The sequence below is a fragment of the Salvia miltiorrhiza genome, chromosome 1 (assembly GCF_028751815.1).
Source record: "Salvia miltiorrhiza cultivar Shanhuang (shh) chromosome 1, IMPLAD_Smil_shh, whole genome shotgun sequence".
NCBI classification, from domain to species: Eukaryota; Viridiplantae; Streptophyta; class Magnoliopsida; order Lamiales; family Lamiaceae; genus Salvia; species Salvia miltiorrhiza.
In genome coordinates, this window is record NC_080387.1 from 57,623,754 (window position 1) to 57,695,842 (window position 72,089).

The following is a 72,089-nucleotide window of genomic DNA, read 5'->3' on the forward strand; positions in this document are numbered from 1 at the left end:
TCTCGAGTTCATCTGAATCATTGTATCTTGGAGACAATTATCGTGGAACCTCGAGCACATATAATGAAGCCATCTTATTTTATGAAGAAAGAGTTTAATAGTTCCCTTGATTCAGTTTGTATCTCTATTTATATTTATTTTATTATTGTAATTTCATTTTTCAATGAACTGTATTATGTATACTTTAATAACACAAGATTAGCTAATTTACTTCATAGTATAAAAATAAGATTTGATATGTTTCATAAACAATGAAAGGAAAGTGTGGACGCATACACGAAAAATTAAAAAACATTTTGCACCTTTTATGAGGAAGTTTACATAATTTTTTCTCTATTACGTACCCATTTTATATTATCCCTTTATTAGCAAATTAATATTTGCCGTTTCAGAAAGAAAAAAAGAAAAGATTCGAGGTCCAAAATGCATAATTATAGTCTATAATTAAAACACACATAATTTACTTAAAAGTATTTATTTTTTAGGATTAGGAAAATTGAAGAACTCCTCATTCTAATGATAATTTACAGTTTGTGAATGGTGCAAAGTAAATGTACTTCCTGACAGTAGATTATTAATTTACGGGAGTATTGAAATTGCGTTCTTTGGAATACGTGAACAACGCTGACATAATGTTCGGTGCTCATTCAATACTGAACGGACGAGCTGATTTTATGAATATTCAATAGTGAATCAAAAGTCGTAATGGGAAATACACTACTTAATTTGTCACTTAATTTCCAACCTCTAACTTTTTTTTTTTTTTTTTGATCGGGCAAAGTCATGTTAGATGTTAGTAATTAGTTCCCCCATCCACTCCAAGAACCACCTTATCTCTCCCATTCACCAAAGTCCACCTTATATCTCCCAATCTCCACAAATTCGCTCTCAAGAGGGATCGAACCCGGGTCACTTCACTTAAGTGAGGACCCGGTGGCCAGTGGGCTAAGCCCCCTGGTTTCCAACCTCTAACTAATAGTAGTATCATTCTTTAAAAAATCTCCTACATACACTTTATACTACTTGTAGTTGTAAATCATAGTTGAACCCCCTAACTAGTAATTATTCTTTAAAAAATTTCTTTTGGTCAGGTTTCCTCCTACCTAAGAAACATAATCACCTTACCGTGCATGTCTTAATTTAAGTCAAATCTGGCACAAAGAGAAGAAACCATCATACATACTCATGTTGTTTACTGAATTTACTATATATTGGTAATATTATTATTAAATTTCAACTAAAAAGAAGAAGAAGATTAATATTAGTTCATTCAAATCTAAACAAACCTTCCTTACTATATACTATTGAAAATCGTGTTTTAAACTATTTCACGAATCAAAAACCATATAACGCACTAGCATACTTGAAACAAACACATACAAACATCATATATGAGTCTGAGTATAAATACATATATATACCATTTTATGGATCTTGCAATTGAGAAACTGTAACACACAATGTGTAAACATATAGACATAAATTGTGCAACCAAAATAGAACTTTAATCAGACAATTAGCATAAACCGAACCTTATATTTCGAATTTCATCAACATTTTATAGGTTAAATGCATCTCACCAAATATTTAGGGCCTTTACTTTTGAAAATTAGTCAATATAAATAAAATAGTGTATTTTAAGATGTATGAAAATTTTGGGATATCCAAGGTCCTTAATAAGTTCTATCATTTGAGCTAATTTTGTTTAATTCACATTACTAGGGATGAGATTGAAAAAAATCTTAATTATGAAAATAAAATACTCAATCATACTCCATTCATCTTCAAATAATTGTCATATACACAAAATTACACATACCAAGGAGGAGTATAATTTTATATGTATACAGTATTTCCTTACTGTAAAATTTCAAGTTTTGACTCTCTCTCTCTCTCTCTATTAAGTGGAGAAGAAAATAAAGAAAATGCATTTAATTCTAATATTAAGACATGGGATAGAATTGAAAGTCTAACTCAATTTTACTCTAAAATTTCACAATATAACACTTAAAAAGGGACAAAAAAATATCTACAATACTACTTTTATGATTTGAAGATGGAGAAAATATATCTTATCCATTATGAAATGTAAACACCCAAAGTGCATGTGTTGGTCTAATGATAAATTGGTTAATGAGGTCAAAGGTCTCGAGAGTCCACCATCACATGATTTTTAAAATTATTTGTTCATCTATATTTTTTTTTACTTCTTTAACCTGAGCGAGTACTTTGGATAACGATTATGTATACATGCTAGCCTCCTAATAAAACAACGATAAGGGTGCATTCTATTTGATGGAAGAGGATGAAAAATACATATATTTTTATTTTTTTCTATATATTTTGTAGGATGAATATTTTTTTAGACAATAAAAAAAAAACCCCTTTTATCTCACTCAATCAGTATAATGATATTTTCACATAATTTCTGCTGTAGAGAACGCAAGACGAAAAAAATTATCTGATAATTTCTTGTTCTCTTGTTTCTATTTTTTGTTTTTTCATTACAGTTAAAGGAAGTCATCCTAAATGAAAATACTCCGCAATCTATGGAGTAACAAAATAGGGCTAGTCGAAATTAATCAAGAAATTCACCGCAATCTATGGGTACCCGAAATTAATTACCCTCCAAAATGGAGTGAAAAATTGAGCGAGAAACTCCATTTTCAACGAACAACATAGAAAGCAGAGAATCCCACTCATCAAACTTTTGTTTAGCAGAGAACACCATGATTAAGACACCTTCCCTTGATCCCCTCAAAAAGCACCGTTTTCTACGTAAATCCCATAGGCCACAAAGTTTTCAACCCCCCTGCCCCCCTCATGGCCTCACACGATAAGCGCACCATTTTTGTGATACTATATCTAGCTAGTGAGTAATAACAAAAAGAGCTAGCTAATTGTATTCTTATTTTTCATGTAGTCTACTACTGCCTCGCCAGTCACCCCCCCTTCTTTTTTGTTTCCTTCCTTCCTTCCCCACTAAGAATGCCGGAGCTGGGTTTTCAAGATTTGAGGTCGGGCCTCAGGGCCCGTGATTTGAGCCCGGATTCCGTCATTTTCACTGCCGAATCCAATTTCACTAGCCTCTTCTCCTCCGCTTCTGCCAGTGTTGAGCGCTGCTCTTTCACCTCAGATGTTCTCGATCAAGAATCTGTCTCCTCTGTTGTTTCTCAAGTAATGCTGCCTCATTTCTCCCCCATTCTTGTTCGCTTCCTTTCTTCAACATACACTTTTCTTTATTTGAGATTGAGATAATACTGAATGCATGTATCTTAACCTGCTGCTTTAGCTTGTGGGTCAACATAAGAAAGTATGATTATGATATTCATTCAGAAAGATTGGATTTTTAATTGTGGGTTTCACAGATAGTTTTGATTCCATTAGAAAAACTTATGTCTGGTTCGAAGGAGGCGGAAAGTTGAAATTTTTGATTTGAAACAGCATTTGGCAGGGCATGAATTGTCTGAAGCATTGAGTGGTCCAGATCCAGATCCGAACAAATCAAAATTACTTCACAGGAATAGTATTAGCCTCAGCAGAAAGGAAAAATTAAAAGGTACATTGCGCCTTTTTTCTTGAGTTCCAACTCTGGCTTTGCCCAGTTGACCATCACCCATTGCTGAATTGGAAATATATGAGCAGATTTTGATGTTTTGAAATCGAAAATGCTGACTTTTTCCATTCAATTATGACTTGCATTAGCTCAAAAACTAGATAGCAGTGAGGCTGAGACCACAGAGGATGAAAATGTAGCCTTAGATTCTGCAAGAAATTCCTTCTCGCAAGCTCTTAAAGGTAATGATAATCACTTGGTTTTCATGTTTAACAAGAAATCCAGTTATTGAATTGGTTTTGCTGTTAATTAGAATGTCAAGACCGAAGGTTGAGATCTGAAGTTGTGTTGAAAAAAGTAGACCGTCGAAGGCCTGCTTCTCTGGATCTCAACAATCCGGTGGCGAATGCTGTAACTTCTACCACCACCTCACCAAGATTTGGAGTCATGAAGAAGCCGTCTGCTACTGCAGCACGAAGGACTGGAACGTTTCCTAGCCCTGGGACACCTAATTATCGACACCCGAGTGTTGGGATCCATAAAGGGTGGAGCTCTGAGCGCATTCCACCGCATACGAATGCAAGCAGGAGGAATGTGAGCACTGCATTGCTGCCTTACAATAATGGGAGGACTCTGCCTTCGAAATGGGAAGATGCAGAGAGATGGATAGTTAGCCCTGTGTCCGGTGATGGTGCTATGAGAACCTCGCAGCAGCAGCCGCAGAGGCGGCCCAAGTCCAAGAGTGGCCCCCTCGGGCACCCCGGGGTTGCTTATTATCAAATGTTTTCGCCTGCCACGCCCATGTTTGAAGGCAGCCGTGGAGCTGAGAAACTAACAGCCAATTCTCCCTTTTCTGCTGGAGTAATGGCTGTGGATGGCTTATCTATTCGATATGGAAGCTGTGAAGGCACGGGGAACTTTCTCACAGGCACGGAGCCTTGCATGGCTAGATCAATTAGTATACATGGATGTTCGGAGATGATAAGCCAGTCATCACTGCCAGGATCCCAGGGTATGGATAAGCCTAAATTCATGTTTATAGTAAAGATTTAGAGTAATACTTTGTGAAATATTTAAGTTAACAATTGTATAGTTGGTATGTGTTAATGCAGATGTTAAATATGATGTATTGTTGTCTTCGTTGTTCTTCTCTGTTTTGGCTCATGCTATTAACATTTCCATAGAACAGTTTTGGTGTGAATTATTTAAGTTAACAACACCAAGAACCATGTTTATAGCTTGGAGTAGATTTTATTATCTTAGATTAGACTAATACTTTGTAAGTATTGATTGTGTTTGGTATGTGTTAATGCAGATGTTAAATATGATGCGAGTGAGGACGCTGCCAACAACATATCTCGTGCTGTTTCAAGGAGGGATATGGCGACTCAGATGAGTCCGGAGAGTAGCAACCATTCCTCGCCTGGAAGAGGCTCTTCATTCTCTCTAGCTACTCCGTCTATTCTACCCATTGTAGAATCGCAGAGTATGCGTTCCTCCAAACCAGAGATGAGGGACGTGCTAGTTGACGAGCGTGTCACAGTGACAAGGTGGTCCAAAAAGAATAGGGGAAGAGGCAGTCGGAATGCTGATGACTGGAGAAGAAAAGCTGTAAACTTTCACTCTACTGCTAGTTGGGAAGTTTCGACTGAGACGTCTAAGAGTATTTCAAAGTAATTTTATTTAATCAATTCCTTTCGTTTGGCTATCTACGTGTGGGCTTAATGGGTGCGTGCAATTAGAAATTAAGAACTCAGCATTTAAACTATAAGAAAATGAAAATTCCATTAGGTTTTTAGCTGAAATTGAAGATAGATTTTCTGACAGTATGGTTGTCATGGAGTATTTATAAGGTAATTCTTGAGCACTTGTTTCCTGTGTTATTCATGGATTTATACCGATTCAAATTAATTTGTTCTGTACCATGCATCCATTTTATCATGCTTAATTTCTCTTTTCATTAAGCTTGTAGGATTGGTGTTTTTTAGTTCAGTTGAGTTGCTTCAAGTTTTTTAGTTCAATTTATTTGACTTCTTTACATTGAATGGGATTATGCCCCTGATAAAGGAATAGATCGTGCCAATATAGATGAAACGTATGCTTCCAGCCATTTATCTAAATTACTACCATGTTTCAGGATTCAGAGGGAGGAAGCCAAAATTACTGCATGGGAGAATCTGCAGAAAGCAAAAGCTGAAGCTGCGATAAGAAAACTCGAGGTACTTTCCAGTTTCTCATGCTCGTTTAATTACTGTAATTGCTCATTTCCAGCTTCTTTATGTATGGAAACTCTACTTGTGCTCTAACTATTTATACCCAGCAGCATTCCATAATGCTTCTTTGATGATGATGTTTTTTGTATATCACAATAATGCTCCATTCATGACAATCGTATACAAAGATCAATGGTCCAGATTGGTTTCCAGTTACTGCACTAGGAAAAATTCTCATATGATCCACTTTCTATATATATATTTGGGTGAACATATCAAAACTTAACCAAGCCTACAACTAAGTTTCCAAATATAGATTCATTATGGATTTATGGTTATAGTGATGGTGTCTGTATGGTTAAAGTTGACGTTGAGATTGCAAAGATTTGAATGGGCTGATTGGTTTGTATATATGCGGTTAGATGAAATTGGAAAAGAAGAGGTCTTCATCCATGGACAAAATTATGAAGAAACTGAGATCCGCGCAAAAGAAGGCCCAGGAAATGAGGGTGAACCAGACCACCAGCCGTGTAGCGAGACCCTCAGAGAGAGCATTATCCTTTCGAAGGGCTCGACCAATTAGTTCATTGAGTGGATGCTTTACCTGTCATGCTTTCTAGTGCACAACATCAGGTACTTTTTGACTCGGATGATCGAAATAATTAAGTAGGAATCTTGATAGAAAATGCAAGTTTGATCCAATTCCCTTATAAAATGATTAATTGTCAATGCAATTGGAACATAGTCATCATATAATATAACGCGGATTTTGTGTTGTGTTGTACGTCGTCGTGCTTGAAATGTTTGTTTCGATTGTTGTGCAGCCAAAAGGGATGCTCTAGATTGAGTGGATTCATATTTGGAAACGCTTGAAATATATATATTTGTTTGGTGGAACTGAGGTTGCACAAGTTATTGTATGATTGTAAGTATTTGTATCCTGAATTTACAGTGTATCCATATGTCAAATGGTGATCCCTTTATTCATATTAATTAATTCGTGGATTAACTGATTAGTTGATCTATATGCAAAAGAATCTTTCGTTATCAATGAATCGGGTGGCTATTACTTGAAACTACTTTCTATTAATGTTGTCTGAGGAACCCTAAATTTAAGTTTTGCACTTTTTACTTAGTTTTTTAGAGGGTGATATCATGCAGAAAATTGAGAGTTTCGATCTATTTCCCTTTATTCTTCCTCATTTAGGGGATTTTATAATATCAACTTAATTATTGCAATTAATATGTGTGATAATATATTTTAGAAGTGTAGTTCATGGTCCAACGCGTTGGAGCATTTTCTATAAGTTATTTGAACTTTTGTTGATTTTTTAAGAAAATCAATTTTTGCAGAAAATTATAATTTGGGGCCACGATGGATATCCAAACTTTGAAGAGTTGAATCATTTTGTGCTAAAAAAAAGTTGACTGAATCATCTTTGCTGATTATCGTGTTGCGTTAAATGAAATTTAGTGTTTATAGAAGTCAAATCGGATTTCCCTATTACCTATAGTGGTGGTGTTTCATCGTCTATTGCGTTAATAGATAAATGACACGTGAAAATTTTTAAAATTGAATTTTAATGATGTTAATTAAAGGTGTTATAAACAATGTATAAGGAAATTTTTATCATATCTAAATGAATTATTGTACTGAATGGAAAGAATGATGAGAGAAAATAATTTCCAAACTTGTTTATTTCAGCCACTCGAATTTCTCTTTCAAGAGACTGCTGAAAATCCGGATTACCCCAAACAAATATGGTACAATTCTATAACGAACTCATATACATATGCCAAACAAATATTTTGAAGCGCGATAGAGTCCCCAAAGAGACACCAAACGGTGCGAACTTTTGTCTACGATGGATTAAATCCCACCGCTCCCCCTCCCTCAAAGTAAAAAAAAAAAAAAAGCGCGATAGATCTTTCATATTGAATTGTAATTGTTGATTAATTAATTATACTAGCACACAATTTTATTTATCTCTATGCATATGTATAGAGTATTACACACTATTGAATTAAATATCAATGAGCCCCCGGGAATATATTGATGAGGCCAATTTTTTGTGATCTAGTAATATTATCATATTCTAGTGGAAAATGATCGGTTAAGCCCGGGGTAACCAAGGCGGTTAGCCTAAACAATTTCATAAACCATCCTTCTCTATACTCCTCCCCCTTTATCCAAGGTAACATCAAACTTCTAATAAGCTCGTAAACCGCATTCAAAACCTTCGGTACAACATAGAGTAACGAGAAATACTTGTCGTCATCTTCCTCCTCAACAACCTGCGCGCCATTAACACAAAAACTAATTATGCCAGAATTGATATTACATATTAACCATTTTTTTATAATTAAAGTTAATTTTGGAGCCGTAAAAATATATATATTAGGAAGGGGACTGCTGACCTGGCCCTTGTAGCAGCTATTGAAGTAGAAGCAAGGCCCAAAATGCTTGAACAAGAATGCCTTGTCATCATAAGGCAACCTAGGCACCACATCATTGCAATACACATACCTAAAATACTTGATATCATACAACTTCATTTTTTGCTTCATGTACTCCCCAAATTGCTCGTTCCCCACCTTTGGCTGCCCAAATGTGTACACTCCTTCCAACCTCGTCAGCAACGATTCCTCATCGTGCATAGCCAGAATGCCGGCAAACAAAATTGCTAATGCCCCACCGAGGCTGTGGCCGGTCAATATGAATTTCGCGTCGCCGTTTTCGTGCATTAGGGTTTCGAGCATCTCTCGGAGCGCGTAGTAGGCGAATGGTTTTGTGGGAGTTGGCGCGTGCTTGGGCCAGCCGGCGGATTTCTGGAGGCCGAGGGCTTTCATGAAGCCGCCGTGGATCTTGCCGGCGCCGGGGAACTCGTACCAGGAGACGTCGATGTCGGTGCGCCATGCATCGCTGTCGAATGGCTCTGTGCCTCTGAATGCTATCACGATTCGGTTTTTGTCTCGGAACATGGTTGCATATGTCGACTTCACTTCCTGAAAATCTGCAAAATCATACGATTATACTAAAATTCATGATAATATTTGGAGATTATTTTTGTCCCAAGATATATATATATATATATGTCAATGTAATTTAGTTTTGACGTAGTGATCCGGACATCTGTTGATCAAAACCAAATAAATAAATCCAAAAACAAATAGTTCGGTCTATGCATTTTAACTACCACTACAAAAAAAATCGCATTTCTCGACGGAAATTTCCGTCGGCAAAATTAAAAATGCCGTCGTTAATTTGTTTCTCGACGGATTGTCGACGGAAAACGAGAGTCACTAAATTAATCGTGGGGAAATAATTCTCGACGGAAATTCCCGTCGAGAAATTAACGACGGAAATTTCCGTCGAGAAAATATTTATTTACCGTCGTTAGTGCGTGGGAAAGTTCTGCCTAATTTCACAGATTTATGACGGATTCTCGACGGAAGATTCCGTCGTTAATTTCTCGACGGAAATTTCCGTCGAGAATTTGTTTTTCACCCTGAAAGTGGATTCCGTCGAGAATCCGTCGAGAATTTGATAATTTTTCATTTCCGTCGACAATCCGTCGACAATTATTCTGTATATTTTTTTTTGAAAATTTAATATCCTGTAAAAATCAATCTAAAATATTCAAATTCAAATATACTTATAATAAACATCCAAATTCATACATACTTAATGTAATAAACATCCAAATTCAATATACCTACAAATTTAAATTAAGTTAAATATCAAGTATCATAAATCCTAACTCCATAGTAACTACATAAATCCAAACTCAACAAATCCAACATGAGTTTGTTGTTGGTTGAGAATTTTGCGCTTCTTGATATGAGTGGATGGGCTTCTGATCTTGAAATGAGTTCTCCGATAGTTCTTTATCTCATTGTCTGTTCGTCCAGGTAGGTATCTTGCTATGGTAGACCATCTGCATGTCATCAAATATATAATTAGATAATAAAATTTAAATTTGAAAAAAAATGTCTAGAGAGAGAGAGAGAGAATTACTTGTTGCCCCCCAAAGGGCATGAAGTTCGATAATGATGCCTTCTTCCTGTCGACAAAGTTCGATAATTATGTGGCTATAAAATGAGAACAAAGAATTATGTGGCTAGTATAATACTACTATGCATGATGGAGTTTTTTATTCTCGAGAGCAGGATTTCTCCAATACCCTTTCAATGGATAAGAATCAAGCAAAAGTAGCTTAATTAATGATAGAAATAATCAAGAGTCTTGGATATCTCAAAGTATCAATCCATCAAAGTAAACAAGAGATTAACTTAACTTACTATTTTTATCTATCAAGGCTAATCCTTCAAAGTAAACGCCCTCATTGCAAGCAACTTATTCGCATATTTATATATATTGACTTCATTTCTCAAGTGAAATAGTTATTCTTATTGGATCCCGACCCTATACATATATTATGTATATAGCATTTCAACATACATATATAAATTAAGTTTTTTTAGAGGAATTAATTAATACACATATAAATTGTTACTACTTCTTACTTTCATCAATAAGATGCATAAATCTGAAAATATTTTATTTATTATTTAAAATTGTTTTACATGAATCTAATTAACCTATAATTATAAGTGAAGCAAGCACACATTAAGATGGATCGAGATATATATAAAATTATTTCTAGGTGCGACTCTATTAGTTTGCGAAACGTACAAGCAACTATTTGTCCAAGTAGGACCAAATTGCATGTAAGATTTTTTTGGTCATCAAACACTAAGTTTTAGTCGAATAGGTAGGACAAAACTAATTACCCATATTAAAACATTTAGTCGTGGACAATTGCTTACAAATATCAATAAATCCTAACCAAATTAATTAATAATTGAATTACTAGAGGATCTTGCTATATATATTTTCGAAGTTTTTTTTTGACAGAGAATTTTCGAAGTGTTTTTTTTTTTTTTTGAAAAGAATGGATAAAGTTTCTCTTTCATCTACAAGTCAGGTACATGCATATAGAGTCTAATGTACTTAGCTAGCATGCATCTGTGTTTACCTGTAAAACAACAAGGATTCAAAGTCCAATTAATTATGTTTAAAAAATTACAAAAGTACCCAATTATTCATGGGTAATTATATAACTTCATCACTACTTGAGGTTGTGGATAAAATTATATATAGACACTCTATGAAATATGAGATGTTAAGTTTCATATGATCATCATGATTCTTGGCCGTATTTTCGTCAAACAAAAAAATCACTTGAAACATATCGTAATACCATTTACACATGTAATTTAATTAATAAAAATGCTACGTAATGAATCTTAAAATTAATGTCATTTTCTTACCATTCCAAAAGTTGAAGAACCCAATAAATTCCATCTGCACCAAATGAAATAAAAAACAACGACACAAATAAGGGATTAGTTTAAACTATAATTAATCTCCCAGCAGACATCACGTACAGTCTTAAATAAATAATTAAAAAAAAAACCCATATATATAGTATGATGTTATATGCGAGTGCGAGAAAACTAAAACGAGATTATAGGAAATATGAGGATTTTAATATATTTATTACTCCATTACATATATAGTAGTATAATCTAGTAGCTAGGTGATACCTCCCAATGATGCGTGACAATGTTTCGAGCAAATGATTCATTTTCGTACGACAATTTGGAAGCCATTATTGCGATGAATGCTGCAGCTGTGTTTTCATAATAATTTCTCTTCAAATCCCATCTCCTGTCAGCATTTCCAACCATAGACGTGAATTTTGCTGATGTTCTATCCGGCTTCACCACCCTCCCTAAATAATTATCGCCAATCACATTTATTTTAAAGAATAAATTTTCTTTCTGATAAAATCATGGCATTCAAAATGTCGTTTATTCTTCGCTTAATTTACAACATGAATAGATGTCGTATATATAAACAGAGAAAACAAATAATGAAATAAAATTGGGAATTAAACTGGCCTGTGAAAATGTTGAAGAAGAGGCGGCGGTAGCCACCGTTGAAGGGCGGATAGTTGAGGCATAGCTCGATGGCGGCGCCGAGCGCGGCCATGGGATTCTTCAAGTGAAGCAAGGCTTTCTGGAGCAGCACAGAGATGAAAACAATCCATCTGTATCGGAATCCGGTGACTCCGCCTCCAATCTGAGTGTTGCAGAAATCTCTCTTCTCCAAATCATTTGAATGTAGAATTCTTAGGCAATCAAACCAGCTGGCAACTTCTGCTTTCAGATAAAGATAGTTTTTGGAGAAGTAGTTTTCTTCATCCATTGTTGTAGCTTCCAAGCAAATATTGAGTTGCTTGGACTTTTTATATTTTATTACCTGCATATATTTATAATTTTTGTATTAAAATAAAGTGAAAGCCGCTATCAAAAGAAATCGTGGATTCAAATATGAGCAGTCGTAGTTGTCATTCTCATCATTTTTGGATTACAAATTTGTAGATGCCTGCTGCGATTGCTCTTGTTTAGTTTAATTAATTGTACGTTCTGATTAATTAAATATGGGGGATAACTATTAGTAGGTGTTCTATACCATTAGAGAATTACTATTTTTGACATATAGTTTCTTGCCTTTTGGATTTTCATCATGAACTTGTAAAACTTACGCGCGCTCATAAGTAAAAATTTCTCATGGGAATACATTTAAATTCACTTTAAAAAAAAACTAGTAATTAGCTACCATCTTTATTCTCACTTTGTTTTCAATTGTATCTTCAAATTTTTTTTGACGGAAATTAATAACGATGTATAACAATCAACAAGACAAAATAAAGTGAGTTATATAAGTCAAAGTTTCAATTCTCTTCAAAATGATGTATTTAACATTTCACTGATTTTATTTTATTTTATTCTCATGACCATCGTAGTTTATCTGCGTTAAATTTATTAATTCTCTCATTTTAAGTAATCGTCATTACAAAAAAGATATGTTAATTTTCTTTAAAAAGCTGTTCATGTAAAACCATGCTCAGCTTATAATTAGACTTAGAAATTTATAGATAATGTTTTGAAATTCGAACAATCGAAAAAAGTTTAAGCACCGAATTGATTTTATCTTTGATTTATTTGTTAGTTCTACATTTTTAATAATATATAGCACTTAATTTATTAGTTAGCATCAAAACTCTTTAAAGAATATTATATTATTTTAATATATATGAGTAAATTTATGAAAATGATCATTTTTCTATAATAAAAATAAAAATTGTCCACTGACATAAATATTTTATGGACCACCGCAAGCTGCAGTTGCTTCGCCCGCCCCTCCGCGGAGCGACAGAGTTGGTCTAGCACTGCTAGCGCCAGCTTGCATAACCTCATCTCCATCGCCTCGAGGAGCACCTCAATCAACACCGCCGCCGCGTCGCCTTTGCTGGGATCCGTTCCCCATGAGCAAAGCTCCGCCATCAGATCGTTCTTGGTGATTGTTTGCCCAAAATTAATCAGTGGATGTACTTAAAAAAAATTAATCAGTAGATAATTTTTAAGTTTTTTATGTGAATGGTAAAATGGCAAGTGTGGTCAATTTTTAAGTTTTTTTTTTATTATTATTATCTTAATTAATGGGTAAATTTTATTTTGGGTTAATTGCATGAAAATACCTGATCTTTTTCCAAAATTTGATTTTTTGACAATCTTTTTAATTATAGCAAAAATTTCATCCACATTTCAATTTATTGCAATGTCCGTCCGAGGAAATATGGTATGTCAAAATTTCATTTCAATTATGCTTTTAAAGGAAAAAGATTACTCCATATTTCTGCGTCAGATATTTATTAACATTAAAATTTCAATTTTTTTTATATATTACAATTCACACACACCATACTTACATCATATTTACGCACATTAGATGGCTCGAACCACTAACCTATTAATTAGAAAGAAATGTTAACAATCTATTCTTAATTTACTAAAAATAAAAAATCGTTAGTAGCCCATGTGAAGAATGGGATGTTGGGCTGGTTTCTTAACCATATTGTATTGCTGGGCTGATGGTCCTAACTCTTATGCGTTAGCCCACTGCACTACATCTTAAGTTAACCCCGATTTTGAGCTAAAGCAATATTTGTAAGGGCATCTGCAATGGGGGCTCACGGAGAGAACGCGTGTGGGGCTCGCCGAGTCGCGCGAGCTCCATACCGTTGCCAGGTCTGGGAGGTGTGCACCACAATTCGTCTCTGCGAGTTCGGTGCGTAGAAGAAAGAGAACCAACATATAAAAAGATGGCTGTATTATTTTTTAAAATTTAAGATTTAATTCTAATTTTTAATTTTATTTTATAATAATTATTTTTTTATTATTATAGGTTGTTATTAAAATATAGTAATATTTATTTTAAACTACAAATACATTTAAATGAACAATAAAATAGAAATGAAAATATATTGTTTTTTTTAAAATTATTATATTTTTAAATTAATGTAATGTTGAATTTCAATTTTAATAAAATTTATGTTTTTAAATTTAATATTTAATTTAATTTAAAATAAAAATAAAAAATAAAATTTAAAAACCCATATATAAAGAGGGTCATTATGAAAAATAGACTCTTAAATGGTGGGAACCACTTAAGAGGAGCTCACATTGATATTTTAGTCTGCCAATTTTCCTCATCCTAATATTTTGCAAAAAAAAAAAAAATGGAAAAAATATTTTGCAAATTGATTAATATTAATGTAGTCGATACTATCATACTGACGTTTCAATAGAAAATGGATTCTCATATCTTGTAAGAATAAATATTAATCACAAAATAAAAACCAACCCAGTAGTCTAAACATTTGATTAATGCAATTCTTTTCTTGCCAATGAATCATCTAAAGATTCTCCACGTATGATTATATAAGAGATGTTTACTTTGCATGATTGATAAAATTGATGATTGAGTATTTTTATCTTTAAAAGTAAAATTGATGATTGAGTATTTTTATCTTCAAAAGTAAGATTACTCCAATCCCACCCTTTTAATGAGATAAAAATTAAGTAAAACTAGCTTAGAGGATAAAAATATTTAAGGACTTTGGAATATCAATCAAGGCTTAGCCACCAAAGTAAACAAGAGATTAACCTTACTATTTTTATCAATCAAGGCTTAGCCACCAAAGTAAACACCCCCTTAAGAGACGTTTACTTTGCAATTGATAAAAATAAGGATTGAGTATTTTTTTCCTCAAAAGTAGGATTATTCCAACCTCACTCTTTTGATAGGATAAGAATCAAGCAAAACTAGCTTAAATGATAAAAATAATCAAGGGTTTTGGAATATCCCAAAGTTTCAATCCAACAAAGTAAATAAGGAATTAATCTTACTATTTTTATCTACCAAGGTTAATCCTTCAAAGTAAACGCCCCCTTATAGTACTAATTTAATACTCCATTCATCCCAGTGAAAATGATGCGTTTATTTTGGATACGAGATTTAAGGAGTTACTAGTATTCAATGAAAATGTAAGGTTTTTAAAAAAAGAAATGACTCAATTTTATTACAACGGTTCCGAAAAAGAGTACGACTCAACTTCATTAGAATGGATAAAGTGTACCATATTTTCTTTGTTGAACGACTTATTTTAATAGATCACTTTTTAAAATAAAATATTAATATATATCAAATAATTTCATAGAACTCATTGAGTATGATTTATTAATACAAAAAAAAAAATATTTCCAAATCATCTCAAACTCATCTCCTTTTCTACCCTCTTTATTTCTCTCACTTCCTCGACGTCTGCGCAGAAGGAGAGTCTCTCGATCTAGAGCGGCGCACGCCGACAGCTGTCGGTCGTTGGCCTTGAGGATCTCGTCGGCGGCGGCCTGCGATGAGGAGGCGCGGCGTGCTGAGCTTGAATGAGAGGGCATGGGATTGGGCTAGAGATGTGTGGGTCATTGGGTGGAAGAAATTATTTATGGCAGAGAAGATCGGCCATGGATTGGTAGAGTTTGAGTTTATTTATGATGATGATGATGAACAACAATGGTAGAAGTCTAGGATTGTGATGATAATCGTTTCTAAAGCAAAGGATTTTGCTATGATTTTTTATACAATGGCTTGGAATCGGAGATCGATCTGCTTAGCAATCTCTATTCTCTAGCGGATCGGTGGTGGTGAATGGTGATGACGGCGAGGCAGACGATGGGGAAGTAAACGAAGTGAGAGCGAGGAGAGGAAAAATTATGAGAGGTAGAGACAATGAAGTGCAACTCAGTCGGTAAAAATACTTTCCTTTTAATTAATAGATAGATAGATCGGGAGTCACAAATAGGGAAAATGAGAAATCATCCTCTTTTTAGATAAATAGAAAACAAAATCAATTTCATATAGTTTGTGGTAAGAGAAGCATTAAAATTCTCAAGGCTTTATGGCTGTGTATTGTTTGGCTCATCTGAAAAAAAAGAAACGAGAGTAGATTTGATGGAAAGGTAGTGGATTTGATGGAAAGGTGTGGGAGGTGAAAAATCTGGTTTTGGAAGTGAAAGGAAGGCTTTGGAGCTGGATTAAATCTTACAATCTGTTTGTGGTGGAATGTAGTTTCGAGACTTGGTGCTCTTCGGCTTTTTCTCTTTCTTCTTGTATTAACTTTTAGGTACTTCTGGTACCAGTTTCATGCTTAATGAAATTTTCTTTCCTGATCAAAAAAAAAAAAAGTTTGTGATAAACTGACAATTAAAAGTTTAAAACAAACAATCGTAATTTTCTCTTAAACAACGTCCTTTATTTTTCACACATCATTTTTTATTTTATAGGTTAGCTTACATTTGAGGGCAATTTAATAGTAAAAATCAGATGAATTGAACACTGTATGATATATTATCATTTAAATTTTAAAATTAGAGTGACAAAATATAATTACGTCGAAGTTCGTATATTTAAGGTAATTAAAATATTTAAATGTATATCTATTTTTGTTTATAAAATATTATTTGAACAATATCAATTCGACAGTTATCACAATAATTGTGTCCAATCAAGATTCATCAAATAATATTTATATCCCAATTTAAACACGAAAGAGAAATGAATATTCATATACGTCCTTAAAAATTTCTAAATTTAAAAGTATCAAAACTAATGCTCTCTATGTCCACAAAAAATAGTCGTAAGAACACGTGTTTTAATAAAAATAGTTAATGTATTGTGAGTGAAGAAAAAAATTAATTTAAAATATAGTGTTAATAATGATAATTAATTATACTGATGAGTAAATAAAAAGTCCATCATATGATAAAAAGTTTTCAAAAAATAGAAAGTAATGAATATATCCAAAAATAATAAAAAGAGACTTTTGTTTTTGGACCAAGGGAATGATTTTGAGTAAAATATAAACTTGCTACCATTATTTGTTTTTTGAACTTCAATTAATTCACGTATAGGGATAGACGACCAACGTCATACTGTGTGATAAAAGAGTATTTCAAATATTCTACTACTCCGATTGAATACAAACTAACAAGAAACATCATTTAAAATAAGTGCACACCACAAGCATCGACTTCATTCTTGTTTTATTAATTTTTGAAAATCGAAATATATATTCCGATTTTAGTTTTTATATTTTGTTATCTTTTTTTAATCCTGCATAGATTTCCTACAATGAAACAAGGCATTTCCCAGTTCCCATTGCGTAATGCATCAAAAACAATAAATTTTCATGAAGAAAATAATGGAACATTAGAGCTTGTACAATGGGCCTTATTGGGCGGACTTGAGCCTTCATTGGCGAGCCAAGGGCTCGAGGATAGGATGAGATCCAGTGTTCCACAATTTTATGTGTGCTACTGTGTCACATGCTTATATTTACTATTTTAAAAATATTTTTTATAAAAATAAAATTTATTATAATACTATGAATTATATTTAATTTTTATTTTAAAAAAATAATTTTTTAAAAAAGTATATATCATGACTTTGAATTTATCAACCTATTATTAGTAAGAAAAGTGAAATTAAATGATAAAAAATAATTATATATCCTAAATTGATGGAATAAACCCTAGTTAATAATCACAAAATTAAACTAAAGCATACAAAGTTGAAATTGAAGAAAAAATTTAGTATAAGAAAATAAACAAAATTGAAAGTGGGACACAAGGTGAGACATAAAGTGTGGTACTCTAAATCTCAACTGCTCGAGGACAAGCTCCAATTTGAGAGAACTGGTGCTTGCACATGTCTCTTAAAAAAAATATTAACTAAATTTGTTTTTAAATTTTGAAAAAATTAAAAAATAATTTTAATTTAATGTAGTTTCTATTTCTATAATGCACTACACTTCGTATAGAAACTATACTTTTGGATGTGAGACTCAATACAAAAACAAATTAATGCAGTTTCTCTCTTTATAATGCAGTGCACATTGTAGAAAAACTTAGGCTTTTTGATGTTGGACTTAAAGTGTATGTTTTCAAATAGAATACATATTTAATTTTTTTTGATGTAATTTTCGTAGGATTATTTTAACTTTTTAAATTTAATTTAATGAAAAGTTTAATCTATAATTTTTTTGGATGAGATCGTGAAACGTACGAAGATGAAACCTCTAGTTTTAATTGTAATTTTTATTTTTATTTTCTATTTTAATCAATATTGTAATTTTGAGCTTTAATGATAGTATTAAAAATCAAGTTTTAAAAATGGAACTAAAATTTATTGGGCTCCCAATTGTGGAGGGAGTGGCGTATATAGATTCGGAAATAGAATGTGGACAAAATTTGTTTTTAAAAAAATGGGAAAAATAATTTCAATAAATCGAAATTCAATCAACCTAGCACAAAGGGACAAGCGAGCAAGAATTTAGGATTGAGGATTGGTTCACTTGTCTTCTTCATTGGTGCCAATGGGCCCACTTTCTTCAAAATCACAACCGACCAAACCATCAACCTTGAATACGACCTCAATCGCCGAATCAACTGTAGCTACCTACATTCATTTATGACCCTTTTCTTCATATGTAATGGGAAGTCAAAGACTATATTTATGGAAATATTAATTTTAAAAAAGAGTTTCTAAAGAAAATAACAACCGTACAAATAATAAACAGGTTAGAAAATATTTTTTATCTTCGTCTATAAAATGGAGTATTTCTAGTAGTAGACACAACATGTATTTATATGAAGAAGCCAAAAAAATCACATGCATGCACGAACAGAGCCTTATCCTGTGAACTAGCTAGTAAAGGAAATTTCAAAATTGAAATCATATTCAATCAGAAAAGCCACACACACACACACAAACCTAATCCAAACATGCTGAACTAGCTAGCTACTTCACGTGTATGTGAAACTTCTCGACGCAAATATTGTTTCTCGTTTAAAGGCTGCGTTTTCTTATTTTTCAAAAAAAAAAAAAAAAAAAAAAAAACAAGAAAAGTCACAAAAGTTAAATTAGTTCTTAGCTAAACTGAACAAAAAATTGAATAAACTAAAAAGTTTGTTTTGGCCAAAAAATTTAATTTTCTGGCAACAAGTATTCACATTAAACACCTTTTACGTTTTCGTTTTAATCTAGTATATGGATTAATTATTAACCTGAAAATCAGAAAGAAATTGAGAAAGGAAGAAGAATTGACAAAACAATAGGAACAAGCGATCTTGCACCGAGCGGCTGGCCCAATTCATTTTTACTTAATTATTAATAAATTGATATTTTGATTAAAATTAATAAGTTTTAATTAATTCTTTAATATATATAATTAATTAGTAATTGCGCCTGCACGCACGTACCTGGGAGTCATCGACACACACAAGTCCTAGTCAAGATGGAGATATCATTATCACGTTGCTATATTCTTAGGTTTGTTTTGAATCTAGTAAATATTTGTTTTGTAGGACTTGTGCACAATTAAGCAAATCAAATATCCTTGTAACATCTAATAATTGATGATGATGGATGAGTATATATGTCTTTAGAAAACTATAACTTCCTTAATCCATGACTTGAACACGTACGGTCTCAAAGATTGTAGGTTAAGGTACCTGGACCACTACAAATGGAGTCATATTTCTCATTTGAAGAAACTCATATAGCAGAGTCTATATTATTGTTGTTGTGTGTGTGTGTGTGTGTGTTTTGAGTTGGGATATATAGAGTTTATGTTGTTGAGATTGTTCGAATCACATTCTGTACATCAACTCATATATCTGTGTCATGCGACTGAAACATGAAAAATTATGAATGGTGTATACATGTGTTGATTTAGTGATGGATTAATTAATTAATGTTTGAATTGAAAGATTTTAAGTTCGAGTTCACCATCACACAACTTTTTAAAAATAATTGTTTCTCCTACCAAAAAAAATTATGAATGAAGGATCGAGCCGGTATCTAGAGGGGCATTTTTTTTACGGTCAACATTTTTTCGCTTCAAGTTTATGATATTAATTTCATGATTTCAACTTGTGACTTCCATGAGTTTTTAGTTTTTGTTTGTTTTTTCTATTCTCTGTTTCATTTAATTTCCTTATATATATATATGCCTTGACCCAGTTCAAAGAACTCATTTAACTAGAATTGTGACATAAAGAGTTAATGTATGTATGTGTCAAAATATCAGGGTGGGTGTAGACTGTAGCTAGAGGTTGCAAATTAAACAATTGAATAACAAAAATTATCCTTAGGAAAGTGGTGAATAAATGAAGTGTTGTTATTGGATTCAATGTACTTGGGAGGAGAAGGCCCCTGCGTTATTTACAAAGGACAGGCATATATATCCCCAAATTAAATTAAATTAAATGAAATTAAAGGAGTCTTCAATATTACATATATATTATTATAATGTAATAATTATCTAGCTGGGGCCTCACTGGAAATCTCACATGGGTTTCCCCTGGAATTGTTTGACCACTTCTCATTTCTCTATATTATGCTTCTTTTTCATCTTTTTTATACAAAAAAAAATATTACTTTGTTGAATGCTGTTAGATTTGATTGGATTTTGGATTGGGATTTGGATGAGGGGAATAAATGGCTTTTAGTGAAACATGACTCTTGAGACACAAACACTACCATCTCCCCTTCCAGAATTAGGAAGCAACCTACCCTCTTGCCTTTCCCACAAATATATTCAATATTCCATTCTTCCCCATCTCAATAAATATCCCCGATCTATCTGATATTTCTTTCAAATAATTAATGAATGTTTATATATACCTATATATATATATATGTATTGTGTAATAAATAATTCGTGTTTAAATCATAAATTACTTTATGTCAATTATATTATATTAGCCGATATGCATATCCTTTTTTCAAGGTGGCTGAGACTCTCCTTCCGATATGTCAAATTGTCAATTTGTTTGTTTAATACATTCATCAATTGTGTTTTATTTTAAAAAAAATTGTAAATAATTCACAAATTTAACTTGTATATGGAGTATTTCTTATTATGTTAATATGATGAGTGTTGCATTTATAATTTCTCTGATGTGTTTATGTTTCAGATCTTAAAATATCTATTTCTAATCTGATAATCTGTATGTATATGAATACTTTAATTTAGGTGAGTTAGATAAAGATTTTTATGGCTACTCCACAAGACTACGGATCACTCAAAAATATGTCTTGAAGTGTGTAGCAGATATCTAATATATCATGAGTTTGATTCACAACTAGATTTCCTTCAGATTGGAAGGATTCATCATGATATTTACATTCATCTAAGTCAAAGAAGCATGCAATTAAAAGAAACCGTGTGTGTGGCAGTGTGGGTGTGTGTTTTAATGAATCCGTAACTCTCTTATACAACAGTTGGTGCTTGACAAACTACAAGACTCACAAATTAAATCACTTACTATTTAATTTGAAAATTGAATTATTTCAAAACATTTTTAGATTGCGTTCACATATTTTTTTATAAATTTATATCTCGTATTGTATGTTAGTAATAAATTCTAGCTACTCCATATACATGGGGTTGGTGAGAGTGAAAGTCACAATTTAAAATGAGAATTGAGAACACTATATTGACGTGTAAAATTAATGCATTCGATTGTAATTAACTGCACTTGAAGAAAATGAAAAAAAAAAAAAAAAGTTTCACTCCCTCCATGATTCGAACCCAGGTGGTGCATTCATCCATCACGATAATGCATCCACTATAGATCTTCATGTTCCAAGAATTGAGAATGATTCTCTTTTCCCATTTTAAATAAAAATTCTCATTTGAACATCTCCATATATATATATATATATATATATATATATATATATATATATATAGGGGTGAACTAAAATAAAAAACACTTCTTAGAATATAAAATAAGAACTATTTTCAGTCCTTAGATCATCAAGATGTACGATTGATTCATCACCTTGTTGGATGAATTCATGGTCCCGAATTGAACTATAAAATAAGAATTATTTTCAACCCTTATTAGATCATCACTATTTTCAGTCCTTAGTAAAAATTTATTTTTCGCATAGCGAATTATACGTTATATACATAGAATTCATGCATTTTAGCTAATTCGTATTTTATATATTAAAAAGTGTTTATACCGTAGCCCTCTCATATATATATATATTGAGAGAGAGAGAGAGTGAGAGAGAGAGGATCAAGTGTTAAGCTGAAATTTGGGCACAACATCAAATCCTAATTAAATACACTTGCAACAGACTTACTAATAACAAGATGAGGCGAAGAAAAATGGACCGAAAAATATTGTTAAAGGCACGAAAAACACCAAAATAAAGTAAAGTTGATTCAAATGAACAACCTTCCATTTGAATTATAAATGAAATTACATGCTATTTGTAGAGATTACAAGATGGAGGGTAAAATGGCAAATTCAACTCTACCATTGGAGTGGTAATTTAGTCATTTAATGTATGCACTTTTTTGTGCCTAGGGGTATTTCTGTCATTTCAAGATCTTCACGCACTCAGCTAGGGATGGCAATGGGCCGGATCTGGACCGTATCCTGCTAGGTCCTGATCTAGATCCATATTTTTTTTTTACTTAGATCCAAATCTAGTCCAAATCCATTGGATTCAGACCCAAATTCATAAGATTCACAGGGTCTTGAGTCCAGACCCGGATCCATATTACTCCATTTTCTTTTATAAAATAAATTCTAAGCTAATTAAACATTATAATAAAAATCATAACAATTTTAGTAAGCGAAGGTGATGTCTCAAAGGAAGAATAAACAAATTAAAGTATTTTGTCAAAAATATGCTTATTGGAAAAGGCATAAAAAAAGCATAAAGTTGTTAATGAAACAGTAGCAACAATTAGAACTTGAAATTTTGGCATACCAGAGTTCTCCGATTATTACATTGCTAACTATTTTATCCAAGAATACGAACAGCACAGACTCTGAACTAGAACAACTTTAAAATGATACAACGTGTAAATGTGATACAAGAATTCAATAGCCATCATCAACATTCAACACAAATGCCATTCACACAATTCTTCGAACAACTAGAGAGCAACATCAATTTTGTAATCAAATAGCAACAGCACACAAATTTGGAGGAGAGGAGCGGCCGGCGTGGTGGATTGGAGGGGAAGATTGGCTGCGGCGCGCCGACGACAAGGACTCAAGCAGAAATCTCAAGGGTTGCGTTTGGAAGAAGTGGCGCCACTTTTTTAGGAATTAGGATAAAGTAGTGTACTGAATATTCATGTTTGTTGATTTAGGGTTTGTTAAAAATAAAAATAAAAATTAATTATATATTTATATATCTCTGGGTCTCCGGGCCGGATCTAGACCGGATATGGGTCTAAAATATATTACTTCAGATCCGGATCCAAAAATTTATAGAGTAATCCAGATCCGTCAGGTCTAATTTTAATAAGGTCCAGATCCAAAAAAAAAGGGTCTGGATCAACGGATCTGGATCGAGTCCCATATCCATTGCCATCCCTAATCAAGTCACCTATTTACAAAGACACGACTAGAGTTGCATCTAAGGAACATTAAGTCCCGCCGACTAGCGATAAGAGATTAGTGCCAGTTGATATCAATTTTTTTACAATTAATACGGATAGGGCTGGGAATCGGGTCGGGTTCGGGTACCCTACCCGAAAAAATCGGGTACCCGAACCCGAAAATCCCCTAAACCCTATACCCGATCCCGACCCCGAAAACGAAATCGGGTACCCTAATACCCGACTCGGGTACCCGACTCGGGTATTCGGGTACCCTTATACCCGATAGTTTTTACAGCAGCAGGGCAGCAAATTCAGTCGAAATTCGGGTACCCCAAAAATTCAGTCGAAATTCGGGTACCCCAAAGCAGCAGCAGGGCAGCAAATTAATGAGACAAATTAATTCAGTCGAAATTTGGGTACCCCAAAAATTCATACAAATCAATTCCAATTCAATGAGACAATGACCAAATTCAAAGCAGCAAATTCAACATTAACATAGAAAATTTGTATTTAAAAAAAAAAAAAAAGAAGAGGTCGCGGCTGGGGGGGCTGGGAGCGAGCTCCTCACTAGCGATTGGCTCTGGTCTGGGCGATGACGGGCGGCGAGGGGCGCCGCTGGGTCGCCGCTCACCTGTCGTCGGAGCTAGGAGGCGGAGCGACTGGGCGAGGGTCGCGGTGGGACTGGGAGTGAGCTTCCCACTGGCGACGGCCGAGGAGAACGGCGGGAGGGCGAGGGGCGCCGCTGGGTCGCCGGAGACGGGAACGATTTCTGGAGTGGGGGGCGGCCGGGCGGGAGTACAGACTAGGACAGGATTGGGATTTGGGAATTGAAAATGGGAACAGAGCAGCTTAGTGCATAAAACCCGATACCCAACATTTGGGAAAATGGGAATTGAACGGCATTTGGGAATTGAAAATGGGATTTGGGAATTAAACAATTCGGGTATTTCAGGTATACCCGATACCCGATTTTTTCATACCCTAAATACCCGATCCCGAATTTTTCGGGTATCGGGTACCCTATACCCGATTTTTTCGGGTCAGGTATCGGGTACCCGATTACCCGATTCCGAAATTCCCAGCCCTAAATACGGAGTGGGAGAGAATATCAATGACGGACCTTCTTCGAAACTCATTCTATAATCTTCTTTTTCTAACCATGTTGAAGCTCGAATGATTAGCTAATAGAAGTATAAAAACCACAAACTAATACCTTTCTGTCTACGATATCGTTTCTACATTGTGTACGGCACAAGTTTAAGAAAATATTGATGGATAATAGTTGATAATAGTGGGTATTGGTGTGAGTGAAGTTTGGATCTCACTATAAATGTGTAGAGGGAAATAAAGTGTTACGTGAACTCTAGTGCTATAAATGAAAGTGAAAATGATATTGTGGACGGATCAAAATGGCAAAAGTGGAAACGATATCATCTGGAGAAAGAACGCCTTCTAGTGGATTATCTATGTATATTTGTATTTAATATGATGTATATTCATATTCGATATTATTAACTTATTAAGAATCAATGATATCTGTGATGATGAGCAGATTGCGGAAACCCCAAGATCGCGACATGTGTACCATGACAGAGCTGGATAAGAAAACACATTACTACAGCGCCGTAAGTGATGAAATAATCCGTAAAGATAAGATTCGCTAATATATACTCCCTCCGTCCCACTTCAAATGTCTTGTTTTCCTTTTTGGGCTGTCCCACTTCAAATGTCTTGTTTCCTTTTATAGAAAAAGTTATTCTCAAAAAGTAGGAATTTTGGGGCCCACATCACCTTTTTAACTCTACACCACACTATTTAATAATCTAATTAACATGTTCCTAAATAATCGTGCCGAAAAGAAACAGGACATTTCAAGTGGGACAGAGGGAGTACTATGGATGACAGGGTTGTAGTTCAAGAATGAGCTAGAGGCATTCGAGAATGACAGCGTTGCTTGTTTCCATCCATGAATTATGTCATCGCTGAGAGAAAACGACAAGGATCCGATACTTACCGACACTTATTGCCATCTATATATCTGGGAGCTGTTAGCTAGTACATGAAGGGTGCATGCTTTGTATAGAAAAAAGACTGAAATACCCCTGATTTAGCCCTCTATATATATCTCCTCCATTTGTAATCACCAATTATGTGATTCAAATTAATACAACAGTTTTACTTTTCTTTACTTTTCTCTCTCGATTGACGATGAACATGTGATTATATCCATCATAAACTGTAGAATCTAGGCCAACTTTTCTGAACTCATCAATCTATATGTGTTTTTTGTGCTGGAAGGCCTCTGCTACACATCAGGTTTTTAGTGTATCCACATAAATAATATTTGTAATCCAAATTTAATAGTACTACATATACATGACTTTTTTTTTAGGAATTACATCTATATGACTTAGAGGGTGTTTGGCTGAGCTTATAAACTCTTTAAAACAACTTATAAATTGTTTAGGAGCTTATAAGCTTCTTCAAAATGTTTGGCAAAATAAACTCATAAAGAGCTTATAAGTTATAAAAGTAAGTTCTAAAAAGCTTATAAGCTCCCAAAAAAATAAGTTCTTCTACCACACTTATTTTCACATTATCTTATAAGCAACACTCATTTTACAAAATTAACTCAATTATGAATTTTTATTTTCATCATATATCATTCTAATTTCATTTTTCTTCAATTTTTTTTTTCTAACAATTTTTTTTTCACTAACTAAAAATTCTCTCTAGGTTATAAGCTCAATTACTCAAACACTTTGACAACTTATAAGTTCCTAAAAAATTACATCTTATAAACTCTTAAAATATTTTATGAACTTCAAAAGCTTATAAACTCTTTAAAATAAGCTTTAGGGAGACACCCTCTTAATTTTCTCATCAATCATCTATTTCCTGATTGGTATTTATATTTTTGACTCCTCATCAAACTGTAGGAAAGTACTTAAAGCGATCCCTCGAAATTGGAAAAGTACATACTCCTATATTTATGACGGGAGATGACAATTGATTTCTCAATTCATATCTTGAGGCGTATCTATCAAATTTCTAGGAAATTTAGGCGTACTAGAAAATTTTGGGCAGATAAGGCTACACAAAGATGACTCATTTTGAACCTATAGTGAAACGTGACGCTATAATTGCTATATAAATTATACTAGTACACTCTCCCGTGCGATGCACGGACTATGATTACACTGTAACATTAATATAACTAAATTAATAGCCGTCATTTAATATAATAATTTTGGCTTGTAACATTCCAAATCGTATATTATTTTAAATTCTAATTTTAAGATATATAACTTAATATTTTATTTACAAATTCATATTAAAATTAATACAAATTTTCTCATCCCTTAATTGCATTAAAAATTACTGTAATTTAAATAATTATAATTAAAAATCATATAAACTTTTTTAAAAGGAAAAAAATGACATATGCTTATGTTTGTCACCAATAAATGAAAATACAATGAAAATAGAGTACGATATTCAACATTATAGATAAATGAGAGCGAACAAAAATTAATTTTAATATTTTAATCGATCATCACATAATAATCTCAAATTTAACTTTTATAATTTTTATATCAAATTAAAGATCTTTTCACAATCTTTAATTTAACATCCATTTTGAGCACTATTTTTATAATAGAAATTAATGATTTTTTTAAAAAGAATTAAAAAAAAGATATAAAATTTGGAGGAAAAGTTTATGAGGAGAGAGAAAAATTGGAGGTAAACAAACTCCACTTTTATATTGTATATAGATTTTGAGCACTATTTTTATAATAGAAAGTAATGATTTTTTTAAAAAGAATTAAAAAAAAAGAAGATATAAAATTTGGAGGAAAAGTTTATGAGGAGAGAGAAAAATTGGAGGTAAACAAACTCCACTTTTATATTATATATAGATTTTTGTCTTATTATAATATATTTACTTGAAAATATGTCAAATGGAATATTAGTATATAATAGCACCCCTTATAAAAATAATTTACGGTTGTGGCCACAAACAATGAACAGTTAATCATGGGTACGTAGTAGCAGCCCTATAATTAAGGAATGATATTAACAAAAATTTTATTAATATAGTTATTTGAATGTTTCATAAATTATGACTATAATTTCTTCATAATTTACAAAATTGCCATCTCCAAATCAATTTGAAATCAATTTCAAATTGAAAACTCCCTTTTTAATATAGTATAGATTTCATGTGTCCCACTTATCTTCACACGCTTTCTTTTTAATTTATTCCATTTACATTGATATTTTCTTAAAATACTATATGATCCTTATCTTTTCTACACACATTAAATAAGTACTCCCTCCGTCCCGCTAAAAGCGGCCACGTTCTTTTCGGCACGGAGATTAAGAAAAGAGTTATTATGTTTTAATTAATATGGTCCACCAAAATCAAATGACTAATTAAGTTTGGTCACATTCTCACTGCATCTGTTCCGACGACGGCTATGCCGATCGCCGGCGCCGCGCCGGCGACGGTGGCCCCATGCCCCTCTATCAAACCGCAAATCCAACACCCAAACCAGATTCATCAAATCGCATAGCCAGAAATTCTTCAAACTCAAAACCAATTCTCCAAGAAATTCTTCCATTCCAAAAATTCTTCAAACCCATCAATCGCATAATCCAAAAATCTTCAAATCCAGAAATTACCTTCAAATTCTCCCATATGTGTTTAAAAAATGATTTGCTTCAAATCCAGAAATTACCGGAGCAGAGCCGTGGCATAGCCGGACGGACGGACGGAGTGGCCTAGCCCCCAAAATCAGACACCCAAATCAGAGATTGTAGGGAACGTCGTCGGAGCCCTAACCCCCAAAATCGCCAACCGGAGCCCTAGCCCCCAAAATTGAAGCTGCTGCTATGGTCGCCGGAAATCGAAGCTGATGCGGTAGATCTAGGGTTTGTGAGAGAAGGGCGGCGCCTGGGGAAACGAGCGGCGGTGTGTGTGTTCTAGGCGGCGGCGGCCATGGGGGTGGCGAGAGGGAGGGAGTAGAGGCGAGGGACAGGGAGTTCAGGGGTGGGGCGAGGGGGGAGAGCAGAGGCCAGGGAGAGGGAGGTCGGGGGCGGCGACCGACGGGCGAGGGAGAGAGAGCAGAGGCCAGGGAGAGGGAGGTCGGGGGCGGCGACCGACGCTGGCGTTGGTGTCGTCCGCTTCTCGCCGGAGAAGAAGAGAGATGGGCGAGGGGAGGGGCTGTGTGGGGGGGGGAGTAGAGAGAGAAGATGAATGTGTGTGTTTTGTGTGTGTGTGTTTGTTAAGTTAATGAGGGTTTAAGTTTAATTAGAAATTTAATTAAATTGATTAATTAAACTTAATTAAATACTAAATATTTCCATTTTAGGAAAGTGGCCACTTTTAGTGGGACAAACCAAAATGGAAATATGGCCACTTTTAGTGGGACGGAGGGAGTAGTTCTTATCCACTTTACACGGGTCGAGTATTAGTGCATTTACCACTAATGCTTGACTTGAAGAGGTCAAACACGTTATGCATTAATTTAGTTACCATAAGTGCATTTATCACTAATGCTTGATATGTTCGACTTGCATTGGTCGTGCATGTCGAACGAAGTTTACGATTTAAATCGGGGCAATTTTGTCATTTCAAGCTTAAAATGGATAATCTTCATAATTTTTTTTATAGTGAGTAATTTTTATTTTTTATCTCTGAGAATGGGTAAAAATTACAATTAACACTTTTATTTGTGATACACATGATAATTACCTACGAGATCTTACAATTTTATTTAGTTAATTTTTTCAGAGTTAAGTTGCAATTCTTCAAAAAACATGTTACTACTATAATACTTCATCCGTCCACAAAAAATAATTAATTTTTGCTATTTGGGGACATTCATAAAAAGTAATCGCCTTTTATTTTTGGAATTTTTTTATCATATGGTGGGCCACTTCCCTCATTCACAACACAATTAATTATTATTATTAACATTATTTTTTAGATGAGATTCATTCTTCACTCATAATACATTTAACTTTTTTTTTTTTTTTTTAATTTGTGCTGTCTTCATGTAGAACTAAAAATGAAGGGATGAAGTATTTTGTAGCAATATAGTCCTCACAATAAACTTTGTCTTAATTAATAAATTTTGCGTAGGTTAATATAGATTGACGTTGTAAGTCGACTTCAAATATTTATGAAGAACCTTTACCTTGAGCGCCTTTAATTTCTGCCTTACATTATTGGGCCTCTCTAAGTCTAAGGTCAGGCTGCTTTACAAAAGCTGAAAAAAGGAAAGCAAAACACATTATTTAAGACTTCTTTAAGGTAGAGAACTAGTGAAAAAATGATCTACTATTTGAAATCAACAAATTATCATTTATTACTTAATTAAGACTTTAATGGAAAGGTAATAAATTCTCGATTTGATAATTGATGCATGTAATCTAGATATCATGCAAGTGGGTTGTTGCTTGTACATATACAATGTGTATTTTTTTACCTTAATTTAATAATTTTAATTTTAGTTTAGTTGACGATTTCTAGTGTGTTATTGATAGAACTGTTCTGATCAACACATATTTAATGCAAGTGGGTTGTTGCTTGTACATACTATACTATGTGTATTTTTTTACCTTAATCAAATAATTTTAATTTTAGTTTAATTGACGATTTCTAGTATGTTACTGATAAAGTTGCAACTGACCAACACAAATTTAAAACATACAAAAAAAGAATAATAATATGTAAATGGAATCTCCTGTTGGAATATAAGCTCGCGGGCGTAGTTACAATGAAACAGAAATGAAGGAGATGAGATTACAAGGCGAAAACTGTATTGAAATTACAAGAAAAAGAAACCAGGAAAACAACCGGATCGAGGAGGGTCCTCTGTCCGCAAGACGAGATACGCCCCGGTAGTGCTCTCGGTTTGGCGTGTCGTCCCCAAAGATGAAACGGCTTCGTCTCGTAGGTAGCAGCATCGCAGACCAACGAGCTCCGGCGAACTGGAACGAGGCGAGAACAGAACTTCAACGATGCAGAATGCAGCAGAGTTTCAGTGAGATGTTGCTTGTGATGTGTTTCAGATATATATATGATGCATGGAGACTGTCCTGTCCTATTTATAGGCACAGTCCACATCAATAGGGGGAGTTAATTCCATTGATGGAATTCAAATAGTGTCGGGGGTTACAACAGTTTCAGATGTAAGCTTCCTGGGAGACCAAGGGTCCTCCCGGGCCAAGCCCTAGTGGGCTTCGTGTGCGTGCGCGTAGGCCCAACCGAGTTGGGCCTCGTCCCCTTCGGACCAAGTTTTCGTTGGTCCAAAAAGATAAGAGCTGGTGTGGGCCTAGGGTAGGCCCAAAGGCCAACCCAAAGACCAATTGCCAAGATCCAAGTCCACGGCCTCGCGTCGGGTGACGGGGACGGGCCGGGCGGCGGCGGCGGCGGCGCGCGCGTGTGGGCTTTGCAACCCGTCACGTGTGCACACAGTTTTATTACATCCTGTGATGTAATAGCTTTTATACTGTAATAAAAGTGATCCACATTCCAATGTGGGATAAGCATTAAATCTTATTTAATGCTTATCTTTTCCCACAACTCCATGTTTCAAGTACCCAACTTTAAATAATTATTTCTCACTTACCGGAAATCGGTTTTGAGTAAATAAATATACTACGATCATCTACTCGGAACGTAGATCGATCCTGTCCCATTTAATTCTGCTAAATTAAATGTTTTAGGTACTCGAAAAATTATCAAACATTGGTTACTCACAACCAATTTCCAACATCTCCAGTCTCTATTTAACACGAACTGACCAGAACAGATTGAGACTTCGCCGGAGTTGGCTTCTTTTATGCTTCACGATTAGATTTTAATGAAACGTGATGGTTTTTACTTGCGATGATGGGATAGTTTGAATATTTGAACGATAGGGGTGGGTGGTTTCATGGGTGTATGTACGGTAGGAAATTCAAAAGACAATTAATTCAAAGTGCTCAAAACTTAAACTGAGGAGCTTATATTAAAATGACAGAATTTTTCTTGGAAGATAAAACATGTGTTACAATGAAGATTCTTTTCACTATTTATAGACCATTACAAGCAGAAGTATTTTAGTAAATATAGACTTTGTACGGCTAAGCGTAATTCCATCTTTTCAGCTTTGTTCTTCACAATGTTGAGGGGCAATCCAGTCCTTTTCATCTTCTTTTTTTTATTTGAATTGACAATGAAATATTTCTCTGTTTTTGAGACTGCGAGCTTATTGTGGAACCACCTATAAAACGGTTACTGGACCACTCCTAAGTACGCTCATTTTGTCTTCTTAGGATTTGATGGCTTCACGTGTCTTCATCATTTAGCTTTGCCTTGAGACAATCCTTTCATTCCATAGTTTCTTCTTCTACTAGTACGTTCTCGAGATTTCGAGCCAGCTTGTTCAGCTCTGATGAATGATTCTCCTAAAGCAGATTCGCACTACGCCTATTCTGCACCCTGTGGGTTAGATATATATAAGTATGTTCGGAGGCTTATGAGTTTTGAGTATTCGGACTTAATCCTACATTACTTAATGGGTCCAAATCACTGGCGGATGCAGCATAGAACATGGGGGTGCAGCTGCATCCCCAAAAAAAAAAAAAATTAGTAGTATTAATATTCATATATAAATTATTTTAAATTTAGTTTTTGCACCCCCAATTAAAAGTTTTAATCCAAAATAAAAGAGAAATTCAGTTTTTAAAATCCTAAATTCCATTGGCCCAACTAAAAAGAGAGCTCATCATCTCTTTCTTTTTCATTCTTTTGATCAAGCCCATCATTTTATCAATCAATTACCTCAATTCTTAATTAAACAAAAAAGTTGAAAGTATACATTTTGCATTTGGAATGCAAAGTTATTACTATTATATTTGTATTTTAGTAAAAAAAAATGTCTAAAATGTATTGAAGGCCTCCAAAAAAATTTCGGGGGCTACCGCCCCCGAACCCCCGTAGAAGTTCAACTCCCTCAAAAAAATCCTAGATCTACCAGTGTTTATAAGATTATTTTATGCATCCCCAATTTAGAATTCCTGAATCCGCCACTGGTCCAAATACCATCCTCATCATTATTTATCGTCACTGTGTTGTACATATTGAAAATTGTATTGTTAGATATGCCATTGTGAATTACTAATAAGTTAAACCTCGTTTACACTTTTAGTAGAGATGATATTGAACTAAACCTAGAACCCTAAGCGTGAGAATCACCTTCCTTTCATAGTTAAATTTGTATTTTATAGATAATTAAGCAGAATTAAGAATTTGATATAGAGATGGTGAGGTGGAGTGACACGTAGGAGAAGGTTCACGTGAGAGGGCCGTGGCGATGATGAGCGCTGAATTGTGAAATACCACCGCACGATGTCAGAAGTTCACGTGGAATTCTCGTGATTTACTCTTTCATATTTATGCCTTTGGATGCTTTCAATTTAGTTTTGGCATTAATATTTGTTCTCACCATGCACATACGCACGAGCTCCTCCTATGACTACGCGGGGGCTCCATGCCACCTAATTCACACAATCATTGCTACTATAATGCTTTCCATCAATTCCATTCGATTCGATTCCATTATGTATTTTTCATATATCTATAGTTATTGTTAATACGGTGCAAGTTCAAATACAAAATTAAACGTTTCCTCCCATCACGATGCACAAAAAATCATTAATCGCGGTTAAATGTTTTCAAGTTAGAGTTTTAAATTTTGAGAAGCCAATTTTTTTACAACTCGACTTTGTAGAAGGTCCCAACGATTCACACAAAATATCGATAATGTCATGATTTTATAAGAATAAAAAGCAAAATATTTGGTGCTCCTTTTCCTTCTCCTTGGTGGCTGTGTATATATGTAAATTCTATGGACCATTGATCTTTGAACGATCTATTATTGTTATGAAAAAGTAAATAATACTCGTATATTTTACATAACACAATATTGCATCTTTTGATACAACAACAAATTATATAAAGATCAAAAGTCTAGCTAGATTGGATTTTACATGCAATAGAGTACTATAAGATTTCTATATACCCGATCATGTCCTGTGGAGCTAATTGTTAAAACAGAACTGTGACTTTCAGTGCTCTTAAGAAAGATGACTATATGTTTACGGAATTTGAAAATGGAGACTAGACGATAGCTTTCATTATTTACATTTACACTCCTAGTTCGGACCATGATGGAAGTTACAGTCCTCATTTTGATGTGTTGAATAAGAGTGTAAATGTAAAAAATGGAAGCTATAGTCCTCAATTTCAAATTTCGTAACATATAGTCTTCATTTTTAAATTTTGTAACATATAGTCATCTTTATGAAAAATACTAAATTACGCTCCTATTTTAACAATAAGCTATGTCCCGTGTTATTCTTTTTTATTTTTACATTAATTTTTGTTCAAGCTAGCTAGAAGTCGTATAATATTAATTGTTACCTTCTTACAAATCCTTCAAAATATCCTATTCTCACCAGATATATTAGTCATTTTGCAACGTAGTTGTTACCATTCCAGCTCACCATTGGCATGTAGTTATATGCATTGTCTGTCAATAGATAATATTGAAGACACTGAAATGTTGATAAATACAAGTATGAAGTATCCATATATATATAATCGTATCTTATGCACGTGTTACTTAACCTTATAAGGTAATATGACATTGACATTGTCTTTCACTGTCTTTTAAATTGGTTGTTTGAGTGAATATTAAACTATCTTAATCATATATACGCGTTGAGATTAATTGGGATAAACGACTTTTTATACCGGTTATTTTGTTAGCAAATATTTTACACCAATATATATTTCGAGTAGTACATGCGCACCGAGCTCAAATAACAATTATTCTTATAAAAATTATACTAATAATTATTATATTCATCATTATATTAATATTTATGAATTAAAGCCTACAGCTAAAGCTAAAGTTAAAACTAATTACAAAACTCCGATTAATATTTTGTGAGTTAATAAAAATTATGAAGTTATCTACAGAACCCTAATTAAAAATTACACTACTAAATACTTAAATTAGTAAAAGGGGGGAAATGGGAGAATTTTGAAATATAATATTCATATACATGCATGCCTGGAGCTTCCACGTGTAACTATTTTTAGCTAAAAAATGACTCGATATTCATATGTTTCATTAAATATAATCTCCGCTTAATTGTCTTTTTCTTAATTATATGGAATAAATCATACTCTATATCTTCCTAATCTATTTTTAAATATAATTCTATTAATTATTATCATTGTAATTCTCATATATTTATACCAATTGCCACAAATAGACCAATCACTTTTTATTTTAATTGGTCAATTAATCAATATCATCTATTTTTTTAATTTGTGAAATTTCATTTTTAGCACTTATCAAATATATAATTAATTTTTATTTTAGAAGTATATTTCAGAACGGAAGGAATGATATATATACTAGCCCACTCTAACTAGTTTACCACTCAATCAATGCCACAGGGAGGGAGTAATTCTTTTATTTTAGCATTCATATATATACATTTCAAAAGAAACATCGGTATTACTCCCTCCGTATATTATTATAAATGTCTCATTTTTCATAATGAGATGTCTTATTATAAATGTCTCATTTTTTTAATAAATAATTAAAAGACTAATTAATTAATCAATAATGCTATTTGGACAAAATTTGTCCGGACAAAATATAGTTAAATACTTTATAAAATAAATTTATTTAAAAGTTTTGATTCAAAATAAAATAGGATTTAGTTAGTTTATTGTTTTCTTTATATTGTAATTTTTTTGTAATTTTTTAATAACCTTTTTAATTATTATTATTTTTAAAGTACACAAACTACAAATAAAATAATAAAAAATAAAAAAAAAATGTTAAAAAATTATGAAAAAATTACAATATAGAAAAAACAATAAAGCTAATTAAATCCTTTCAAACTTGAATCAAAATTTATAAATAAATTGATTTTTAAAAAAAATTAACCTTATTTTTGTCCGGACAAATTTTGTCCAAATAGCACTACTCTTAATTAATAGGTCCACCACTTAGGGTGGTGGGCCTGGTGGCATTGATAGCTCCTTTGCTTCTCTAAGGAGTTGGGAGCTAGCTCACTTCCATTGCAAATTGCCATGTTGGCTCAACTCCCTAAACCCAACTCCTACACATAGAAGATAGAACCCAACTCCATGCACATAAAGCAAGAAAATTGTGGGCCATGGCTACAAATTATACTTTTGTTTCAATTTTTTGTTTTGTTTTTTGTTTTTTTTTGCATGTTTTAAACTTTGAATTTATTTAATGAAATTATTGGCAAATTTGTGCTCCAATTGCATTTAATTTCTTTTTTTTGTTTCCAAATTTTCGTTTCATTTAATTTTTTTTAAATGAGCATGCATTTCAATTTTTTGTTTTTTTTTTTGTTTTTTGCATGTTTTAAACTTTCAATTTATTGTTGCGAAATTATTGGCAAATTTGTGCTCCAATTGCATTTAATTTATTTTTTTTGTTTCAAAATTTTCGTTTCATTTAATTTTTTTTAATGAGCATGCATTTCTATTTTTTTCTTTATAATGATATAATTTTTTATTTTATTTTATTTTAATGTGTAATTCTTTTATTTATTATGTGTAATTTTTTTGCAAGCAACCGACACAAGCTTGTTTGCTAAATTATTTATGTTGAAAGAATTCGAAACAATTAGAATGGACACTAGCGGAATGACAGATGAAGAACTCCACATTCATTCCATGATTGTGGCAAGTATTAAAGCAAAACGTAATTGGTGATTTTTGTTATTTCTACTTTTATCTATGTAATTTTCGTTTGAATTATGTATTTTCAATTATTAAAATTCTCCTTTAATTTTTAATTTTAAGTTCTGTTGATGAATAATATGCGCAAATATATGCTACTCATTAAATCAAATTAAATTATAATAAAATAAAATAAAATTAAATTTTAATAGAATCAAATTAAATTAAATATAAAATTATCTTGCATAATTTAAATGATATACACATTTAAATTGATGATAATACATTTAAATGTGTATATATATAATATTAAAAGATATGGTGGGACCCATAAAGGAGTTGCTTTTGTAGGTTTATTGTTGCAGAGGTAAGTTTATAAAAGTTGGTAGATTTAAACTTTTGATGTGGCGCTGATGTGGCACATAAGGAGCTGCATTTTTCTTCAAACCAATGCCACCACCCTTACTCTCTCTGTATACCTACTTTTACAAATCTCAATAGTATATTTTTCTCTCTCCGCCAACTCACTTTATCTATTAAAAATACATTCTTTAATATTCGTGCCCAAAATCAATGAGATATTTGTAATGGGACGGATGGTCGTGTGTTGGCCTAGCAATAAGAGGTTAATGCTCAAAACTTGAGGTCTTGGGTTCGAGTCCCCCGTTGCATGATTTTTGAATTTCTTTATTTACTTATGTAATTTATCAAAAAAAAAATTCTGATATCATTTTTTACCTTGTATAATATGTTGACTATGTGAAGAAGTCAATGGAATATATATATATATATATATATATATATATATATATATATATATATATGGTATGGTTCTAGAGAGAACTACATTATTTGTGAGAATGAGAGAACCATCAAATCTAATGCATTCACTGTAAAAATTAATGCATTCGCTGTTAAAATTAATGCACTCAAAAAAATAAAAAAAATTGCTCCCTTCAGGATTCGAACCCAGGATCTGCATTCATCCAACAAGATGATGCATCCACCGTAGATCTTGATGATCGAATGGCTGAAAATGGTTCTCCGTTCTTTTTTTATTTATGGTTCTTTCCTGAACCTCTCCCTATATATATATATATATGTGTGTGTGTGTGTGTGTGTATAAGAGTGTTACAGTATAAACACTTCTTAATTAACATATAAAATAAGAACTAGCTAAAATGTACTCCCTCTGTCCACCAAAAATATGCCACAATTTCCTTTTTCGTCCGTCCACAAAAATTATGCCACATTCATTTTTAGTAGTAGGGTCCACACCATTCCACTCACATTTAAAGTGGGACCCTTACTCCACTACCAACTTCACTCACATTTTATTAAAACTCGTGCCGAAAGCAAAGTGGCATATATTTGGTGGACGGAGGGAGTATGAATTTTATGTAGAATACGTATGAATTCGCTATGTAAATGTATGAATTGCAAAAAATAAATTTTTTGTTACCTATTGGATTTGAACTCGGGACCATGAATTCATTCAACAAGATGATGAATCAACCATAGATCTTAATGATCTAAGGGCTGAAAACTGTTTCTGTTTTATATTTTAAGAGGTGTTTTTATTTTAGCTCACCCCTATATATATAGGGGTGGGCTACCGTAGGAGCACATTTTAAAATAAAAAATAAGAGTAATTTTTAATGTATGAATTTTATGTAGAACACGTATGAATTCGCTGTATAAAGGAATAAATTGTGAAAAGTAAATTTTTGCTAGCTTTGCGATTCGAACTCAGGACCATAAATCCATCTAACAGGATTATGAATCAACTGTAGATCTTGATGATCTAAGGGTTGAAAATGATTCTTATTTTATATCTTAAGAAATGCTCTTATTTTAGCCCTTCCATATATATATATATATGGGTGGGCTACGGTGAGAGCACGTCTTGAAATAAGAAATAAGAGCAATTTTAAATGTATGAATTTTATGTAGAACATGTACGAATTCGCTGTATAAAGGTATGAATTGTGAAAAATAATTTTTTTCTACCTTTGGGATTCGAACTCAGGACCATAAATCCATCCAACATGATTACGAATCAATCGTAGATCTTGATGATTTAAGGGTTGAAAATTATTCTTATTTTATATATTAAGAAATGCTCTTATTTTAGCCATTCCCTATGTGTGTGTGTGTGTGTATATATATATATATATATATATATATATAGGGGAGGGCTACAGTAAAAACACTTCTTAAAATATAAATATAAATGTTTTTTAATGTACGAATTTTATCCAACAGGGTTACGAATTCATCCAACATGGTTACGAATTGTGAAAAATAAATTTTTGCTACCTTTGGGATTCGAACCCAGGACCACGAATTCATCCAAAAGGGTTACGAATCAACCGTAGATCTTGATGATCTAAGGGCTGAAAATCATTTATATTTTATACACTTAAGAGTGTTTTTATTCTAGCCCTCCCCTATATATATATATATATATATATATATATATATATAATAGTTTCAATAAAAATTATAATATATTGTGAGAATGAGATTTGATATGAATAAGCCATGTGTAGGGTTGAATAAGCTGTTGGTAATGTATGAATTAATAACCATTCGAATAATAGAAAGAGAGAAAATTTCACCAATTAATTAAATTATAGCTATTAATGTATTACAAATAATTTATTCAACACTATACATTAACTTATTCGTTATTCAGAATTTTCATAAAAACAGTCATTTTAAATAGAAGTATATACATACGTACCCTACATCCATATTAATAACGATTGAAAATAGAGATGGTAATATAATCTAGAAATAGGGTAATAGGTAGAATCCCCAAACGTTGAGTATGAATTGTGATGTAGGCAGAAACTGAGCGTTTGCTCCAATGAGTATGCGTGAATATATATTTAGCAGGACCTACAAGTTAGCAGTTTAAGGAGCATATATATATATTCATGTGTGCGTGTTTTAATTTCTTACCAAGTTGACCTTTTCCTACCTAGATTTACCCTCTCTTTTATTGCTCCTCCATCATTACCCTCTCTCTAGCTAGATTTTTGCTTACGTGATAAACAATACTGCTTGGAGATTGTTTGCACATGGGGCTGTAAACCCCAGCCTAATAATCAGTGTTGATAATTCTTTTCTACTAAAATATACTTGCACTGAAAATCACATTCTTTAATTTACTTAACTAACTAGTAACCACCATTTCGATTTCTTCTACCTCCCTTTCTTCATCAAATTAAGATTTCTCCCACAAATTCCAAGAGATGCACATTCTAATTGGAAATTGGCAAACCCTAATTGATCGAGAGTATAGATGCCAAAGATTGTACTAGTATTATTTCTCAGAGAATACACATGCATGACATATAATTTGGCAATGATAGAGAAAGAGGCCTCTTCCTTTACAACAACTAAGCATCAAATTAGAAATAACTCCATTGATTAAGTACTAATTAACAAATGTAAATATCATTCCGCCAGATGCTGCACGTTGGCCGCCTGATGATAACCCTTCCCGGCGACCGGGAAATAGCTCCCACTCGACATGGGCACCGGGAAGCCCATCCCCGGCGGCGGCGGGCGGTTGGCGGCGACCCGCTCGAGCGACTGCACCTGATTCTTCAAGAACTTGACGTAATGGATGGCCTCATCGAGCATGGACGCCGTGTCCATCTTGGTCCCGCCGGGGACCAGTCTCTGCAGGATCCTGATCCGCTCGCTTATCCTCTCCCGGCGGTGGCGCGCCGCCACGCTCTGCGGGTCCGTCGATATCCTCACGTTCCGCCGCTTCGGCGGCCGCACCGACTCCGGGTCGATGTGGATCGGCTGCATTGCCGCTATCCGGAATATCATCTCCCGCATCGCCGCCATGGAGCTCCGCTTCTGCGCCGCCTCCCCCGGCTGGAACTGCCCGCTGAAGGATATCGTGGAGGCCGGGTGGAGCGGCGGCGGCGGCGAGGAAGCATGTAGGTTTTGGAAGTCGGTAAGTTGATTGTGAGGGGCGAAGTCGATTATGGGAAGGTCGTTGACGTCGGCGTAGGCCCCCGATAAATCGGGGAGCTTCTCCATCTGCATCAGCATCATTTCCATCTGATCTTCGCCGCCATTCTTGATGAACTCAATGTCCATCCCTATCTATAAGTTTGAATAATTATAGAAAGAAAAAATATATGTTTATGAAAGAAGGGATGGGTAAGGAGAAGAGAAGAGAGAGTGTGAGTGAGAGTTTTATCAGAAGATTTGCAGAAGAATTAGGTCTCAAAGTGGGAGGAGAATTGAAGGAATAAAATAGTGATATTGGGAACAGGCTAATTCACCCACTGGGAAAGGTAATATATATAACACACAAGTGGTTCACTATTGGAAAATAAAATAAATATTCCGATATACAAATGCTCTCCTTCTACATTTTTAAATAATGTCAATTATCATAAAGTTGGTAGGCTTTTTCTTTTTCCTTTTCTTTACCCCTCCTTTTCTGCGAAATCAAGTTGTTTATTTTATATGTTTGGGGGAAAATAATTGAAACAAGCTTCTTCACCTAGCTATGTGTCAGATATTCGAGTGTAGGGATTATTTTATTGCCGCGTTGAAAGCATCATCGCCCAATTTGGTTAAATTAACTTGGAAATAATTTATGTGGGCCACGCCGTACATGTTAATTAAATAATCCCGTAATTAAAACTTGTTAATCACGTTAATTAATCAACCTCAACATCCGAACTAGTACATAAGTGGAATCGACTACTTACTTAAAAAGGGGTGCTTAAATAATTGGCCCCAACTGTATATGCATGTATGTCTAGTATATTCTCTTCGCCCTACGAATCTTGACACGTTTGGTTTTGACACGAGAATTAAAGAGTTGTAGATTAGTGTTTTAAGTGTGTAGGTAATAAAGTATAAAAGTGATAAAGTAGGAGCGAGAATGTAATAATTGTTACTATATTTAGAAACAGTGTCAAGATTCGTGGGACGGCTCAAAAAAGGAATACGTGTCAAGATTCGTGGGACGGAGGGAGTAGTATGCTAGCTCTTCTTTTATTACTTAAGTCAGATGAATTTATATGTCAAAGATTGGAGTTCATAATTAATATAATAATGGTTGACACTAAAATTTCTCATCTTGATTGTTTATATATATGGAAATATGCGAGTGTATATATATAGACGAAATAAAATGATAGAGAGGGTAAAGATGATGTTTGCATTATCGATCGGTAGAAATAGGCCCACTGTACCAATGGCAGAGATCTAATCTACCAACTGTTCCAGGGTTGCCATAAGTGCTTTTTGTGTTGGAGCTCTGCACATATACACTAATATGTATGCAATAATAATATTTGATGAGTCCCTAGCTAACTTTGATCAATTTTATCTTTTGCTTAAATTTTACTATCTTTTAAAACAATCCTAAAACCCCACACTCACATGACGGGCGTCAGAAACCCCACCCCTTCGATTTCCTATTACTACACCCTTAATTTATTCAAATATACGTATAATTTTCAATATCTAATGAGCCTGATGCAATTCAATTAAATTAAAATGCATGCTGCATGATGAAATGTTATCGGTTGAGAGTATAATTAATTGTGAAGACCTGAGAATGAAGATGGGCGGGTTCTTGAGGTAATTAGAAATTTATTATACACATGGGAATTAGCTAGGGTGTTACGTTATTAAATGCAAAATAAATATTTAACGATATAAATATTTCTTTGAAGATCCAAAAGTTCAATTTAGATCTTTCTATTGCATTTGTGAATAATTGACACGTGGCAATATTAAAAATTTAATATTTTTTATATAAAAAAATATACTAACATCATGTCATTTAGTTATATGTAATAGATAATAGTAGGATTATACTACAAATAAGCAATAGTGCATTTTAAATGGAGGCAACTACGAATGGAGGCAGCGAGATGAGAATGAATATTGGATTCAAACAAATTGAGGCGGGCACACTAATCGAGGCAGATCAGATTATGACTGCAACAACTGTTTCTTGTGCTAATTAATTAACATAGTAGCTACTACCACCGCTGCCGAACTCTCACTCTCTCCATCTCCATCTCCATCTCCATCACTTAACACTCCTTTAGATAATACTCTTTCCATCTCAATTAACTTGATTAATTTTCGTTTCAATTAAATTGATAATTTTTCTCACATGAAATAAATATAAGTAAAAAAAATATCTAATACTCCCTCCGTCCCATGAAGCGTGACCCATTTCTTTTCAGCACGGGAATTAAGAAATTGGTATTTTGTGTGTTAAGTGTGGTAGGTGAAAAGGTAAAAAGGTGAATAAAGGGTAAATTTTTTGCTATTTTTAGAAACATGTCAAGCTTCGTGGGACAACCCAAAAAGAAAAATGGGTCATGCTTCGTGGGACGGAGGGAATAACTTATTTGTTTTATTACCAAACGTACGTACTTAAAGTATTAATATCTTAAATTCCGTACCTAAAAAAAGTTGATCAACTTAGCTTGGGACAAATCAAGGGATTAGGGGTGAGCATTCGAACGGGTTGGGTTGAAACCGAACCGAAATTGACCAACCCGAACCCAAACCGCCCCAAAAATTTCGAACCAAACCAAACCGTTTTACTTGGCAAAATCGAACCAAACCGAACCGTAAATTTTCGGTTCGAGTTGGCCAAAACCGTTCCATTTTATTTTTTTAATTCAAAAACCTGGTAGCAATATTTGGCAGCCCTTAAAATACATAAATTCAACAAAATGCATACCTAATGTTCACCACAAATATAATCCACGCACACAACTACAAGTCCACAACAAAATAAAAGGCAAAATGTATCAAATCACAATTCCAAAACAAAAATAGTATAATATGTTTAATATTATTAATATTAATGTTTAATATGTTTAATATTAGGTTTGCAGAAAGGGGTATTAAGTTTGAATTGTAAAATGCTTCATATTATTAATATTAATTATTTATATAATATATTAAAAAATTCGGGCGGGTTCGGTTTATAAACCAAACCGTTTTTCCAAATCGAACCCGAACCGAAAATTGGCGGTTTGAAAATTTTCAAACCAAACCGCACCGTTTTCACTACAAAAACCGAACAAAATCGCCCGGTTTGGTTTGGTTCGATTCGGTTCGGAAAAAACGGTTCGGTTTTGCTCAGCCCTACGAGGGATCGAGTATTAAAATCAAATTCAATTACGAGGAGGTTTAATATATATAACGATAATTTGAAATACGAAAGTCTATTTCTTGTGATAGATTATTGATTGAAATTTCACTGATGTCAAGTGGATTGTTTTTCTATATATTTGATATAGTTTATATACTAACAATTTCATGATATAATTTGTATGTTGTATCAAAAAAAAGTATATCTGTTTAAATTAGATTGAATGGACAAAACTAATCTTGAAAATTAGAGTGTGTAGATGAATACATTCTATTTGTATAAGTTAATTTCTTGTATGAATAAGATATTTGCCATTTCTCACATGAATTTAGATTTATGAAAAATCAAGATTTAATTATTAATTGTGATCGTTGAACTAATAGTTCAAGAGTGACGGTTAAATCTTAATTTTCATTAAATAAAAAATATAGTAATTTTTATTTGATACTTTGTCTTTCTATATGCCTAAATTCAAGGTGGAGTCGAGAGGTAAAAGTAATTCTGTTGGCGGTGAGAGAGAGAGATAGAGGACAACGTGGAGTCGAGATTAAGCCCCCTGCCACAAAACTCCAAGGCAATGAGGCATGCATATTTAAATCAACATATTGACAAGGACTTCTAACGAGTATTCGAATAAATACGCAAGTGATATAATAATTTGCTTACAAAGCGACAAACTTTGTTACTTTTTATCTCAAACCAGAATTTACTGCATAAAAATAATCAATCATATGTGCACACTAGCTTAATTATATCCTACCTAAAAAGGTAATATCATGTACAATCGTTTGGAGTATGAAAAGTATATAGTATAAACTAATTCCCCTTCAGCAATAAAAGTATAACTGATTGTTGTATTAAATATAGAAGTAATTTTATAACCCGAATATTAGCATTTCCATATATAGAATGAGTAACCTTGTCATTAATCGATATATTCTGAAACTAATTACGAACTTAATCCAACAAAATTTTATGCCAAGTCACTGCAGCTTACATGAAATATAATTAACCCCCGACATGCAGAGAACGTATATAAATTTAGAAATATTTGGATTTTATACTAAAATAATACTATCGCCCATGTAACCAATTCACGTATTGCCCTAGCTAAGTGCAACTTTTGTGGATCAGTAGTTAGAACGTTCTAGAAATCTCATAAAACATCTAGTCTGACAAGTGACAAATTAAGGTGCACTAACACAACTTAGATTTGTGATTGTGAACTAATTATAGCTTATGTTTCTACTCTAATTAATCAACACTAATATAAAAAAGAATTTTAATTTGGACACAAAATATAAATGATCTATCATAGTATTTAATTTTAAAGATAATTGTGTAAATTACATATTACTATATATTTAGAAAAGTATATATATTACTATTAGACACTAAAATATTACAAAAGTATATTAATTAATTACATTAATTTATCCAAAATCTATGTTGATGTTTGATTATTGTTTATCAATCCAAGTCTTGAGCTACCTTATTATAAAGTTGATCAATGCGACTGTCTCACATAAGAGTCTGTCTATAGGGAAGAGCTAAAATAAGAGCATTTGTTAAGATATAAAATAAGAATCATTTTCAGCCCTTAGATCATCAAGATCTACGGTTGATTCATAATCCTGTTGGATTGATTTATGGTCCTGAGTTCGAATCCCAAAGGTAGCAAAAATTTATTTTTCACAATTCATATCTTTATACAGCGAATTCATACGTGTTCTACATAAAATTCATACATTAAAAATTGCTCTTATTTCTTATTTTAAGATGTGCTCTCACAGTAGCCCACCCCTGTCTATATATATATATATGATTAAAAGGTAATTAGTTGGAGAGGAGTAATGAAGTATATATAAATATTTTAATTACTTAATTATGTACGTCCTCTAAACACGTGCATAATTTTTAAATTTGGGTTAAGTTGCACAAGTGATCGCCTTGAACACAATATAGCTATGATTCCATAATTACCTATTTAATTAATACTAGTATTTGATTTATCATCAAGAAAAAGAAGCATGTGTTGGTTTTGAGGGCTGCCTGCCCGCTGTCCAGCATCAGCATACCAGCACCGTCCAAACTCTCTAACAAAAGATACCACCAATATACTATTAATTTCTTAACTCAACCACTACCAAAAGGAATTCAACTATGAATTAATTTCTCAATTCTTTTTTCACTCATAATAATTATTATTTTTACACCTAAGTAATTCAATCACCCTATTATTTTATTTGTGTATTCAACTTGACGTCCAACCTTTGTGCAATATGTCAATGTATAGTTCATATATATATATATATATATATATATTCATTTATTTGGATCAAACACCTTATAAGATGTAATCGGATACATCACATGGTATATTATAAAAAGTTGGAAAATACTTTGAAATTTTATAGTATTAAAGATTAACAATAATTTAGGTCATTTATATTTAATCTAAATTATAACTTATTTTAATATTTTCCAAATGGATATCATATCATATTTCAATGATTTTTATTTTTATTCAAGTGTCATGCAACGTGGCCGAACATGTATAGATTAATTAGAAAATACTTAATTTTTGCAAAGATATTTAGACGCAAATTAGTTATTATTTGATGAACAAGACATGAATAAAGGGACATGTTCTCTGCAGGAAGAGGTTCGATTGGATAAAAGAATCCAAAGGAGAGAGATTTTGTTGTTGGGTGGGTTTTTTTTTTCTCTCTCTTTTTTTTACTTTGCATTATCCCCTTATCTTATCTCACCCCACCCCCCACCCCCTTGTATTTTTTTTATTATACCTATCTCTAACTATAAATATATTTCCATTATTTAATCACCTATTTGTATTTTAATTCCGATTTCCACAGCCTTCCTTTGTCATTGGAAATTGCAGGTCGAATTTAATAGTATGAGGGAGCTATCAGAAATGTGGGCCCTAATTTTAGCGCTGTGTTTTTGTTTCAACGTGATTTTCATCGCTTTCTTTTTCTTTCTATTTTTCGTTTCATTCACTAATTGCAGCAACAAACAGCCAGAATAATCAGAAATGTAAATTGGTTGTTGCTTGCTCACAACTATTGTCTTCTCATTTTCACAAACTATGTGCTTTTCTTGGTATTGGCAAATCGTTCAATTTTATTTCCTCAAATGTAGACCTAGAATTTTGTATATACTTGTCAAAAATTGCATTTTTATTTCTAACTCTATGATGGGCGTATGGGGATGTGATTCGACAACACTCGTCATTCGTCACTCTTTAAAATATATACTAGTACTATATTTTTTTTTTACCATAATTAATAAATAGTTATATACTCCCTCCGTCCATGAAAGAACTTCCTAGGAGGGAGTGACACGAGTTTTAAGAAAAAATATTATTGAGTGTATTGAGAGTGGATGAAAGATAGTTGAGTGTATTGAGAGTAGTGAAAATGTGTTATAATTAATATTGAGAGTTGTGAAAAGTGAAAAGTAAGAGGATTATAAGTGGTGGGGTATAGTCCAAAAATAGGTAGGAAGTTCTTTTGTGGACATCCCAAAAATGAAATATAGGAAGTTCTTTCGTGGACGGATGGAGTATATGTTAAATAACAAGAATAGTCAATTACATATACCGCGACAAAGAAATACATAATTGAAATTGATTTTCCATGTATTCTACATGCAACATGATATATATAAGTAAATTTTAGGGGAAATTATCTACTTTTCTGGGACAAATTTAAATTTGACCAATTTTAGTACATTCGATTATTAGATCATGGCATATACTCATTGCCACATTTTAACTGCGTTACTAAGAATAATTTACACTTCACAGTTAGTGCGCCCTATTGCATGGAAATTTATCAATTAATGTCGGAGCAGGTTTTGCATTTTCTTGCATTTAATTATATATATACATGTCTTTTATTTAATTGTTATAATATGTACATATCATTCGATTAAATTAAAATATGTATATTCCATTCTTACTATCTTTAAATCCATATTCATAGTAGTATATATATAACAACATTATAGACATTCTACGGGACACTAAGCGGTGCAAACTCATGTCTACGAACAGTGAGGTCTATGGTTCAAACTCCACCGCTCCCTCTCCCCCAAGGTATGTATATAATAAAAACCTCTTTTAAAATAAGAACTAGGAACCACATCTTAGCCTTTAAAATTGAAGATCTAGTGGTTAGGATTAATTTGAGAAAACATGCGCGTAAAACGGTTCCATTAGTTATACATTCCCGTATTTTTGTGTTTTTGATTAGTTAAAGGTTATATTTGTCTTTTACTATTTTCTTAATTGGTTTTAGTTGATTAGCAAGTTTTGGTTTCGTATATACGAATGCAATTAAATCCCAACTATTTCAATTAAAATCCACATATATGTATATACAATTGCAACTAAATTAACAATTAATAATTTATAAATTTTTAAGCTATGCAACTAAACATTCTTTTGTGCAATATATTATTTATTATGCACCCACTCACTATTAAAATGCACTTAAATTAAATAATTAAAGCAAATAAACATTCCAATAGTATTATTGATGAATTTGTACAATAATTTTTAATATCTATGCAACAATAAAATCTTCTGGTGCAATTCTTAATATCTATGCAACTGTGCATCTTGATATTATGTACTTAATAGTTAAGAAGTGTTTTTGTAGAGCAATTTTTGTATTTTTTTTTTGTATTCATAACAATGTTTTAGGTTGCTTTATTATATGTCCATTATTGCACGTTTAATTTTTGTGTTGCACTTCGTTTTATAATTCATTTTATTTATATGTAGATTTCAGTTGCACAGTATATTAATTTCGTGGACGAATATTGTAATGCATATACTTGCACAGATTTGTATTGTAATTGCATAGATGTGTGTTGATGTAGCATAGTTTTATTTATGAGTATATTTCAGATGCACAGCTACTTATGTTCGTTGCATAGATGTTGTGTTGCATATAATTTTAATTGCATAGTTGGTATCTAAAAGTTGCATAGTTGTTGTAGTGTATTATGTTGCACAAATGAAAATTTTAAATGCATAATGTGTTAATTTTAATTGCATATGTATAATTGGTATCTAAAATTGCACAAACGAAAATAAATATAGATGAGAGAACGTGATAAAGAATCCCATAAAAATCGATTCTATAGTTAATTCAATAAAATACAAATGACTTAATTAACCTTTAAATTATATCAAACTAAAAGAACGGCACTTATAAATTAGAATATCTAATTAGGCATGTGTTATTAAATGAAACAATCCTAACCACTAGATGTTCAATTTTAAAGGTTAAGATTAGGTTTCTAGTTTTCATCTTAAGGGGGTTTCTATATTAACTCCACCCTATATATATATATATATATATATATATATATATATATATATATATATATATATAGGAGAAGGCTAAAATAAAAATCAAAGTTAGACTATAAAATAGAAACCATTTTCAGCCCTTAGATCATCAAGATCTACGGTTAATTCATCACCTTGTTGGAATAATTCATGGTCCCGAGTTCGAATCTCATAGGTAGCAAAAAATTTAATTTTCGTAATTCATACATTTACACAGCGAATTCATGGGTGTTCTACATATAATTCATACATTTTAATTAGTTTGTAGTTTATAGTCTAAGAGGAGTTTTCTGAATAGCCCTCCCCTATATATATATATATATATATATATATATATATATATATATATATATATATATAGGGTGTGGTTCTAGAGAGAACTACATTATTTGTGAGAACGGGAGAACCATCAAATCTAATGCATCCACTGTAAAAATTAATGCATTCGCTGTTAAAATTAATGCACTAAAAAAATTTAAAAAAAATGCTCCCTTCAGGATTCGAACCCAGAATCTGCATTCATCCAACAAGATGATGCATCTACCGTAGATCTTGATGATCGAATGGCTGAAAATGGTTCTCCGGTCTTCTTTTATTTATGGTTCTTTCTTGAACCTCTCCCTATATATATATATATATATATATATATATATATATATATATAATCATTAATGTAAAACAAAAACCACAATTTTATAGAAATCCATGATTTAGTAACCACAACCAGAATCTGGCCGAACACCGACGGAATATTCCGTCGGTAAGCATTAAAATTCCGTCGGTAAATGGAGATACCGACGGATTATCGACGGATTTCACCCGTCGTTGAAACGCTCGTCGGTAAATGATTTACCGACGGATTTTTTCTGTCCGTCGGTGGGTACCGACGGACATCGCCGTCGGTAAGTCTCCGACGCCGGCGTTTGCCGTGGTAGGTGGCGCGTTTACCGACGGATTACCGACGGAATTTTCCGTCGGTAAATTAATTATTATTTTTAATTATTAATTTTCGCTTTTTTTTTAACCTATCTTCGTATTCTACAAGTATTTCGTATTTCTAATGTATTTTGAATTTAATTGCATATGATTTGGTGGGTCACCCATCTTACTAGTGCTCTGAGTCAAGCACGCTTAACCTTCAAGTTTCTTTCGAGTGGTCGCCAGTAGAGAACACGCGTATTATTGATATAACTAGCACCTATTAATTCATTTAAACTCTATTTCAATATACAATATCATTTATTCATAACCTTAGAATATGTCGAGATGATATCTAAGACTTGTGGTGCCGGCGAAAGAATAACGGTAAATATATGATCGAATTTAAGATAATAAAAAAAATTAATATTATCGTTTATTAAAAGGAGAAAATATTATTGCTAAAAATTAGTATCAATTTTAAAATATTTGCAATAATTTAAAAATAATAATAATATAGAAAATTAATTAAAAATAATTTAAAATAAAAAAATAAAAAATAAAAATAAAAAAAATAAATAATAAAAAGTAAAAATAATAAAATAATAAAAAAATAATTTACCGACGGACTTTATCCGTCGGTACTAATTTTAAAAATAATTTAAAATAAATAAAAAAAATAAAAAAATAAAAAAAATAAAAAAAAATGCAAATAATAATATTTATTGGAATTACCGACGGAATATTCCGTCGGTAATCCGTCGGTAAAATATAAAAATAATTATTAAATTCAAAATTACCCAATTTTCCGACGGAGTTTAATCTGTCGGTAGATATTCCGTCGGTATTCCGTCGGTAAAAAATAAAAATAATTATTAAAATCGAAAATATCGAATTTACCGATGGATATTGTCCGTCGGTAGCGATTCCGTCGGTAGTCCGTCGGTATTTTCATCCGAAATAGATGCCGGCTCCGGCGATGTTGCCGGATGACGGTCCGTCGGTGATCCGTCGGTATTTACCGACGGAAAATAGTCCGTCGATGATATCCGTCGGTGTTCGACCAGTTTTCTTGTAGTGAACGGAAATATCTAAAGATAGACATCAAATTCTATTCAGATTGTTAGAATTAAGCTAGGGTGGTGACAATCCAGATCCAAACAGATGGATTAGTATGGAATAGATTGAAAGAAACTAGCCCATGATTGATTCAACGTCTATAGGGTAACCTGAGTAATCGATTTTTTTTTGTTGCTTGATTTTCCAATTTCATTAATTACTTTGCTTACGAATTCATAATAGGACTTTGTTTCAAATACGCGTAAAATGTATTTTGGTTTTAATTTTACTACAATGCGTACAGCGTACTAATGCAAAAGCTTTTTATGTGAAAATTAAAATAAGAAACAATAGGGCCGGATGGCCCTATTGAGCTTACAAACTCAATTTTTAGCCCTCAAATGAAAAAAATTAAAATTTGGCCATTTTTTAGGTGGTATGACTAACTTACCATTTTAACTTGAATCCATCTCCAACCCAGTAACAGTACGTGTGATCCAAGCTTCCCTCCTCTCTCTTCCGCGCTCTCTCTCTCTTCCGCGTCAATGATGAACGGTATAAATCGGTCGTGATTCTAATTCCGGCGGCGTGCTTCCCTCCTCCTCTCTCTCTCTTCCGCGTCGATGAAGAGCAAAAATCAGTAGAAATCGATCGTGATTCTAATTCCGGCGGCGTGCTTCCCTCCTCCCTCGGCGGCGGCGGTGGATCTGATCTGATGAGGCGGCGATGGTGGATCTGATCTGATCGTTGCGCCGCCTCCTCCCTCGGCAGATCTGATCTCCACCTCCTTCGATTTCAGCCATTGACAGATCTAATCTAATATGTATTTGTGCTGCACGTATGACACTTATGGCACTAATAGTGCCATAAGTGCCATACGTGCACACTTCCCCCTAGGGTTTAGATATTCCATTTAAAGTTTAGATTATCCATTAGGGGTTTAGATGTTCCATTTAGGGTTTAGATTATCCATTTAGGGTTTAGATGTTCCATTTAAGGTTTAAATGATGTTGTTTCTGTATTTGTGCTGCACGTATGGTACTATTAGTGCCATAAGTGCCCAAATGACCATTTTACTTAGTTTTATTTTGAATTTCCGTTAGCATTAGTGCCATAAGTGTCAAAATGACTATTTTACTTGGTTTTATTTTGGATTTCCATTAGCATTTTTGGCACTTTTAGTGCCATAAGTGCCAACGGAAATCCAAAATAAAATCAAAGTAAAATCTTGGCACTTATGGCACTAATAGTGCCATAAGTGCCTAACCCGACCCGGCACGCGACCCGTGTGCCTGATCCTAACCAGTCCGCCTCATTAAGGGTAAAAACGTCCAAATCAATAAAAATGGCCAAATTTTGTGTTTTTTCAATGTGTGGCCATAAATTGTGTTTTATGCTTCATTTTGGCTACTTCAAAATTTTACTCTTAAAATAATGTACTCCCTTCGTCCCAAATGAAATATCTTATTTTTTTTAACACGGTTATTTAGGAGCAAGTTAATTAGAATATTAAGTGGTGTTGTGTAAAGTTAAAAATTGAGTGGGTTCAACAATAAAGCACTTGGAACAACCCAAAAAGGAAAACAAGACATTTCAAGTGGGACAGAGGGAGTATCACTTAATTGGGGTGGGCGACCCCCTAGTTTTCAGGTGTGGTGTTTTTAAGGAATAAAAATATAAGGAGTTGTGTGGGGTCATGTTCAAAATAAGACGTGATACATTATTAAAATACGAATTGAAAAAAAAAATAATATAGTATATTTTTTTAGGGAGAGAGGAAGTAATTATTTAAGGAAAATGTATGTTTAATCCGTATAGAGAAAAATTACTGAAAACAAAACGAGAACTACTTCACCTTTATTATTGTAGATTGATAATTATAGATGCAAAGAGGATGCGGCACATTATATTCATATCGTCAAACTTACAAGAGATACATTGTATCTTGCCATTGATGCACAAGTGACATAACAAGAGTGTATGTATCTAGATTATATGTGTAAATGCATAAAAAAAAATATGTTAGTCGTGAAATATATATGGAAAGGGTTCAAATGAGAATTTGTACCCTTATAGTTATTATGAGAACATAGAATTGTTTTAAGCATTTTGATCGTCCAAATTTATGATGAATGCATTTTTTATGGATGAATGTAACACCTGAGTTTGAATTCATTAAGAGCGAAAAAAAATCATTTTTTTAGTGCAACTAATTTTACGGCGAATACAGTAACTTTATATGTCCAATGCATGAGTGCAATGTTCTTACGTTACCGTAAAAAAAATATAATTCTCATGATATAAAGAAGCATTCTCCTTGATTTCAAGGTCTATACAAAATCAAACATAGCAATTTCAAAGTATAATAAGGTAATACTCAACGGATTATATATAAGAATAGCTTTAAAACAATAAATTAACATGATATTTTTATGTTAAATGTTTGGCTATTTCCAATAACTAACCTGTGATATTGTTATTAACACCTTAATTAATTTTTACATATATTTACAAATTTCCCTCGTTCGTATCTTCTCATGTGTCTAGCAAAAGTAAAGGGTATGTATAATATTGTGTTTTATAAACTTAAATCAAGAAAATGTAATAATCCAAATAGAGATATATACATTTGTTTCATATGCATAGCCACGGAGATTAGTTCATGATCGGTAGACGCGTGGCTTAACTGATATGTCAGCATAGCCATACAACCACAATCCATCCAAAAATTATAATACTAGTATTTAATAATTACTAGTATGTAGTAATTAACCTTCCATTAGCTATCTACTCCCTCCGTCCCATATAAATAGGCTGATTGGGATTTTTATAAAAAATTAAAAAAATTATTAAAAATAAAAATATATAAGTAAATTTCCTAGTATGCCCATATTTATTATTTAATGATGTATTAAAGTGTGAGTAAATTAAAGAATTAAATAGGGATATAATAGGTAAATGAATAAAAAAATACTCCCTCCGTCCCACTTAAGACGCAACATTGCTTTTGGGCACAAGATTTAAGGAGTTATATATTAAGGAGTGATAAAGTAGGAGAGAAGAAGTAATAAAGTGATAAAGTAGGAGAGAGAATGTAATAAGAAAATATTTAATTAGTGTTAGTTTTTGCCAAATAAAGAATATAGCATCTTGATTGGGACGGCCCAAAAAGGAAAATGTTGTATCTTGGGTGGGACGGAGGGAGTATTACTTTTTATGGAAACAAGGAAAAAAGTCTAAGCATATGGGACGGGGGGAGTAATAATTTTAGCAATAATTTTAGTAGTGCTAGTTGTTAGAATAATTAATAAACTTGATTTGTATAGATATTTTGTAAAGAATATTTTAGATTGGTTCAAACTGTAGCTATGATATACTTGGACTTCATATCATGAAGGCAATGCTAGCTTATTTGCAATCAGTTTAAACATTTTTTTTGTGGGAGAATATGAAAGCTCATTGTTAAGTAAGCCATCTATGGTTGACATCACAAGTAGTATATATATGGACAACGCAACTCGTCTGCAGACTAAGATTTCGTCATTTTGGTCAGAATACAGTCTTAAATCTTATAATGCCTATTGTCCAGATGAGCATTTTCTTCATTCATATCTGCATATGTTCTACCACTGCTCTCATTATCTATCCTACATGAAATCCATTTATACCACTCAATTATCTCAAAATTATTTTTTTTTAAATAAACAGGAGAAGAAATTAAGGGGCGTACTCCATTTTTAGGAATATAATTTGGAAGTTAAATGGGAAACACACAAAGGCAGGATCAGCTTCAGCAATTCATAAATGCAAAAGTGAACATTGAAGTCTTGATTCTGATCAACCTCCTCTCCAGAAAAAAAAAAAACTCTAAAATCAAACTTTCCTCCCAAATCTATCACCAGGGGCGGGGCTAACCTACGGAAGGCCCGGTGCGAAATTTAAAATCGGGCCCTTTTTATAGCTAAAAATATATCAAAAATATAAAACAAATATATATATATATATATATTACTGAGCGATAGTTTTTTTTATTATTATTATTGTTATCGAATTACACAATAAACATGTAAAAACTAAAACATTCACTTGAGAAGTGCTGCTCTCCTTGTAAATTTTGAAACAAAATCACTAATAACACTTTGATCATCAATTTCACACGCCACTTAATGAAGGAAAAGAGCCTCAAAGCTACAAAAATGTAAAATTGTAACTAAACAAAATCACTAATAACATTTTCATCATCAATTTCACACACCACTTAATGAAGGAAAAGGGCCCCAAAGCAATAAAAATGAAAAATTGTAACTCTCAAGAATCGAACCTACATCAACAAGATTTCACATAACTTGAAGAGAGCATCTTTTCACTGAACTAGTTAATAAAATTATTTAAGTATATATAAATATATAGACCTATGTATAATCGGGGGCCCTCGATTTTTCGGGGCCCTGTGCGGTCGCACACCCCGCACACCCTCAAAACCGCCACAGTCTATCACAAACCCATTCATTGATACGTTTCTACATTCACCATTCCGCATCACACACTTTAACGCACAACCAATTTGACTGCACAAATTCCATCAGGATTCCGGTTTTAAAAAAATGAAACAAAATCAAAGCACCATAACCTTGAACAAATGCGTGGGGTTTTACACATTAGTTGCCGAGTTGCATGAAATTCATCGGGAATTAAAAACTGAAAAAAAGGAAAACAAATAGCTAAAGAATTCAATGAACAGTGAAAATGGGGAGACGCGTGGCGTGGTGATCGACAACGACAACGATAATTAGGATCAGCTAGAAACTTTTGGTAGCGGCTTCTACATTTGTGTTGGGCTAAAGATACTGGGCCCAAATGGGTACTAGTTTAACAGAAAATTATAAATATGCTCAATGTGTTTTTTTTTTGGAATTAAAATATGCTCAAAGTATTAAACCAATAATTGAATTCTGTTCTATTTGGTTTTTATTTTTTATTTTTTTTATAAATTCTTTTTTTGTGATTGGGGAGGGGGGAAATTTTAACTGCTCCAAACAAAGTAGTCACTTTGTAGTAAGAAATGACAACTCCTGTTTTTAGCAACTTAAAAAAGTTGATGTGTTTTTCTCATTCATATGTTGCCTTTCTCATGGGACAGCGTAGAGGAAATAGGTATCCTTTTAATGGTGTGAATTCGTAAAATCTAATCAAGAGTGTGAGATTAAAAAGAAGAAAAGAATCGAAGTGATCGATAATTATGCATTGAGTAAAAAAAAAACATAATTATGAATTGGGCTCCGTTATATATGGGCCAGCTAAACGGAGAAACTGGAACTCAGTTAGATTTAGTGGGCCTTTCGTGTCTATAATGTATAGAAGATATTTTCGAATATAGATAAAATATTTAGGATTAATTTCTGCAAAATCCATGACTTTTCACTGAAATCAGTTTTTTTTTCCATAATTTTTAAAATTGACATCAAAATACATGAACTTTCAATTTAATTTGATTTTTTCCTCTGTCCCCAATTACCCTCAAATTAATGCTGGTGTGGCAGCATGTAATGACAATGTGTCTTAAACGTCTGATAAATTAAATGAGAGTACAATTTATTTTCTACTAAACGTCATCGGTTTATATAATTTAACTATTAATTCGAGGAAACCATTTTGTCTAGGGTTTATTGTGCACAAAATCGAGTTCTGCATTTGAGCGGCTTTATCTTGTTTTGCGTCGTTCTACATTTGGACGTGAGTTGGTATTCAACAATAATTTCCAAAGCAATAAAGTCCAAGTTTGAGAGCATTTGATATGTGAAATCTAATTTGGGGTTAATTAAATGTTAATGATAAAATGATCGGAAAACACTGTTTCTTCTTTAAAATAAAACGGCATCGTATCCTAGTCAGCATAATTTTGCCACGTATTATTAATTTTAGCTTTGATTTTGCCAGAGAATGTGATTGTGGGAAAAATCAAATAAAATAAAATGTTCGTGTATTTTGATGCCAATTTTAAAGGTGGTGGGAAAAAACGATTTTATTGAAAAATTGTAAATTTTGCTGCAATTAACCCAAATATTTATTAGTTTAATGAAGGGTTTCTAGCGATAAATTTTATGCACGAATACATTAATTTATAATGATGTTGTTAAATAATATTAATTAATTTCATGCTCAATAACATTATATATATGTGCGAGTTGGTTTTTCAAATGAGGGGACAGTTTCCTTTGAAGGATTAGTCTTGATAGACAAAAATAGTAAGTCTAATCCCTTATATACTTTGATAAATTGGAACTTTGAGATATTCCAAGATCCTTGATTAATTCAATTATTTCAGATAGTTTTGTTTGATTTTTCATAATTTTGAGGATAAAAATATTCAAGCATACACAGCGACGAAGCTATAGCCAAAGGAGGAGGGGTAATTCCCTCCCCCCAATTTTTTTTAATATACCTAATATATTCTTATATACATGTTTAATTATAAAAAAAAAAAAATTTGCCCCACCAAAATTTTGAATAAAAGGGGCAATGTTTTGCCCCCCTTATCTTTAGGGGCCTGACTCTGCCTCTGATTATACATCTCATCAATCATGCAATGTAAACACCTCCTTAAAGTATACAATATCGATCTAAAAGTAATTAGGATGAAAATTTATACTTTTCAAATTGTTGCATCTTAAGAATTAACTGTTTGATAAGCTAATCTATGAGCTAGCCGTCGGACTCGCCTCACCGCAAGCATGAGAAAAATCAAGAATAACATATTGCAGCTGTTACTACCACACGTTATAAGCTAGAAAAAAAAGATCATCGAGAAAACATGCATTATTATTATACAATATACGATAATTCTAAAAATAGATTATTATCAATATTATTAAATCTCAACTAAGACAATCATAATTGTTCGTGCAACTCAATAACTACCTTTGTACTTCATTCTGTCCTAAAAATTAAAACATTAAAATTATAAATAATGCTCTCCTTTTCATTGAAGATATGGTGCTTTGAAATGATGCTTCAGTTTAAACACATGAAATGAAACATAAAATTACGAACCTCATGGAGAACTGATGTGACGCATGGAGATTCCTAAAAAATTATGAATTTTGATATCTAATGAATTGTAAGTACTAGAATGATTCTCCAAGGTAGTTAGAATATCTAATAATTTGGTTATGATGATTCTCTTACACGAGGCCTGCAACAATATTGATAAAAGTTTTTTTGGGGTTTTTGAAGTCGTGTGTTACATCTCAAACGCTTGCACTTTCAATTCTCAAATGTTAGCTGCATTTTGTTTTCCTTTAATTCCAATTTATGTGTATAATATAACACCGTTAATGCACATATATATTGCTTGTAAAAATATAATGCAAAACAAATAAAAAAGGACCTCGAGAGAGGATCGAGGATGCACTTTTGGTACCAATTATCGTACTCACGGTAAAAATTGGGTTAGCTAAGACGATGCTTACCTCAAGATATGAGTACGTGCTTTCATGCATATTTCGACTTCCCCAGGTTGAGACAACGATGGGTCCATCCTTGTGGAGATGGAGCCACAGAAGATAAAATATTATTTAACATATAATAAGGAGCATTTACTATGAAGAATTAATATTGATAAATAAAAATATTAAGACTGATTTTTTATTTATTTTGATGAATTGAAATTTTGGATATACCAAGGCCCTTGATTATTTCTATCATTTAAACTAATTTTGTTCGATTCTTATCCCATTGAAATGATTAAATTAGAGAAATTCTATCATTGAAGATAAAAATATACGGCCCCATCATGCAAAGTAAACGACTAAACGCGCCCTTAAAGTATTATTTTGAAACATGATGCAATGAAGCAAGAAATATATAGAAAATAATTCGATCTGCAACACAGGAACATGAGTTAATCTAATATGCATCAAAGATATAATGGGGAAGAAACTCTGACTTGGGTTTGATCGTTGTATTCATGACTAATTTACTTTTTTCTTTAATTTCTTACTTAATTTGTTCCCTAATTAAAAGAACTACAATACAGAAATTGGTAATTAACCATCTTATTTAAGAAGAAATCCTATTTTCTTCTGGAATAAAGATATTAATTAATTAGCCCTCCAAAATAGTGTGATACTTATCATGTCCTATATAGCTACACAGATTTTATATATACATACCTCAAATAATCATGATACACAGAGTTATAAATATATTAATAATTAAATATTGAAGCACAAAAAAATCTCACATATCCTCCCACTACAAAAAAAGTTTCTACTAGTGACATGAGATTTGGTAGCTATTATGCATGTCACAAAAATTAGTGACATTTGAAAATGTAACTATTAGTGATTAGCTACACCATCAAATATCACTAATTTTTATGACACACATAATAGCTACCAAACCTGACGTCACTAGTGGAAACTTTTTTTGTAGTGTCCCCATCATGAGCACTAATTACTACATATATAATAAGACATTATTTAAATGAGTAAGCTAATCATACAACCAAATTTCTAGGAAACTCGAAAGAAAAAGACGATGATTGATAAGAATTTTGAACCTTCCATTAAAGCAAAGCTCCTTGAGAAACAAAAAGAAAAAAAAGATAGTAAAACTTTAATTAGGTCTACAGTCTACTACATGTATAGATGTAAAGTTGCAATATTCCAATTTATAATATCAAAGTTTTAAATTGTCAATAAAGCGTTATACCAAATAAAATGTCAATAAAGTGCACTAAAAAGACTAAAACAAGAAGATCTATGAATACAAAATAAAACCCTTTTCCTTTCCCAACTTTCAAAAAACTGGGCTGTTAAGCAACATGCAAACATTCATCTTCCTAAAGTATACCTTCAATTCACCTCATCATCCGTAGACTCTTCACTTTTTTATACACCCCCACCAAAATATCTGATCATTTCCTTTTTATTAATTTGCGCTCTCTCTCCCTGTATTTATATTGTCTAGTATTTTGTATATAGTGCACGTGCAACTTCTGGTCACGTGCCAAGTCTCACAAGAGAAGACAAGAAAAAGGTCCTTCAAGAATTACACCAAGATCATTGATAGATAAAGAAGACTTAGGTGTACACACAACTAGGGTTTAGGGCTTTTCTTTTTTCTTTAATTTGCTAGTGTCTGATACCATATCACTGCACTGCACCAAGCTCCAAGATTTTCTAACTATTCCTTTTATTTCTTATTACTCTCTTTGTCCCATAAAAATATGCCTAGCTAGCGTGGGAAGGTATGAAATTTAAGAAATCCTATAAAGTGCATATATTATGAATGAAGGAAGGATCCCACATATTACTCTCTTCGTCCCATGAATCTTGACACGTATTACTTTTTGGATTGTTCCACGAATCTTGACAAATTTCCAAATAAGGTAATAATTATCACTTTTATTATCTTCTTTCTTCTACTTTATCACTTTTATACTTTATTACATACGCACTTAAAACACTAATCTACAATTTCTTAATTCCTGTGCCGAAACCAAACGTGTCCAGATTCGTGGGACGAAGGGAGTAGGTCATAAGTGAAAAAATTATTATTATAAATGGGGTAGACATATTTTTATTATACGGATGAAAAAGAAAAGCTAGACATGTTTTCATGGGAGGAGTGAGTATTAGTTAGTATTGTGTTGTTTGATAGTAATTTTATAGTCCGCATCTTTTATATACAGAACTAGGGCTTAGTACCATAATATCTTATCCTTAATTTATGAGAAGGATTCAGTAGTTTTTTTTTCTTTTTGAGGTGGATTCAGTAGCTTTTTACTTCCTCTATCCCCGCTATCTTGAGACATTTTTTTGGGTAGGAGAATTAAAAAAATAGAATTTTGTGTGTAGGTGCAAAAAGTGAAAAGATAAATAAAGTGTAAAACTTTTGTTAAATAAGGAAATGTTTTAAGATAGGTGGAACTACCAAAACGAAAAGTGTCTGAAGGTATATGGGACTGATGAAGTATGTTTGTTTTTAAAAGATCAATAATAAAAAATTATATATATATATATATATATATATTTGTAGGTTGGACTGTAGAAATTTACACTAGCATTTATTAGTAGTCAAGAAAAAAAAAGTAAAAGGTGTGCAAATTAAAATACTCGGTCAAAACTTTCCGACGAAACTTTGGCCTCATACTATTATTGGGAAAGGAACAAGCAAACTACTCTTATTTTTAAAGTATAGTATATGAATATGATATTTAAAAATAACACGAGTGAACAACGGAAAAGGCTTAATTATTTCTTAGTGAGAGAAAATAAGAGGAGGATCAAAAGGTGTCAAAAGCTGCGTTACTTATCAAATATATACATAGATATAATAGGATATGGGAATTGTGTTGTGATGATTCGAACAAGCATAGCATAGAAGTGTTGATGACAGAAACATTAGAAACAGCATTTTTGGGTCTGTTTCAACCTACATTTCGCTTTCATGAAATAAATCAACTACCTTCTTTTACTACCTATATTTACACAATACAACATTCGTTTTTTGTTCTCATCTCTGCGTTTTGTTTGCGTGTGACAGACACAGCAGTTTCAGATAATCCAGAAATTTATTGATAAATCATAACCATATAATCAAAAGTCTCATGGTAATAATACTAGCTAGTGCATAGCATCTATCCATATATAGAGCTATTATTACAGCATTAATGTACTTGAAAAAGACATAAGAAATTTCGTGAAATCCTAAGTTAATATCTATATTTATATTTATGTACATTACTCAAAACAATTTTATAGGACAAATTGTTGAAGATACGGTCACAGAAGTACGTATGATACATTAATGCATTGATCAGACAAGTCCCAGAAAACAAAATTACAAGAAATTTTGCCCCAGGCTGTAAGCTGTCTGAGAGTTTTCCTCTCCAACTGATCAAAAAAGATAAGTTTCAGGTTCAGGTCTCCTCTCTCTCTCTCTCTCTCTGGGTGTGCATTAATTAATCTGACTGAAACAATCAGAGATACCCCAACAGAAAGAGAGATAAAAACGATCAAAAGATAGAGTTGAAATCCAATCATCACCCAAATTTGAATGCTGCATCACTGATTTTTTAAGAAAATAGAGCAAAAAACCACACATTATCTTGGATAATATGAAGATCATATCGTCTTAATTAATCTCTTCACTCTAACCAAAACCCACCGGCATCAATTGCTGGGAGCAGAAGATGAATAACCGAAGCTACAGTCTATATTTACACACACAGCACGCACTCACGTACTAACAGAAACACCTCAAGGTAAAGACTGATTAAAACATATATTTAGCAGAAACTAGGCAAAGATACAAGAACATATGAATTTGTTTCTCCTTTTTTTTTTTTTTTGGTGGAGAGAGAAGCTAGCTAGCAAGAAGATGGAGGCATGAGATTGAATCCTAAGTCATCCTTTTCAAGAACCAACCTCGTCTTGTTCGTTGTCGCCGCCGTGGAATTGCATTCCGGGTGCAATCTCTTCTTCGACGACAGCGCCACGCCGAACAGCTTCGTCCGGCACGGCGCCGCCGCCTCGCTATCGGCCGCCACCGTGAGGCTGCTCTTGCTTGGGGAAGATGACGGGTTGACGAACGAGTTGGGAAATTGTTTAGGGTTTCCGCCTCCATTCATCTGTTGGTATCCGATCAAATTAGTGAGCGGCTTATGCAGCATTGCGGCGGCGGACGAGGGCGGCGATGAGGTCGGGAGAAATAGAGATGAATGATAGGAATTGCTGGGAGCCATAGGCTTCACGTGGTTCTGCACGAAGTAGATGATGTCGTTGTAGAGTTTCCTCATGTGCGTGAGCTCCGACATGAGCATGCTGTTGTTTCTCCTCAGCCTCTCGTTGTCTTCGGAGAGCGCCGTCAACGACGCGGCGGCGTTGACGCTGTGGTATCCGCCGCCGGTGGGGGACGCCAGCGGCGGCGACGACTCGCCCCATGGATGGTCGTCCGAATCGGTGGGGGAGATGCTGAGGCGGCTGGGGTAGGGGAAGAAGCCCTGGCCGGTGATGGGGTGGTGGTGGTGCGGCACCTGCGGCTGCGACGTTTTCCGGCGGTGGATCTCGCAGAGCAAGTGCTTCTCCCCCTTCTTGAAGAAGTCGTTGGCGAACTCCCATCGATCGGGGACGATCTTTCTGAAACCCTAGATGGTTGGAAAAGAGGAAAGTTTAGAAAATGTTTGGCATTGATATTCATGCAGAAGCAGAATGGAATGAGAATCTCACATAGGTGTTGAGCTGGCGGACGAAGCTGGAGAAGTTGTTGTGCTTGAAGTAGTTGGGGAGGAGGTCGCGGGCGAACTCCGGCGGCCGCCACACCACGAAGGTGGAGTCGTCTTCGCCCCATGAGACGATGTGATCGGTTGCGGGGTCGTCCACCAGCTGGTACGTCTTCGTCAGAAACGGCGCCGGAACTGATTTCTGCGAATCTAAGGAGAGTAGGATTCCTTCACAGCTATCCAGCATTAAAGCCATGGATGCAATACTATAGTATGTTGAGTTTGAGAGTGGAAAAAAAAAAAGATGAATTCCCAAATTGTATGAAATTTTCTGAGGAGATGCAAATTTTTATATTTACCAAGGAGACCTCGGTTATGTAGTGAGAGAGGAATATGTGTCTGTCTGTCTAAAACTGTGAAATAAGGGCTTTTCAAGACAAACCCGTGACAACCCTTTCTCTCTCTACGTTTAATTAATAAAAAAATAGTAATTTAGTGATGGAAGGAAATTAATTAATCACGCAGAAGAGGAGAGGAGAGGAACAAAATGACGGTGGCGCCCCTGTCTTCCTTTTTTCCTAGCTTGTCCTTTTTTCAGGAAAATATTTAACTTTTTTTCTTCTTTTTGTTTGTCTTTCATCTTTTGAACACTGATACTGCTGTTTTGCTGGACTATCTGCTTCATCATTTGCTACTGTTTCAATATTGGATATATAGTTTTGTTTTCTTCTGTCCTACAGAATTTTCCTTTCTTTTTCTTTTATTCCTTACAAATTTTCCAATCATTGCTCCATTAATCATATTATTGAAAAGAAAAAAACATATATATGTAATTTTAAAAGGACATGAGGAGTAATTTAGTCATTTGAGACGAGATTTTCCCTTCTCTCCAAGACTGGTATTTATTACACGAGTGATTAGAAATAGAAAAAAAAGAAAAGAAGAAATGGAAGTTGAAGAAGAAGAAGGTGGTGGAATCAGTTCACGTCAAACGAGTGTGTGTTGCTTTCACATAGTTTTGTAGGCTTGCCGTTGTTGTTTAATGGCACCAAACACAAACACACACTACACGCACTATTCTCTCTCAGAGACGCACACATTTACGAATCCCTAACATCGATCATATATATAAATATATATATTCTCTCTTATCTCTGCTGCACGTTGTATCTATGTATAAGGTAAAGCCACACTTCGAATTACGTGATGGGATTTAAAGCCTGTACATTTTTTGAGTGACGACATTTCCTTTTTACATCTTCTTCTTCTTCCTTGCTTCTTCTCCTCTTCTTCTCATCTTCTCTTTCAGAAATATTCCAAACTTCAATAAAAGCATCATGCATTATAAATATATATTTCTCTGTTTCCTCTTAGCTTTCCTTGTGGCTTCTGTTTTCCTGCCCAGAATACACGCACACTTCCTAGATATATTTTATTGACCATGCAATATTTGGCTTTGATTTTGCTGAGGTGGCTCATGAGTTTGAATTGTTGGCCTCAAAAGTTTCTATAAATAAATACTCTTACATCTCAAAAAAAATATGAACATTTTACTATTCTGAGCGTCTCATGGCAATATACATATTTTGTTTTTGTACTTTATCCCACCGCGATACCTTTACCTTTTATTTCTATTTTTCATAAAATGACATCCACTTTTCATTTACAATACACTTTTCTTAATCAATTTCTACAAATTTTCCAGTATCAACATTATAAAAATCACATGCCATCATCATCAAAACATGTATGTTTATATATATATTCCCTCCGTTCGACTATAAGTTGCTCAAAATTTTTCGGCACGAAAATTAAGAAAAATGTGTAAATTGATTAAAAGTGATATGGCCTAAACTTTTTTAAGGTTTAAATTTTTCCACTAGAATCAGGCCATTTATAATGGGAAAATCCAAAATAGAATACATGTCACTTTTAATAGGATGAATGTGGTAGTTTTTTTAATAAAAAAAATTACTCCACATTTTACTCATACAAAGAAACATCCAATGTCTAATCAATTATATGCTCTAAGATATTTCATAAATCGCAGGAGCTTAAAATCTATTCAAAAAAGAAGCCAAATCTCAATTATCTCGACCATATAAAAAAAGGGTGATTAAATGGAGGGAAATGAAATTGAAACGCATTCTGCTTGGCGCAGTCATAATATTATGCACCTCTTCCAAAACAAGTACTATCAACTTTTTTCCTGAAAAAAGTACTATCAATTTTATTCTGAAGCGAAAAATAAGTATCAATTGATATTTAAAAATAATGTTAATGATTTTTATAATAGTGATTTTAAGTTGATTGTGCCCTCTTTTTCTGGAACGGGTGAAACCCCTTGTTTTAAAGAATTAAAGTCATGATCTAGCCCGATTAGCTTTACCTTGTTGCAGAAGATTAGAATGTGCATGAAAACCTGAGAATTAATTAAAATGGTTAATATATTTATTTTCTTTCCATTTTTTCTTATCCTGATTTTACATGGTGGCATAAAAAGCAAAAGCCGGTAGTGATTAAATTTGGATGAATTACAGTAGAAGTAGGGACAGTGAAAATGGCTCGTGTGTAAAGTAAGATAATAGGAAAATGATGAGTAATAATTTAAGCAAGATACCCAACTGATTATTTTGATGATGGCAGTGTGATACTCATAATAATGAGAAAAGGTTATGTACATGTTATAGTTCCCCACGCTTATGATTATAATCTATCTTTTTCAATTTTTGTGGCTGTTCTCCAATATTCACAATCCTATGTTGCCCAATTTGTGGGACAATCTAGCATCAACTTTCTTGAACTTGCTGTTACATATGTCTTGCCTAAGAAGCCAAATTTTCTATACACATACCTACCTATTTAATTTCTTCTTCCTAATTATTTTGTCGCCCTTTAAAACGTTAAATCTTTTGGTTCTTGTGTATATTTATTGTTTGAATACTATTAGTGGGATAAAAAAGACCACATTTTCGGGACACCATTTTCGTAATTCAGGAGCTAGTGAAGCACTTTGTATTGGGATGAGAAATTATATATTTTCAAACATATTTGAATACTTAATGTTTAGGGGTACACTCCGATCATATACATACAGCATTCGTTCTAACTAAATTGTAATTGTAATTAATAAATACTGGTTGAGAATTAGTAAATTCAAATTAGGAATCAATAAATTTGAATTAGAGATTAATTAAAATCGTAATTAATCACTATATATAATTAATAATTAAGTCATAATTAATGTGTTGATGGCCACACCCAAGTTTTCTCCCAGTGACTACAGACTAGTTTCTATGTGAATTAGTATCTTGGGCTAATTACGCCTAAATATAAGAATTTTCGTCTAATTTTGATTTTGCACATGAATTATAAATTTTATTTTTCAAATACACAAAATTTAATTATTTTGATTTTTATATGGTTATCATTTGGCCCAAAATTAATGTTGAGGTGAACTCTTAAAATGTCTATATAGCTTAAACAATGGATGCACTAAACGATGTACGTAGCTAATTTGCCACTTTAGCTAGTAGCTATATTGCCACTTAAGGGGTTAATCATACGAGAAATGAGAATAATTAAAAATTCATGTATTTAAAGGTAAATTTTTTAATTCATGTACAAAGACCAAAGTTAATAAAATCCATATATTTAAGCACTGGGAATTACCCATAGTACTTATATATCATGTAATCGTAATTGATGATACATGCAACTTTTGGCTGAAAAGAGTTGCAAGATTCAACCATGGCCATCATATTCAATGAAAAGAAGAGAGACCTAAATGCGCCAATCACTAATCTCACATTGGCGAACAAATTAATGATGTAATTTTTGTCTTGTTACATTTGTCACGTCGAATGAGAGTGTAATGGAAAAACGAATTAACGAAAAAAAGAAAAAGAAAAAAGGAAAGTGAAAGAAGGTAGTGACATTTTGAAATTTGAGAAGAAACAGTGTCAGGTATTCAATTTCCGACATGAAAATTCCAAACAGAAAAATCCTTATTTCTGAAATTGTGAGCTTAGATCTCTAATTGAGTTAATTGACACACACATTTCTCACTCACTTGTGCTTTTGCAGCGGCTGACATGGAGACTGAAAAACCCTCCATTTTTTGATGGTGATGCCCTTCTCGTGATACTTTATTTGGACTCTTGTTTATTTATTCATATGCCTCTATGGCTCTATATATATCTCCTTCATGTTACATACCCACATGACACACACAAATATATCTATATATAAATATAAGGGGAATATCTCACATGTTGCATCAATCTAGAGGTGTTTCATATGCCAATAATTTTAACTTCTTCTGTAGACATGTTGATTGTAGCCGATATTGTCTCTTGGACTCACTTTTTGTCTAATGGATACTTCTTAAATTAAAACCCATTAAATATTCCATTTTAAGTTCACACACACACATATATAGAATATTGCTTGTGGTCTAGAATAGTAGAGGGGATATGATTAATTAGTGACGACGTTCTTTTTATTATATACTTCACCTTTAACATATGAAATAGTTCGCCTAAAAAAAACATATGAAATAGTTAACATATTTCCCTAAAATTTAAATATCGATATGCAAAATGATAGGAAATGAAAGAAAAGAAAGAAGATATTGGTATTCCATATAAGTAGGGGTTTCTGGAACCATCACAAATTCAAGAACGGATCTGGAGGAGCCCACCCCACCAACTTCACTCTTTACACACACACACTACCTATATATATATATATATATATAGGAGAAGAATTAAATAAATATCATCCTAATTCTGTTAATTAATTAATCTAATCCGTAGATATTGATTGATGGATAGTCATAATCGAATTGTATTTTTTACGCATGCATAAATCGATGTTTTATGTATGATCATGCTTTTTTAAATATAAAATAAAATAATTCTTTCTCAGTTATATATTCATTTGTGTGTATATTCATTATTCACACACACAGTATGAGTGGCCAGTGTGTTAAAAACTTAAAATATACATGTACACACGTTAGAGAGAGAGAGAGAGAGAGAGAGAGAGAGAGGAAAGAGAAGAGAAGAAGATTCTATCTAAGGTTGAGGTATTATATCTAAAGAAGGGAAGGCAGTGGAATTTGGAAATGAATGGCAGAGTGTCACGTGAGCACCGCCAATACTGATACCAACTTTTAATCTACCACTCTAATCATGCTTATATAATGGGGATTATGAGAATTTCTAGGAGAGACAGCTTAAAAACACCACTCGATAAATTCATATTTATAATAACTCACTCTTAAACCTACAACTTTCTCTCTCACGCACACATGTTAGTGTGGGTGTGTGTGTTTGTGGTAGGAGTAATAAACTAAGGCACGCTTTCCGTGCCCAAACTAAACGACTAGCAGTAAAAAACGAGAGGAAGAATCAAAAGTGTTACTAATATATATATACAACCTTCTCTCTTCCGTCTCTTCTCTCACACATTCTTTTGCCTCTTTTTATGGCACCCACCCTTCAACATGTGTGTGTGTGTGAGAGAGAGAGAGAGATACTGTGTGTGTGTGTTTGTTTTTAAGGTTTTATTCAAATTTTATACTCTACTAGAGATGATGATGATGATGTAAGTGATGTATGGTGAAAGAAGGTGTTGTTGTAAGAGGTTGCATGTTTTGGTTTAGATTTGGATTAATTGGTGGTCACGAGGGGGTAGGGGTGGGGTGGTATATAATAATTACTAAGTAGCATATATACTAGTTTAAGAGAAGGGCACGAGGAAGAGGGGAAGTGATATAAATATAGATGGCAAAGGAAAGGGTAGCCTCATTTTGTCTTACTATATGTACATGTATATGTATATGTATGTACGTAGAAAAAACTGCCAATATTTCAGGTTTCATTAATACGTATGAATTGTTGTATCATTTCTAATCTATTGATTTTCATGTCAGCCCCATTCAGTTTCACCTTCAACTTATAATTATATATAGTACTCACCAAAATACTTACTCCTATTTCATATTTTTACTCGATTTTCTTTATCCGTTTATTACAATAGTACAAAAGAAGAGGAACCTACCTCTGTTCCCCAAATAATGATGAAAAATATATAGAGAATAGCTAGAACGCCGAAATGAACAAGGGCTCTTTTTTATTTATTTGATATAGTAATATTTAATTTGTCGTACCATTTCTAAGAGAAAATTTATATTCCTACTTCATCGGATGTAGATGGATGGACCCAAGGGATCAGTGGGGATTGTGTTGTGTCCACCTAAATTTGGATCAGGCCTTTGTAAAAGTAGAAAATTAAGAAATTTTTGTTGAGCCAAGCCTTATTCAATATTGGTCAGGTAGGTATGTTCTTTTAAAATAAAATCATACACAATACCATTTTATAATTACTATATATGTACAGGTAATTAATGTCAAAATTAAAATGACTAATTCGTAGAAGAAGGGTTTATTGAATAGTCCAACACATTAATTAATTACACAAGATAGCTAGATTTCTAACAAATTGAACTAGACTATGAACGAGCTGATGTATACACATGAAGAACATCGAGACGCAAGTAGTGAATCGGTATGGATTTCAATAGGAATTCGATCTGATTGTGGATACTCACTATGCAAAATGAGTAATTATTAACCACAAATTAGGGGTCTCGAAAGGCAACAAACAAATAAATACCGAGAAAAGAAAAGGAGAAATTAATATTGGTGTAGTGATTAGACTTGACAGCAACAAATAAATGGAATAAATTAGAATAATAAAGTGATAGTTTCCATGCAAAAGTCCCTTTAAGAAAAAACACTAGAAAAGCAAAGAAAATTCAATAGCATGTTATCTATGTATGTATAGTATAGGTCCAAAAGGAGTTTTCCGTGCTAAAGCTTAAAGGTTGTTAGACTTGCATTACCTCAATTTTTTTTTTCTTTCTAATCAATAAAAGAAAGCCATTTTTAACACTCTTTAGAGATGCATTAAAAGGAGAGAACAACAAGAGTAGTCTTTCTTTTATTTATCTTTCTTGCTTCTTTTCTTCCCTTTCTTTTTCCCCCTATAGCTACCTCCTTTCTCTTTCTTTTTTTTTTTTTCTTTTTTTTTTTGCAACAAATTGGGTAATCCGCCTTAAGTTAATTTCTGTAACTCAGCTTACTATATCTAATACACACTTTTTTTCTTTTTTTCACCGTTTTGTTATAATTTTAACAAAACAATAATTTCATATATAGTCATACTACACTCAATATAATATTGTATATATGCATGGATTCATTAATCGAAATTTATAGGGGTCCTTAACGTGTACCTAAGTTTGTATATATGTTGATTTGTGTTCCGAGTATTTATATACTTATATGTTAATTAAAACAGTCTTATTTTAGTTGTCTATATATTATCAATACGGCCATATTCCCCATCATATATATATATATATATATATATCACTATGTTAATCCTCATATATGAGTCCAGACTCCGAACTTTGTTGCAGCTGGCCTTCCTATCGTGTTATGCTTTAGTTCTTAGTAAAATTTTAGTGCAATCTTTTACCTTAAAAAAACAATCTTGTGAATTTAAGGCATGGCCTAAAATGCAAGTAAAAAGAAAAGCATGGCCTAAAATGAATAATTAAACGAAGAAAGGCAAATTAATTAGGGAGCAAATCAAATAAAATGAGATGCGTGTAAGAAAAAGACAAGATAGAAGTGGTGGGTTTTTGCAAAGAAAATGTGATTTTACAACATAATAGGGGAACATAAAGGCTGTTGGATCACATGCACATCACCTTTCTTTTCTCTCCTTCTGTTTCTCTTCTTTTTATACTGTGGCTGATAAACGTTTAAGAGAGAGAGAGAGGGAAAGAAGAAAAAGAAAAAGAAAATGAAAAGAAAAAGTTGTAATTACAAATATTGGAGCCCACATTTTCTCAAGGCTGCTGCTCCAACTTCAAATTCTCTCCCCCAATCCAAGGGAATTTCCGATTTCAAATTTTTATTGCAACAAAATAGCAAAATATAAAGACGAAAAAAAAAGAGAAAATTTTAAATTTTGGGGTCCCTCCATGATCACCTTCACCATCATTTCATGCAGTATTGAAGACCCACCTCTCACGTCCATTTTTTTTTTACTAACAAAGCATACTTAAAAAGTAGCATTATCATTTTGCCTTCTGATCATCACTATCTACCAATAATTCAAAGTTTCGAAGGTCTTATAATAATTAGTCTTTTTTTGTTTTTATTGTATTTCGCAAAAAAAAATGATTTTTCTTTTTTTCTTGATTTGGATTAGGGTAATGAACATCTCATCATATGTTGTAGAATTTTAAGAACCGTAGATTGGGGCCATAATAAAGATTCATGATATATTGATTTCCGAGAAAAAGGGCACTATTATCGCTATATCATTTGCACTACTACATTAGATTTTGTTGGAAAGGCCGGATAGATTATTATTTTTCAATAATTATTATTGATCTTAATTAAATATTATTGTGGGCAAAGGGATTTATGACATACATGTAATAATTATGTTATAATAGTAAAATAGTAGTAACTTTTAAATTTCTCTCTGTTAGTATATATGGCGTTATCTTTGTGGTTAATAACGATAAACATAGCAGGCAAAATTCATGGCTTTTTAATCCTTCAAATCACGCGCCGACTGAGAAGAGAGGTGATTAGTGCGTAATACAAAGACAGGAACTGACGTTTTTACTATGTCGTCAAACTTAAAGATGTTATGAGTCATCATCTACTAATTACATTTACATATAAAAGAAAACGACAAATTAAACTTAATTGATTATAATTAGAAACTTCGTCCTAGTAGAATTTCTTCTATCTGTCTAGCTAGCGCATGGGTGAATAAATAAATAATTAAAATCACAC

At 33.0% G+C, this 72,089-nt stretch overlaps 4 protein-coding genes and 1 long non-coding RNA gene across 7 annotated transcripts; 1 reads left to right on the forward strand and 4 right to left on the reverse strand.

Annotated features, from left to right (window-relative positions):
• Window positions 1-2,760: 2,760 nt before the first annotated feature.
• LOC130998091 (uncharacterized) lies at window positions 2,761-11,916 on the forward strand. Of its 3 annotated transcripts, XM_057923525.1 has the most exons (8): window positions 2,761-3,177; window positions 3,445-3,559; window positions 3,706-3,798; window positions 3,870-4,568; window positions 4,872-5,229; window positions 5,694-5,775; window positions 6,192-6,402; window positions 6,594-6,803. In XM_057923525.1, exons 1-7 carry the CDS (start codon window positions 2,989-2,991, stop codon window positions 6,387-6,389), a joined length of 1,734 nt encoding a protein of 577 aa, XP_057779508.1. In that variant the 5' UTR covers window positions 2,761-2,988; the 3' UTR covers window positions 6,390-6,402; window positions 6,594-6,803. The 3 variants fall into 3 exon arrangements, with proteins under 3 accessions (XP_057779508.1, XP_057779513.1, XP_057779519.1); XM_057923530.1 differs by lacking the exons at window positions 5,694-5,775; window positions 6,192-6,402; window positions 6,594-6,803 and adding exons at window positions 5,529-5,557; window positions 11,834-11,916; XM_057923536.1 differs by lacking the exons at window positions 6,192-6,402; window positions 6,594-6,803 and having other exon boundaries at window positions 5,529-5,774.
• Window positions 7,703-12,137, reverse strand: LOC130998107 (triacylglycerol lipase OBL1-like). The gene is made up of 5 exons (XM_057923544.1): window positions 11,737-12,137; window positions 11,380-11,567; window positions 11,104-11,137; window positions 8,188-8,783; window positions 7,703-8,064 (listed from the first exon to the last, which is right to left on the reverse strand). Exons 1-5 carry the CDS (start codon window positions 12,101-12,103, stop codon window positions 7,801-7,803), a joined length of 1,449 nt encoding a protein of 482 aa, XP_057779527.1. The 5' UTR covers window positions 12,104-12,137; the 3' UTR covers window positions 7,703-7,800.
• Window positions 9,402-9,836, reverse strand: LOC130998114 (uncharacterized). The gene is made up of 2 exons (XR_009093271.1): window positions 9,788-9,836; window positions 9,402-9,707 (listed from the first exon to the last, which is right to left on the reverse strand). It is a non-coding gene; the product is annotated as an uncharacterized LOC130998114 (long non-coding RNA).
• A 27,612-nt stretch (window positions 12,138-39,749) lies between the features above and the next one.
• LOC130998118 (transcription factor HEC2-like) lies at window positions 39,750-40,742 on the reverse strand. Its single transcript, XM_057923552.1, has one exon. It carries the CDS (start codon window positions 40,570-40,572, stop codon window positions 39,913-39,915), a length of 660 nt encoding a protein of 219 aa, XP_057779535.1. The 5' UTR covers window positions 40,573-40,742; the 3' UTR covers window positions 39,750-39,912.
• Window positions 40,743-62,064: 21,322 nt separating this feature from the next.
• LOC130998123 (heat stress transcription factor B-4-like) lies at window positions 62,065-63,645 on the reverse strand. The gene is made up of 2 exons (XM_057923560.1): window positions 63,209-63,645; window positions 62,065-63,126 (listed from the first exon to the last, which is right to left on the reverse strand). The coding sequence occupies exons 1-2, from the start codon at window positions 63,455-63,457 to the stop codon at window positions 62,350-62,352; spliced, it is 1,026 nt and encodes a 341-aa protein (XP_057779543.1). The 5' UTR covers window positions 63,458-63,645; the 3' UTR covers window positions 62,065-62,349.
• Window positions 63,646-72,089: the final 8,444 nt, after the last annotated feature.

Bases quoted from the DNA above. Each gene is read 5' to 3' on its own strand.
- LOC130998091 (XM_057923525.1), top strand. From the start codon at position 2,989: ATGCCGGAGCTGGGTTTTCAAGATTTGAGGTCGGGCCTCAGGGCCCGT. The intron at 3,178-3,444 runs GTAATGCTGCCT...GATTTGAAACAG, and splicing joins TCTCCTCTGTTGTTTCTCAA to CATTTGGCAGGGCATGAATT. The intron at 3,799-3,869 runs GTAATGATAATC...GCTGTTAATTAG, and splicing joins CTTCTCGCAAGCTCTTAAAG to AATGTCAAGACCGAAGGTTG.
- LOC130998107 (XM_057923544.1), bottom strand. From the start codon at position 12,103: ATGCAGGTAATAAAATATAAAAAGTCCAAGCAACTCAATATTTGCTTG. The intron at 8,784-11,103 runs GTAAGAAAATGA...ATGATTTTGCAG, and splicing joins GTTCTTCAACTTTTGGAATG to ATTTTCAGGAAGTGAAGTCG. The intron at 8,065-8,187 runs GTCAGCAGTCCC...AATGGCGCGCAG, and splicing joins ATAGCTGCTACAAGGGCCAG to GTTGTTGAGGAGGAAGATGA.
- LOC130998118 (XM_057923552.1), bottom strand. From the start codon at position 40,572: ATGGACATTGAGTTCATCAAGAATGGCGGCGAAGATCAGATGGAAATG.
- LOC130998123 (XM_057923560.1), bottom strand. From the start codon at position 63,457: ATGGCTTTAATGCTGGATAGCTGTGAAGGAATCCTACTCTCCTTAGAT. The intron at 63,127-63,208 runs GTGAGATTCTCA...CCAACCATCTAG, and splicing joins TCCGCCAGCTCAACACCTAT to GGTTTCAGAAAGATCGTCCC.